Raw genomic sequence first — 72,089 nt, 5'->3', positions numbered from 1 at the left:
AGAAGCTAAACATGACGGTCAATCTCAATCGGAGTGGAGCCCCATGCAAGATATCACCTCGTGGGGTCTCAATGATTCTAAGAAAGGTGAGGAATCAGCCCAGAACTACACGACAGGACTTGGTCAATGACCTGAAAAGAGCTGGGACCACCGTTTCCAAGGTTACTGTAGGTAATACACTAAGACGTCATGATGTGAAATCATGCATGGCACGAAAGGTTCCCCTGCTTAAACCAGCACATGTCAAGGCCCGTCTTAAGTTTGCATATGACCATTTGGATGATACAGAGGAGTCATGGGAGAAAGTTTTATGGTCAGATGAGACCAAAATAGAACTTTTTGGTCATAATTCCAATAAGCGTGTTTGGAGGAAGAAGAATGAAGAGTACAATCCGAAGAACACCATCCCTACTGTGAAGCATGGGGGTGGTAGCATCATGCTTTGGGGGTGTTTTTCTGCACATGGGACAGGACGAGTGCACTGCATTAAAGAGAGGATGACTGGGGCCGTGTATTGTGAGATTTTGAGGAACAACCTCCTTCCCTCTGTCAGAGCATTGAAGATGGGTCGTGGCTGGGTCTTCCAACACGACAACGACCCGAAGCACACAGCCAGGAAAACCAAGGAGTGGCTCCGTAAGAAGCATATCAAGGTTCTAGCATGGCCCAGCCAGTCTCCAGACCTGAACCCAATCGAAAATCTTTGGAGGGAGCTCAAACTCCGTGTTTCTCAGCGACAGCCCAGAAACCTGACTGATCTAGAGAAGATCTGTGTGGAGGAGTGGGCCAAGATCCCTCCTGCAGTGTGTGCAAACCTGGTGAAAAACTACAGGAAACGTTTGACCTCTGTAATAGCAAACAAAGGCTACTGTACCAAATATTAACATTCATTTTCTCAGGTGTTCAAATACTTATTTGCAGCTGTATCACACAAATAAATTGTTAAAAAATCATGCATTGTGATTTCTGGATTTTTCTTTTTAGTTTATCTCTCTCACAGTGGACATGCACCTACGATGAAAATTTCAGACCCCTCCATGATTTCTAAGTGGGAGAAATAGCAAAATAGCAGGGTGTTCAAATACTTATTTTCTTCACTGTAGTAGACACAATAAAATAATATGACACATAAAGTCACATGTTAGGATTGGGAGAGTTTCTTCTTGTTTCTTTTTTATGACCAGGTACTTCTTTGTGGTGACCATTGTCTCATCAATGTAACATTTCTGTTGCCTAGCGACCAGTGTAGAATGCTATTCCACAACATTTCTTATATTTGTATCTTAGTTCATTTAGTCATTGTCATTAGTTTATGCTTGCAAATGCTTAATTTAGGCCACAATTATGAAGATTTTGCTTAAACGTGATTTTTTTTACACTTTAACTTTTTTTTTTAATAATTTTTGAATAATAGGCCATAGTCAATCACCAAACAGCAATGTACCGCCTCTCTCTCGCCCAAAGACAGCTGGGATAGGCTCCCGCATACCCCAACCCTTGTGAGGATAAGCGGCATAGACAATGAATGGATGGATGATCCAGTCCGAACTGTTTACTTGATTAAATTAAACAACAAGGTTCAGTTTAATCGACAAATTGTTTTCATGGGGTTAGTTAATGGTTGTGAACCGGTCACAGGTCAAAATCCAAGTTATATATCTGGAAGCCAAAAAAGAAGCCTGTCCGTAAAGCCTCGTCATGGCCCACATGGCCTGGAATAAAAGCAGCCCACAGCAGACTCCATTCTAATTCTACAGCAAGCATCACATGTAAATCATTGGTCTGAAGTCATTACGACCACAAGCGTGCCATCCTATTCAACAGTGGCGTCAAAGTAACTTAGCAGACAACAAGCGCTCACAGTTGATGGTTAGCTGCATGTCGGTTGGTGTACAGGATTGATTGCTGATTGCTATTAGATTGTGTGGCAGTGAGTGTGGAAGCAATAAAGAAAAAGAGTGAGAGAGTTGTAAAAAGGAAGGAATATAAACTCCCAAATCCCAGGTGTTTTTCCACCCAGCAGGCCAGAAGACAGGACTTTAATGGGGTCCCTCATAGCTGAGCGGGTACCGTGTTATGGATCACACAAATATTCTTGCACGCACATAAAAACACTCACATAGCAACATAGCTCATGTGGCTGAAATGAATTACAGAGGTCCCAACCTAAAACCTTGGCTCTGTGCTTCATGGCATGATACTAGTATACATCATGTTGGCCACTGGATCAATCCCTCCGCAAACATCTGACATAAATCATTTAACGTGCTTTAATGTTTCACTCTTTGCTTTGAATTTATGTGTATAAATGTTCAACTACCTTTGGATCAATAAAGTATTCTGATATGAAAAATAAAAAAGACAGCGGCATGGATCTGAGAAGCGAGATTGAACACCACTAAAAACACTTGAAACACTACAAACTCGGGCGAAGCGTGCAACATTCGAGGCGGCCTGCACCGGACTTATGATTCACATTTTTAATACAATTTGGACTGTGCATGTGTGTGTGCACATGTGCCTGTCTTCTCTGCAACATAATGTCCCACCTCCCATGACACATACGTCAAGTCAGGGATGGTCTGCTTCCAAAGTCCGCCAGTGAAAAATGATCTGGCGGCTTTCTCCACCAAGTTGCAAGACAATCTTCAATAATCTTTAACATGCATATTTCCTAAACCCGCAGCAAAAGGGTTTTTTGTTTTTTTTTTTATTGAGAATTCTTCTGGTTTGTGTACAGATGTCAGTGAATGGGACAGCACAAACAGCGGAGAGTGAAAATGAGGGCAGACAGCGAGGAAATTGTTGATTACAGGAAAGGTCAGTCATGCAGTGTTTTTCCATTTCTTTTTATTTCCTCATTTGATTCGGTGACGCTCATAGATTATTTATTTTAACCTTTATGACAATGGCACGAATCTAAATAATACATTTGGCACTACTGAATTGAAGTTTAAGGGCATTTTCTAGGGGTGCGGGTGAGAAGGATTTTTTTTTTCGACTGTAAAAAAGTTGGTGTGACAAACAGCAATTAGAACCACCCTTGTGTTAGTTTTCACTGTTTGGGGCATCTATACCACGGCACAAGATGAAAACAATACTAACCACATGCTGTTGGCTTTGGTAAAAATAGCACACAAACAGAAAAAAATAACAGGCAGTAGATGTTGTAACTTCACGGAGCTAACAGGCCCAGCAACGTAGTAAAACACAATTCCTTGATTTCCTTGAGTCACTTGTTGCTCTGCAAAACTTTTAGGGAATAATATTATGTACGATAAAGCAAATATACATTCTAAAATGACTCAACCATCATTGTCAATTATTGGTGGAATCATTTATATGCATTTATTGTTGTGTGAAATACCATCTGCTACCTTCCTGATTTCCTATATTTTGTCACATTAAATATTTCAGATCATCAAACAAGTTTAAATATGGTTCAATGACAACACAACAACAATGACAACACAACCCAAAATTAAATGTTTTATTATCAGGGGAGAACAAAAATTAAAATCTACATGTCCTTGTGTGAAAAAGTGATTGCCCCCACTGTTAAAACATAACTTAAGTGAGATTAATTAAGCTCTATCAGTCTGGAAAAGGTTCTAAAGCCATTTCTAAAGCTTTGGTCCTCCATCAAGCCACAGTGAGAGCCATTATCCACAGATGGCAAAAACATGGGAAAGTGGTGAACATGCCCAGGACTGGCCGGCCAACCAAAATGACCTCAATTGTGCAGCGACGACTCATCCAAGAGGTCACAAAAGACCCCACAACAACATCCAACGAACTGCAGGCCTCACTTGCCTCAGTTCAGGTCAGTGTTCATGACGCCACCATTTTTGTATTTTGTTTTATTTTCTATTTTTGTACGTAATTTATGTTTCTACTTATTTTTATTTTTATACCTCCACCCGACCAGAACCCTCAGAGATTAGGTTCTGTTCAAGGTTTTTTCAAGTAGGAGTTTTTCCTTGCCTCCGTCGCCAAGTGCTTGCTCATGTGGGGTTTCAGTTGGTTTGCTGTCTTCATTTGTGACCTTCACGTGTAAAGCGCCTTGAGATAACTGCTGTTGTAATTTGGCGCTATATAAATTGAATAGTTGAAGAAATACGCTGGGGAAAAACAGCCAGCATGGCAGAGTTCTGAAGAAAAAGAACATTAGGGCTTGTATCAATTTGACCAGAAAACTGTGGGAAAACAGTTAGTCGTCTGACGGGAATAAAGTTGAGCTTTTTGGAAGGTGTGTCTCCCATTACATCTGTTGTGAAAGAAAAAGAACATCAGTAAAATACAGTAAAATATGGTGGTGGTAGTGTGCTGGTCTGGGGCTGTTTTACGGACCTGGAAGACTTGCTGTGATAAATGGAAACATGAATGTTATTTTAATAACTTAGAATGGATTTAATTTAAATCAGAAATGTGCAAATTCAGTATTTATTTCACTGAAGAAAATATTATAAATGACTGCAATCATACAGACAATACAGGCAATCATAATACACATAAGTAAATATTAATATTTTTTTATATTATCAGTATTTGGTTTTACTTTTTCATTTAGACTGCTCAGCCACTGTAAAAGGCAGTGAAAAATAATATCATCTCTTTCAACACATTCTCCCAAGAGATGTGCGGTTTGGTCAAGTATACAGCCGTCCAACCGCCCTCCAGCTGTATACATCAAATGGCTCACCAAAGATTGACCGTAGCCCAATAATAACACAAAGACCGATGCTCTCTTCATGATGTTAGCTCTAAATCAATGTGGGCCTTCGTATTGTGCTGTCAACCCCGGCCTCTTCTGTCTTTACTGTGACACCACAAATATTAAAGATGAAAGTATGTCACAGTCGAGGGTGGCGGCAAAGGGAGCGAACAAACACGAGAGAGACCAGTGTGGAGGGAGGTCTTTTCCATTGCATAACAAATGAGATGAGGGAGTCTTAAAAAAGAAGGGACTGGTAGCAGAATGTGCAAAGAGAATGATCATTAATATGTAGCCGTTGGGGAAAGATCAAGTGAAAACTGAGCTTATGGGATCAAGTGAAATGGTCAGAACGGGTGAGTGGGAGGGAGAGATTAACGGTGCACAGTAGGGCCGATCCCCATAAGAAAAGTAAAGGCCATCAATGGATGTAGGGCAGTTGTTAAGGTGGAAATCAAAGACCCAAGTGCGCTGAGAGAAATGACAGATGGACGACCTTCAGTCTGAGATCACACACGCTTACTCTCACATTCGTATTACCCGTCTGTCTCTTCTAATGAACCTCTATGGCAATGTCCTTAGTCATCGCTGTACTCACAAAAGGATACTGAGGTTCTTTGTTATTTAGAGGTGATAAGTTGACAAACGAGCAACAATCAGGTAAAGAGCAGTGAGGAAAACAGACATTCACAAATCAGCACTCGGGTCAAATTTGTTTCCCCTGAAAATCATTGTTTTTTTCTTCAGAAAATATATTTCACTTGGTGCTAGTAATTTATAAAGACACCATAGTACATAGACTGCAATTTTTACATCTTTAGGTCTTTATGCTTCACTGATAATGTTTTTATTCAAGCATTGACATTTTACACTTTCCTCCCCCATTCCAAAAACATGCTAGGTTAATTGGCCACTCCAAATTGTCCATAGGTATGAATGTGGGTGGGAATAGTTGTTTGTCTATATGTGCCCTGTGATTGGCTGGCCACCAGTCCAGGGTGTACCCTTGTGAGGATAAGTGGTAGAAAATGAATGAATGAACATGAACAATAACTGTTATTGCAAATGCTGATCTGAAATCAATGTTACATTTGGATACTAATGTGAAATACATGGCAACCTTACAACTTAATCCTGCATTCACAAAGGCAATCAAAAATGACCATCAGCATATAAAAAACGGGAAAAACGGAAAAACACCAGCTTTTGTTATCTGCTTCAAGGCACATTTTGTGCCACACCCGTCACCCGTCGTTTCATGATTGATTGAATCTTGAATTTGCATTGTGGGTTAAATTAGCTGTACAAACACACCTTCTGCAAAATCCCGACACATAGAATCAGATAAATACCGTACATGAGAAAACTAGACATTGCATATGCACCCCCCTGTAAGTAGCCTGATCCAGGAAGAGATGTTTTCTCACAGTATGAGACTTGTTTCTCAAGGGTCATGCATTATTTTCCATTCACACTTCACACTTCAGATCAACAAAATCCAGCAATGCCACAAAATCACCTGTTTCCCATTACGCTAAAGAAGCCCTGTTGGTGTGAACATGGTGGTGCTGTCTGACATTCTCCAAAGTGGAGCTCTTCACACTTTGGATTAGATGTAGATGAACCTTGTCATTATTGCATCAGCCACAACCACAACTGTCCTGCTAATTGCCACTCAGGAGGTGTTACCAATTTAAAAGCATGTCCAATTTTTTTGTAAATAGGGGTTCAGGAGTTAGAAAATGTATTTGTATTCTCATCTCGTGATGGCAACGAAATTAAAAGCAGATCATGCACAATGTAAGTAGTTGTCAGATGATTCGTTTTCAAACTATAACCCTGACTAAAATAAAAGCAGGATGTTTGTCACGATAACAACAATGCTAACAATCAGTTGTTTGTGTGGGCCATGATGCTAACTTCTAGACAGAAATATGACATGCATCTAATAATCACACCCTCGCCTCCAATTATAAATTCTGTCACTTGCGTTACTCCTCACAAAGCGCATGCTCAGAATTTCAAACTCAAAGTCATACCTATGAGTCAGTGAAACACAAGTCGGTGAAACTTGAATCTTCATGGAGTACCCGTGAATTAGTGAAATGTTTGTCTCTGCTGAGAACCCAGGAACCAGTGAAACTTGAGTCTTTGTTGAGCACCCAAGAGTCTATGAAACTGGAGTCTTCACCGATTCCCTGTGAATCAGCGAACCTCAAGTCTCATTGGAGCACCACTGAGTTGGTGAAACCCGAGTCTTTGTGGCACACCCATGAATCAGTGAAACCTGAGGATTGTTGGAGTACCCATACGTCAGTGAAACTCAAGTATTTGTCAAGCACCAATGAATCAGTGAAACTCGAGTCTTTGTCAAGCATTCATTCTCAGTGAAACTCGAGTCTTTGTTGAGCACCCGTGAATAAGTGAAACTCAAGTCTTCTTGGAATGAAGCTCAGTGAAACAAATCAGTGAAACATAAGTCTTCATTGAGCACCCTTTGATCAGTGAAAATCAATTCTTTGTCAAGCACCCATTAGTCAGTGAAACTCGAGTCTTATCGAGCACCTGTGAATCAGTGAAACTGAAGTCTTCTTGGAGTACCCATCAATCAGTGAAATTCAATTTTTTGTCAAGTCTTCTTGGAATGAAACAAGTCTTTGAGTACCCGCAAGTCAGTGAAAGAAAAAATCTTAATTGAGCACCCATTAATCAGTGAAATGTAAGTCTTTGTCGAGCATCCTTGAGTCAGTGAAACTTGAGTCTTTGTCGAGCAGCCGTGACTTAGTTAAACTTTAGTCTTCACAGAGTACCTGTGAATCAGTGAAAGTTGCGGACTGAGTGAGGGAACTGTTGGTTTTGTAGAGTCTGGGATGCAGGTCGGGCAGGAAAGAGAAAGGAGAGTTGATTTGAGGTAATCCACAGGGTTGATACATTTAAACATTGTTGATACAATAAAAGTTGAAGAATTAATAAGAATTATTACCTGTTTTTTTATATATATATTTTTATCTAGTGGTAGCAGGGGTGAGTCAGTGAACGAGTTAACAGAGATGAGTACCTGTGAGTCCCAAGCCCTAATTTGTAGACATGCGATGAGAGAGAGATGGGAGAGAAAGTAGAGATGTGCGAGTCATGAAAGAGACAAAAACCTCCCAAGTTCACACACATGAAGACTGTGCAGTTCAATAAAATGTCTTGGAACTGACTCTGCAAGAAAGAGCAAAGCGATATGTATCAATTGTAGAGACATTGCCTCATAGCATTACCCTCACCTCACTGTGTGCATCAGCCTCTGTGTGTGTTGTGCCCATTTGCGACTAAGAGGTCCGAGGCCCCATGGGTCTCTTCAACTAAGAAGTGACAGTGAAGACAACCTAATCTTCGCTCTGTCTTTCTCTCTGTGCCTCACTTCCTCCTCCGGCTATCTATTGACATGTCTGTGGCTCCAGCACCATGCACATAATGAATCTCAATGATCTAGCACGCGTCAGAGACCTTTACCTGCGCTCCACAAATGTACACTGTGAATATGAATCACCCACGCTGGGTGTCACTGACCATTTGAAACTCACACTCTGGCTGGAATGTGAATACTAACTAGCTGCGTGCCCCACTGTGGTGGGCTTCAACACTGTCAGGCTGAGGGACAGCAGGAAGATCCATGCACAGTGCAGCACATGAATTATGAGTCTATGCATGAATGTCATTTATCTGTCACACCAGTGTATTCATCATTTTTGTACAATAACACATCAACCAATCAGGATCAGCTCCTGATTGGATGGGCACAAAGTTCATTTACCGATGTCATCACGTAATATTGTTGACAAATCTGTCTAAATCTTTTGTTGACTGCTTTAGCAACCGCATCTTGTCCTTATGATTTGACATGTTCAATGTCAACGTGTTCAACACCATTTAAAATGGGAGAAACATAGCTCACATAATTCAAATCCTAAGGAGGTGGATGTTTAGTTGAGTTTAAGGATTCCAGTGGGCTGTGTTCTTAAAGCCGTGGAATTCTTTTACTACCTCCCACCGCTCACATCATCATAATGTCCATAGGCATGGGAGCAATATTGCATAAAAAGTGGCTTGAGACGTGATTTTAGTAGGTTTGCTAAGAAAAATATTACAGTTCCTTTTTTTATACACCAAGGACTGAGGCTCAAAACAGTAAAACAGAGATGAATGAATCAATATCAGTGCTTGAGAATGATTATTTTTATTGTCTGTTCTGTAAACCAAATATAATTAACTGAACATTTGAAATTTGCCCAGTGACCAAAAAATATTGTAAAACCCTTTTTCTTATTTTCTTATTTCTTTCTTATTTTTATCTAAGACCGAAGAGAAGACCTAGATGTGTTGTTTTTTTTAATGTATATTTTGTATTGTGTGTGTGTGATGCAGACGATGGGATAGCGACTTCAGAGTTTAAGAATGAAACCATGTCAATATGTCAATGTCATGTCAATTTTGGAATACATACTAAACCTGACTAAACCATATACAGATATATATGCAGACCAAAAAACTAAGCAGATATAGGTCCCATATTTTTAAAAATTACATTCCATTGAATCTGTGCTCAGAAAATAAAATATGTAAATATGTAAAAAAAGATTGTTATTATTATTATTATTATTAATAATAATAATAATAATGTTTTTTTTTTTAAAGGAAAATGTCCTGCACCTTGATCTAATAGCATGTTTAATAAAGTAATCATGCATGGCAGATGAAGAGCAGAACGTTCCAAGACAAACACTTGCTACCCACAGTAACATTTGGTAGTGGTTCCATCATGCTGTGGGGCTGTGTGGCCAGTGCAGGTACTGGAAATCGTCTTCAAGTTGAAGAAGGTGGCATGGCATTCCAGTCAGTATCAGCAGATTGTTGCCAACAGTTCAATCAGTGACAAAGTTGAAGTTGGTTGGATCCTTCCAACAAGACATATATACCTATACGTACATATATATATATATACATATATATATATATACACACACACACACACACACACACATATATACACACATTTATATACACACACACACACACACATATGTATATATATTTATATATATACATATATACATATACACATATACATATATATATATTTTATTTATTTATGTATTTTTTTTCTATACCTATGTATAGAAAAAAATACATATCCATTAAAAGACCGATTCTATTATTATTTCAGTGGTTAGGGTATTTGCAGTGATTAAATGCTATGACGCCATTTTGTTTTATTGTTCTTTTTTTTACCATCTCAACACTCTCTGTCTCTTGACCCCTCCACAACCCTTCCTACGGTCCTCCAAGAGCCTATCACCTACTCTTATGAGCTTGTGTAAATTGAATGCTGTGAATCAGGGCTGTTTGTTAGCACATGTGACGAGGGGGGTGGTGGTGTTGGTGGGAAGACACTCTCCAGAATAGAAGGGGACTGTATTGCACGTCCCTGTGGTTTTATGGGCAGGTGTCTAAGCAAGACATATCACCGGTTGTCCAGATAATACCATCGTGTACATAACTACCGTGAGTGTGTGTGACGAGAGGGAGAGCGAGCGAGAGAGAAAGAGAGAGGGCAAGAGTGTGCATATAAAGTAGATGCCCACTTTCAGGCCAGGACCATCAGTGCATGGCGATGATACACAAACTGAACTCCTCAAAATCTGTCAACATTTATTAATTAATTAATTACTTATTGTTATGTTTTATTATTAGGTTAGATTGAGCTCGAGAACCCACCTCTGTGTCGCACACTTATTAAACATATGTCAAGCATAAAACTCAACACTACTTAATGATAATGACAAGATGAGATGGAAATTGGCGTCATGGTATAGAATGTATATGCATGTTTCACGTTTACGTATCACAGCTAATGTATGGTGCTTTAAAGGGGGACTGCACTTTTTTTGGAATTTTACCCATCATTCCCAGTCCTTATGTGAAACATGAACACATATTTCTTTGTCCATTTCCCATCAATATTTGTTCCAGCTTGTGGCTACAGAGTTACTGTGCTTCAATCAAACTACGATGGGGGCCGAGGGTTAAACAGGAGGACGCATGTTAATCACACTTCAAAAAAAATTATTGCTGTTAAAGGAAACGTTCATGAAAGCATTGACAGCCCTAATTATAACACAAGAAAATTAATTAATTTCAGCTAGCTTACAATGCTGTCATTGGGATACACCTATTTCGACCTTTAACACCGTAGCATCATTTGATATCCAAGCTGTGATCGTGCATTAACACGTACACTGATGATAATATGGAATAGTTGCAGTGTCTTGCCATATTGTGATGATTTAAAACACCACAGTGGATTGATGCTGTGTCTTCCAGCACAAGACGTGTGCTCCACTCTTCAGGTAAAAAATGCTGACGGCAAACCAGCATCTTGTTGAGTCTTTGTAGCCAAATGGAGAGCTAGCTATCAACTCTCATTAGGTATTGAAATGATTGGCTTTTGAAGACTGTACATTTATATACTTTTGTAATTTGAATGTAAAAATGTAATTTACATTTATGCTGTACATTTTATTAGTATTATTACATATTTATAAATTATTACCAAATTTGGATGCAAGAGAAGTTTTTTCTTCAGTTTTATGCTGCCAAAATCTGGAACAGTCTTCCAGAAGATGTGCAACAACATTCAACTTTGCACAAATCCATGCTGAAAATGCTTCTATTCAACAACTTAATTAAGAAATCCTACTTTGCATAATTTCACTTATCACTGTAGGTTATGCAACCAGTTAACTGTGATAAACGAGGGATTATGGAATACTTTTCTGTCAGGGTATGTTATGTATTTAACTCGTCTGTGACCTGCCACCCACTTCCCAATAATGGCCACTTGGTGCTGTTTCAGGGGCTGCAGAAGCACCGATTAAAAAACAAAAGCATCAAAATGTCCAGCATCGACAAGAGCTTGAGGTTTCTGGTCAGCATTTGGAATGGAGAGAATAGACTTGCAGGGAGCATGTGTGTGACAGAAAATGTGAGCTTGAGGGCGAATTAGGAGTGAAAATGAGATATAGAGAGAGCGATGCAGAGAAATGAATGCACAAACAGAGCAAGAGAGAGAGAGACAGCCAGAGAGAGAGAGAGAGAGCCCAGATGAGGGAGAGGAGATGATGGCCTGGCAGTTTCCAAGCACCAGGCTGTTTTTCAGGGCTGTCAAGCACATTGTGAAGCATTGTTTGAAATGCCCAGGCTGATGGCTGACATATTCCCCATGAATCTAGCATGCCGGGCTGATGTCCACTGCACTACACTCAGACACACATGAGCTAATGGGCCAGTATGTGTTCGTGTGTGTGTGTGTGTGTTGGTCACTGAAGGGTAATTGGCTGACCTTGGCCCATCCGGGTGTCTGAGATGAGCAAGGGTGAAGGCAGGATGAGGAGTGGGAGGGGGGGACGTGGCAGTTATAAATTTTTCTCTCACATCAGTGTATTTCTGTCAGTGGCACTCCACTCCGACAGTTAACACTTATGGCTTTAAAAAAGAGCGATGGAACACACACAATGCATAAGATAGTGATGTATGCACACTGTATACGAACATCAATGAATGACTCACCTCAGTGCAATCATTGATCAGCAACTACTTATCGGGTCAGTTAGTGTTAATCTTTTCCCCACCTTGGGAATGAGACATATCTTACAAAATATCTTCCAAAGAAAGAATGTCTGCCTTGTTTTTTTCTCTTATCAATCTTGTTTGTCTTTTTGAGGGGACCGTGGCATATTTGTGGCCCCCAGCTTCGTGGCTAGTTCACTTGCAGCTCTGGATTTTGGATCGTTTCTGTGCAGGATTTGCATTTTTTTCTAGGTGCTTCCATTTCCTCTTCGAGCCAGTTCCTTCGACCTGTAACCTTTCCTCTTCTATGGTTCTATGAACTACGTTGGTATCTGAGAAGTAGTCACTGATCACTATCCTTGGGCATTAGTGTGAATCTCACAAATAACATCTGTGCCCAGTTGTGTTGAAAGCGTACGTCACCATCTGACAATTATTGTCACAACAGTTGCTGGCGCTGACATTGCCAGGCATCTAATTATCTGATAGTAGGTTTCCGGGAACCTGAATGTGAGGACGCAAACGCATACACAGAATTGTCCTTCTTTGTGGGTTAAATGTGAATGGCCCCGCTCCACCTCTGATCTGCTGTAATTTTGCAGAATCTTCGTGAGAGACATTAGTGATTTTTAGTGATTGAGCGAATATGTTTGTGTACATTAAAAGTCATCCAGGTCATGGCCACCCAGGTGGAATCAAGGCAAATGGACTCTTCTTGTTTGTAGAAGCCTTTTGAATTGAAAGTGAAATGTCTTCAACAAATGTCCACCTATCTAACACCTTCAGGCACTCCTCGATTGGAAAAAAAAACACACACATCCATACAACATGATGCCGCTCAGGTTACACACAGTCGCCGGATCTAAATTCCATTGGTGGGGATGTGCTTATTTTTGGGTGATTTTTCATGCAGATTTCTGTTTTGTTAACTATCGCCTGGTCACGCTCACATTTGGTGACGCCATATACGTTTTCACACTTACCCTACCTACGCATCTCTCAGGTGGTCTCGGCCCACTTGTTTGGTCTGATCTAATTGCATTCCCATTTGAACAAACCACAACAAGTGTACACAAGTGTGTACTCTCCATTATATTAAACTATGACAAGCAGGGTCATCGTTTTATGTGCCACAGACATAAAAGTGAGCATCATTATCAGTAGTTGGGGAGAATGTACTGTATAAAACAGTGTTTCCCAAACTGGTTTGGCTGCAGGACCCACCATTACTATTAATAGCAAGTGACAAACCACATTTTGGGAATTTTTCATCTCAAATATCTTATATTTAATGAAAAGATTTTAGTACACAAAACAACACTGAGGCTGCACGGCGGACGAGTGGTTAGCGCACAGACCGCTGGGTGGGAATGTTTGTTTGACAAAATGTTCCCTGTGATTGGCTGGCCACCTGTCCAGGGTGAACCCCGCCTCTTGCCTGAAGTCAGCTGGGATAGGCTACAGCACCCCTGTGACTGATGAATGAATGAAAAATAACACCATGCGCCAGCACAATACAAGTTTAATGACCATTTCAGCAACAAGCTTTTTTTTTTATCCTGAAACTCAAAATAGCTTGAACAAAAGTGTCTTGTAAAGGGTTTATTTTCAGTACATGCTACAAGCTTGATAAAGTCACCCATAAACAGGGCCAGTACCGTGTGGCAATGTTAGGATTTAAACATGCAGTAAATCTCATATTGGTTGTTTCTTTGTATTGGAACATTATCATTTGTCTACAATCAGGTGATGTCTTGACATGGTTCAGTTTCCTCATCGTCTCCCCTCCCAGTGCAGCTATGGGGACAGCTTTGAAGACCAGCCAGCAGGAATAACTGTATTACTGCTCTAATCCGTGCAGCAAGGCCTGGCTCTGTCCAGCTTCGACTCGTGTGCGTCAGTGCGCTGTTGCCATTGTGTGCACTCACAAGCCGAAATAGCAAATAAGCAAAGACATATCTGCCACCGCCATCAATGTAACAGGACAGGATTTAATACAAGTCCTCCCTTCACGCAGTCGCCATCTTCCTCCCCCCATGTAATCTGAGTAAAAGGGAAAGAAGCAGTGTGGCAGAAGTGTGGGGCTTCATAAAGCCTGCTTTAGCTTGCATAATCATGATCAGACTGAGAGAGACATTTGATAATGAAATATTCCTTCCTGTTTATCCAGCCGTCTCACGTAGGCTGCAACATTGACAGGCAAACAAGCAAGACCAACACACACACACACACACACATCTCAATATCGGAGGCTTTTACGTATATTGAATATAATGAGGAATATATGTAGAAAGATGGCTTAAAGAGACCAGTATTATTACAAAAATTGGAAAAAGGGAGGCACTTTGGGCTAATGGCCCACTGCCTTGACTCTCAAAGAATTTACAATAATCTGTTGATTTTAGGCGATGAACTCTCCAGCAGGTATTCTTTGACTTTTAAAGCTCCATGCAGATCCACAGTCAAAAAACAACAAGAGAGGTCGATGTCGTAATCATTTCACAACAAAACAGCATCTTCACACGACGCACAGGGCATGGTTTTCCTCAAAGGCAAATGAAGAAATAAAAATGTTGCCAGGCTTCACAGTGGCCTCGTGGTTAGCATGTTGTTGGTCTCGCAGTCAGGAGATCGTGGGCTCATATCTCTGTGTGGAGTTTGCGTGTTCTCCCCGTGCCTGCGTGGGTTTCCTCAGGCACTCCGGCTTCATCCCACATTCCAAAAACATGCATTGGCCACTCCTAATTGTCTATATGTGCCTTGAGACCAGTCCAGGGTATACCCCACCTCAGAGACAACTGACTGCTGGGATAGGCTCCAGCATACCCACAGACCAAATAAAGACAAGCGGTAAAGAAAATGAATGGATAGGAAAATGTTGTCTGTGCAATTTTAATTGAGACGTAACATTTGACTTTTTCATTCTCCAGCACAGAGAAGAAGACTTCATGGTGGGATTAATACAACATGAAGAGAAGATTACAGAATGGGATTCTGACCAATGACTTTAAGCACAAGCCATAGGTAGTGATGCATGTGTGTCTTCCAATATTGTATGATGAATACCTGTGTGTTGTACGACTTCTCACAGCTATGATGGGCTGTTGCTATGGTGACATGAATGCCATGTTGTGGCTCTTTTGCAGCTATTAGTCACCTGTGCAAAGAGAGGCATGACAAAATATTGCTCCACCTTCGGCATTCAGACACCGTGGCAAATCATTGGAGTTGCAGTCTGATGATGCTGGACTTTTCAGTAACATTTGACACAGATAGGAAATAGTCAGGAGAGAAAAGGAACAGGAGAAACGTGGAGTAATATTTCTGAAACACACATGATATGTGTGTATGATATACAATATGTGTCTGTGGCAGGGAGCTTTTATTTTGATGTTCCGTGGATCTGGAGCCAATTGACTCTGTGAGGAAAGGCTTTACTGCCATCTTCTGGTAAGACAAAAATGACAAGACCAGAAAAGCATATTTAACATAATACTACTACTATACAGACAATTATTGTATTGTATTTTTAGCATATTTAATTTGTATGGTATATTATTTAGTTATTTGTTTATGTTTATATAACAATGTAATTATATTTGGGGCTGCCCGAATGGTTAGCGCACAGGCCATACAGCTAGGAGACCGGAGTTCAATTCCACCCTTGCCTATCTCCATGTGGAGTTTGCATGTTCTCCCCGTGCATGCGTGGGTTTTCTCCGGGTACTCCGGTTTTCCTCCCACATTCCAAAAACATGCTAGGTTAATTGGCAATTCCAAATTGTCCATAGGGATGAATGTGGGTGGGAATGGTTGTTTGTCTATATGTGCCCTGTGATTGGCTGGCGAACCCCGCCTCTCGCCCGAAGACAGCTGGGATAGGCTCCAGCACCTCCGCAACCCTCGTGAGGATAAGTGGTCGAAAATGAATGAATGAATCATACTATACAACATAAACATAATAGACATAATACAAGAAAATAAGAAGTATTAGACATAATAAGACATAATATAAACTCGTGTTAGCATTGGGAGAGTACCTGGTATAGTTATTTTTATACTTCCTGTTCCTGAACAGTACTTGGCTATTGTCTCATCAATGTAACATTACTGACACCTGTGACCTGTCTAGACTACGATACTATGTCATCGCAAAATCCTTGAATGCCTCTTCTGAATGCCTTGTGGTGACATTTTTGTTGATTTGGCCATTTCTTGCTTGAAAATGCAAAATTTAGACACACAACTACGTATGTCAAATCTGCTTAAACATGTATTCAATAATATATCATTTTTAAAACCGTCAAATATGTGAAGAAATGTAAAAATGCCATGACAGACTACTTCAAAAAATGCAATTCAATTTGACAGGTTTTTAACTGAATAAGACACCCATAATGTACATGAATAAAGGATGTGCTATTTACAATGTGAACTATAAAAAAAACTGCATATCAAGAGTAGGTCCATAGGTTTTGCAATCAAGCAAAAAAGTGACAAATGAAACAAACAAAAAAAACAATACAAAACAGCCGTGAACTATAAAATATCACATTTCTACAGAGCTTTGTTGCAGAAAGCTTGCATTTCCGACACCCTCAAGCTGCCGTGTACTCGGTTTTGTATCAAAAGACTCGTCTTCCTGGAGCTGTTGTGACGTCGTCCCCATGGTTTCCGTAAAGACCCCTGCATTACTACAAACCGCGGTCTCTTGCTTCAAAAACTATTTGAATCATTTCCATAGTTCAAGTCTTGCAAATATTATTGGCATCTGCAGCCTCCATTTTAAAAGCTTAAAAAGTAATCATTTGGGAATGTTTAAAAGGCTGGATTATATATTGCCCGCAGGCCGTAGTTTGCCAACCCCTAGGCTAGATCATAGCATCATGTATTGCATTTGTCAACATGCGGTTTCCATTTTGTTTGGAGATGAAAATGAAGCCCATGTAAGATCCATGATGTGCATCCTAAGATTGAACATGCCGCACCCTGCACAGGGAAACACAAACATCACACATCTCAGTCTATTTGTAACAGATACATGACTCTTTATTGATCCTGTCCTGTTTGGTATTCATTATTGGCACCCTTTACTGACCCGAGCGCCTTGCTCTTACTCCAGTCCCTTTTTCTAACCTGGGGTGAGCTATTATTTTCTCCCATCTTTGATGATGACCGCAAACACTGTTCATTATAGCCGGGATGCTATTAGACTTACAAATGTGTGCCTTTCTTTACTACCCATCCTCGGTGTAGCCTACCCTCTTTTCTTTCTCCTCAAGGTGCCATCATTAACAGATGCTTTCCATTTCCTGGAAAGTAGAGATCGTTCTTCTCAATAGTTTAAGATTCCGTGGCATGGCATGATGAGGTTGGCATAACGATACATTTTTGGGTCGCCAGCAGGGCACATATAGACAAACAACCACTCCCATCCACATTCATACCTATGGACAATTTGGAGTGGCCAATGAACCTAGCATGTTTTTGGAATGAGGGAGGAAACCAGAGTACCTGGAGAAAACCCAAACACGTAAACTCAACACAGAGATGTCCAAGCGGAGAGTCCAACCCAGGTCTTCCCCTCTCCTGACTGTATGGCCTGCATGCTAACCACTCTCCACCGTGCAGCCCTAATGCATAATACAATATGACAAAAAAGAAAGCAATTGGTGGCTCAAAAAAGGTCACAAGAGAAATAATAATTTTGGAAAACTCTTGAAATTTTGCGTGGTGAATGTGCAGGTCTCAACTTATCCACGGGTGTTTAGGAGTTGTTGGAGTCTGTATTTGCTGACTTTTTATTAATTACCTTTTGTCACCAAGTTTCACTTCCATTTGATTGTCATTAGCAATTGTTACTAAGGGATTTCTGCATGCAATTCACTGGAGACTAAACGGTTTATAGCACGTAACCTTAGCCTCTGTCTCATTCTGAATCACATACCCACATTTGGTGACCCTTGACCTGAGTAGTATGTTGACCGGCAACGATGACAACAGCATGGCCAAACCAGCGGAATGACAACATGTGTGACTTCATCGAGTCCTGCCACCGAGCACTACGTATATGCGTATAACCTGGAAACATGTTATGAATGGAGTAAATCTTCTAAATGTACATCCCTTTGAAAGAATCGTTTTCGCTTGTCATGTTGATGAATAATCAATAATAATGTTAAAAACTGTCTTTAGTTCAGCTATGCTAATTTTGTTATGTTCTGGTTGTCAACAAAGTTAGCTTCAAGACTGTGACATCACTTCCTGTTTTAGTTAAAATAAAAACAAGAAAGACAGGGAAGCCATTAGCCCACAAGAACCTGGTCACCTGTTTGTCTCTTGTGTTCAGGACTGACATATCAATGTCATAAGTAGATGTAATAAAAAAAATACTAGATAATGTTTACATTGTATAAAATAATGTTTACATTTCATAAAAATGTTCACTAAGTTATGTTTTAAAAAGATGCTAAAATCGCTAATGCTATAATTGGACATGCTAATACAAGCTGCATTGGGTTTGTGCATTGTCAGGTTAGAAGGTTTATCGACAATTGATTGTGTTTTTTTTTTTGTATGTTTGACACTTTTCACTCTATGCCGTAATGATGAGTCCAGTAAAGTACCAGACTCTACAGCCACGACTCATGTCTTCATTGTGGATGGAGTTCAGCTTCATGTTTAGTCTTCAGTTCTAACATAACATCGCTTGATACCTTTTAAGCTGCAGCATGTAGTGTCAATACATGTTTGTTTACACGACCTGACTTATTAGGTTATGATATTTACGTTAACATGTTTAAAATGTACGAGCTGTATGTATGAGCTGGATAGCTCCAAGCCATGAGAAATACACACTAAATACACACGCTACAGGATGCTAAACTCTGCAAGTCACAGGTCTTGTCACATATGCACTGCTTGATGCTAAAACGGCAGCTAATAAGGTTCAAGGGTTGGTGTCAGCACATGAAAGCCTAGTTCCAACTGCGAGGAAAACAGTTTCTTATGCGCAATACTGTACAATGGCCAAGACAGTACAGGAGAACTCATTCATTCATTTTCTACCACTTATCCTACAGGGTTGCGGGTGTGCTGGAGCCTATCCCAGCTCTCTTCGTGCAAAAGGCAGGGTACACCCTGGACTGGTGGCCAGCCAATCACAGGGTACATATAGGCAAACAACCATTCCCACCCACATTCATACCTATGGACAATTTGGAGTGGCCAATTAACCTAGCATGTTTTTGGAATGTGGGAGGAAACCGCATTACCCGGAGAAAACCCACACATGCACGGGGAGAACATGCAAACGCCACACAGAGATGGCCAAAGGTGGAATTGAACTTGGTCTCCTAATTGTGAGGCCTCACCTTTTTTCTGTGGACAAGCTTTTTTTTGGTGAAAGGTGCACTGTTGGTGCCCCAATACCACATCTAAATCCACTTTCAGACACAGTCCAGATGCTTACTGGACTTTCTTGAGTACCCTGAAGTCTTCTTCCCAACAGTTGAAGCCCTTTCCTTGAAGTTCTTAATGATTTGATAAATAGTTGGTTTAGGTTCCATCCAACTAGCAGCAAATTATCGTCTCTGAAACCCTTTTTGGGCTCAGCAATGATGGCGGCAGAGGTTTTCCTTGATTGAGGAAAAACCAAGATTTCAAGCACCACACCACTTTTTAAAGCTTTCAGTCTGTTATTTGCACTGAATCAGGATGACAGAGTCATCTCCAGCCTTGTCCTTGTCAACATTCTACCCTACGTTAACCAGAGAATAACTATCATCTAAATTATAACACCTGTGTCATTTTCAAAACCGTTGGCCATGACTGAACTATGAAGAACGGTTTACCAAACTGACTGGACCCGTTTTTTATCTTCCTCTCATCTCTGAAATGCATCAATAACCTCACATGGGATACATTGAATAGTGGTTAACGGTTCATTCTTGATGTCCTGCTAACATGGACAACTTCCTAGTAGCCTGGCCTATTTTTTTTTCTGTGACGTTGCAGTATTTCCTTCATGCTAAGGTTTTTGATCTTGCTTGGATCGGGTTCTCTTTCCATCTCTATTCTGATCACCAGTGACAGAGAGTAGCAGAGTGCCACATCCCTGCAGGATGATAGCACATTCTCTCGGAAGAAAACGCTTCAAAATCCAAGAGGACATGCAAGTCAGGCTACTTCAATACGCAGTGGAACTTGGTGAAGTATGCATGCTTGGTGGGAGAAACCACAAAGGTCACACTTTATATTAAGGTGCTTGTAATAAGTTTTAATAAGTAGTTATTAAAATTAACAAGAGCCTTATTATATTAATAAGATTCGGTATTAAATGCTTATTAGCATTTATATGGCTATATAAGCAGTAATTATATTTTAATAAACCTTTAATTAGGGTTTATTACAGGATTAATTACTAATCCAGATGACACAATGACATTCTTATTGACATTCATATTGTTCATAATAACATTTTAGACACATAAAACATAATGTTGAAACATTAATTATTATCATTATTATTTTATAAAGTTGTAAAATGTTCAGAAAAAAACAATACAACAAAAAATTTAAACAATCTTGGTTTAAGAAATAATTTTACAAGAATAAATTCTAAATATTATGATCAAAAAGTTGTGTTCTAACAAGAAAAAAAAATCAATATTATGGGAACAAACGTGTAACATTATGAGGAAATATATTGCCATTTTTGAATGGCCATGGTGGAATCAAACTATGGAATGGATTGAGTAAGGACCTCAAACAATGCACAACGATGAGCCAATTCAAGAAGCAATGGATGAAGGGATGAAGGATGAAGAGTCTTGAACCAGTCATGATGTCACGTTTCGGCATGTCTGTGTTGCGGTGCGACCCCAGGATGCAGAGAGCAGGACCGAATGCAGGTAAAAATATTTATTTTTCCAGTAATTGTAGCAGCAGACAAAAGGCAACTCAGGTAGCAGGATGACAAATGATAATGATCCAACAAAAAGAGAAGCACACACCTGAACTAAATAGAGGGGACAAATTAGGGACAGGTGTGGGTGGCTATGGCAACAAAGGCAGAGGAGGCAAAACAGGAAGTCCAATACAAAATAGGAGTGTCCAAAAAGTAAACCATAGCCCAAAACAAGGAACATAAACAAAGTGTCACATGGAAAACCACACAGGGCGTGACACATGATGTGCTATACATATCACTATATTGACGGTTACTATGGTACCCATTTTGTCATTGTATGGTCATATCACCTCGTACTTCGGTACGTGACAAAAAAAAAGAGAAAACTTAAACTATATTCGGAAAGCAGGAAGTGAACTTAATGTAACAGTTACTGATTGTAAAAGTACCAGAAGGAAGGGTAGGATTTCATAAGCTTTGCTTCTTCCTACTCCTTTTGGATATATGGAACTGTGAACTGATTATGGGATGCACTCAATTGTAATCTGATGCATGTTCAAATGAAATAAAACCATTACTATTACCATTACCATTTTAGTAACACTCTGTTGACACTGGCTCACCCAGATGCAGCCAACAGACGTGCCGTCCTCCTCCGCCAAATAGGAGTCTGCATTCAGATCATCCTTTGTGACCCATCATATCCCATGATACTTTGGATGCTTCGCAGTTAAAATATTTCAACATCCATCAACATCCATTTTTCTATACCACTTGTCACTTGGGTGGGGGTATGCTGGAGCCTATTCCAGTTGTCTTTGGGCGAGGGGCGGAGTACACCCTGGCCTTGTCGCCAGCCAATGTCCTCATATGTGAATCAAACAAAACAGAGGTATACAGTCATACTATTATGGGAACAAAAAAGAAACAAAGAAAGAAACAAAGAAAGTTAATATATTTTAAAAATATAGCAAAAATGTAGGAAAAAAGTAATGTTTGTGCTAATAATAGGCTTATTCACATATATATATGGCAGAGCTGGGATGCAGTTTTTTTTCTTGAAATCTACATAATGTAATAAAATTTTTGCTTTAGAAAATATCAGAAAATCAAAATCACTAATTTTTCAAGTATGTACTTATTATCAAATGCATATTTTTACATGTTTGATAGAATTGTGCACATTATGTTCCCAATTGTGATTTTCCAAGAATGTTTGAAAAAACTAAACGATTACCATCACTTTTCCCATATTGCCAGATCAGATGAGCGACTCTTCACTGGTTTCACATATTGCAAATGAGTTTATGATAAACAAATATACACACAAAGCCATTGGAAGGCATCAGTGTCATTAACCCAAAGCCTTAGGCCACAATTAAAACTATTGTGGCTCTAATCAGTCTGAAAATCCCACAATTTGATTGGAATCCTGAGGCTACATTATTTTCATAAAGAGGGCCAAGACCTCCCCTCAGTTATTAGCACTGAAAGCAACCACTCACTGTGTGTGTGTGTGATACAGAGAGACCGCACATTGACTGTGGGAAACTTAATGCATCTCCTAAAACAGGGGCATCAAAGTGGGGGGAGAATTTGGAATGATGTAAGGGCGCGAAGCAAGCAGCATCATGTCCATAACAGAAACAAAGACAGGAGAGTGGACTCCAGCTAAAAGTAGGCAAACAAATGCTACGTTTATTTTAGGTTTGTTTGGTATTAGAGGTTTGTTCAACCAAGGGTGACCAAATATCCTGTTTTTAAATGACACATCTTCTCCTGGTCGTTCTATTTATTTTTTTGAAAAGTGATGAGCATGTCCACATTTCCATTGTTTTTCATTGGGTCATTAATTTGAGCGGAAGTAGGAAAGTCTGCTGGATGAAATCCTGGAGAGACTGCCATGTGGGCGGCTTTATGAATAAGTGTTGGCAAAAAAAATTGTGAAATTATTGGTTCTATTCAAAAACTTGGAAAAACGTTTTCTGGAAAAAATCTTCATGTTTTTTTTTTTTTTTTTTTAATCTAGTATGAATACAGGGCAAGTTGGGAAATTATATATATTATAGCAGGAAATGATTCTATACAGAATCGTTATGGTTTTACATGCAGAAAATGTAAAAATAATTATAAATGAGAACTGGGTGGAACTTATAGTAAATGCGGACTTCCCGCGCATCCTGGTAAGATTGAATGCAATAGTTTTTCTCACCATCTTCATAACATGACAAGTTATTTAGCAGTCACACTCAAAAACATGTACAGACATTAAGTCAACAACTCGTAGGTTGCTTTGTTTGGTCAACCTATTTTACAGAACGATCCAGTACAGGGCAAACGGACTAGTTTATCACATGCACTATTGAACAAAAAGCATGTACAAAAAACAAAAGCGAATTTTAACGAAAACAGCAGCATACAGACTTTGCATGTTCTCCCCATGTTTGTAGGATTTCTCCGGGTATTCCATTTTCCTCCCAAATTCCAAAAACATGTGTGTTAGGTTCATTGGTGACTCGATGGGGTACAAGCCAGTGCCTTTTGCCAGTCCCAAGCCTGGATGAATACAGAGGGTTGTGTCAGGAAGAAGGAAAATTTTGCCAAACCAACAATGCAAATCAACAACACGACTTCCATACCGGATCGGTCAAGGCAGGGGTTAACAACAACTGCCATCAGTGCTGTTCACCTACAGGGTGCCGGTGGATATTGGGTTACTATCGGTCAAAGAAAGAAAGGAGGAAGATGTGCCTATAAGAAGAGAGAGAAGAGGAGTGCCAAGCAGTTAGAACTGAGAGTAGGGACTTTGAATGTTGGAACTATGACATAAAAAGGTAAGGAGTTGGTTGACATGATGCAGAGGAGGAAGATGGACATACTGTCTGTCCAGGAGACCAGGTGGAAAGGTAGCAAGGCTAGACGTTTAGGAGCAGGGTTCAAGTTGTTCTATCGTGGTGTAGATGGGAAGAGAAATGGAGTAGGAGGACTTGGTTAAGAATGTCCTGGAGGTAGGAAGCAGGAAGTGTCAGATCGGGTGATGAGTCTGAAGCTAGAAATTGAAGGTGTGTTGTTCAATGTTGTTAGTGGGCATGCTCCACAAGTAGGATGGGAGTTGGAGGAAAAACAGAAATTCTGGCTGGACCTTGATGAAGTGATGAAGGGCATCCCTAGAAGGGAAAGAGTTGTCATCAGGGCAGACTTGAATGGACATGTTGGTGCAGGAAATAGAGATGATGAAGAGGTGATGGGCAGGTTTGGTATTCAGGAGAGGAACACAGAAGGACAGATGGTGGTTGACTCTGCCAAAAGGATGGAAATGGCTGTAGTGAATAATTTCTTCCAGAAGAGAGAGGAACATAGTTTGATCTATAAGAGTGGAGGAAGGAGTACACAGGTAGACTACATCTTGTGTAGACGCTGTCATCTGAAGGAGATCAGTGACTGCAAAGCAGTGGTAGGTGAAAGTGTAGCCAGACAGCACAGGATGGTGATGTGTTGAATGACCTTCATGGTGAGGAAGATGAAGAGGGCAAAGGAAGCGCAGAGGACCAAATGGTGGAAGATGAAACAAGAAGAGTGTTGTAGCATTTTTAGGCAGGAGTTGAGACAGGCTCTGGATGGTCAGGAGGTGCTTCCAGATGACTGGACAACTACAGCAAATGTGATCAGGGAGATAGGTAGGAGAGTACTTGGTGTGTCATCTGGAAAGAAAGCAGACAAAGAGACTTGGTGGTGGAATGAGGAGGTGCAGGAGTGTATACAGTCAAAAAGATTAGCTAAGAAGAAGTGGGACATTGACAGGACTGAATAGAATACACAGGAGTACAGACAGATGAAACATGAAAGTAGAGGTGACAAAGGCCAAACAAGAGGTCTATGATGACTTCTACGCTGGGTTGAACGGTAAGGAGGGAGATAAGGCAGAGAGACAGACATGGGAAAGATTTGGTATTGGTATATGGATTGGTAATGAGGAAGTGAGAAGAGCATTGAAAAGGATGAAGAGTGGGAAGGCACTTGGTCCTGATGGTATACCTTTGGAGGTATGGAAGTGTCTAGGAGAGGTAGCAGTCGAGTTCCTGACCGGGTTGTTCAATAGAACCACTATAATTTCTTCTTTTTAGGCTTTCTTCCTGGTTCTTTGGACCACGTTGCTATCGAAGAAGTGATCAATGATCACACAATGCAAAATATTTTCAAACTGTATGAAAAATATACGTGTGTACTGTCAAGGCCTCTATGAGAAGCAATTAGACTTGCAATGCACTGAGCTATTAGACTGCATAATGTCTAATCAAAATATGGTCACCCTAGTTCAGCCCAAATGTTAAAGCACATTATGATTGATGAAACACAATGCTTTTAATCACACCTTCCAATTGTCCTGAAAATTAGCCGTGAGGGGGTGTGTGTGGCAAGGAGCTAACATTGGCCTCTGCTGCTGCTTACTGCCTCTTCTCATCACACTCTCCTTTTCTGTACTGCTAATAGAGGCATTGTCATTGCAGAGTTGTTGCAATGAAAATTGTTGGTATCTCTTTCGAAGGTGAAATCTAACTGAATTTGGTGCTGCGCGTCTGCCTAAAAACCTAAAGATGTGCATTGTTCCAAAAAGCATTTTACCTGGCTTCATTACAACGAATCACAGCCAACAAAATCATGTGATATAATTAAAACTGAGCAATGTCTTTGTGTTTTGGAGTCTATTGATTTCTATGAACAAGGTTTTCGATTTCCACACATTTACCCTCTCCCTCTAAAATCCCCAACATACTGCAAATAACAAGCACTTTACCAGTAAAAGTGCTGCCTGATCATATTGGCCCCATTACCCGTCCACTCTCACATAATAATGCAATTATGTGGTGGCTGGCATAATAATCTTACTGAATTACACACTGACCTCTGTCCGTGTGGCTTGCTTTAACAGGTCGTCACATCATGGACTAATGGGGAAAGAAAATGATCTTTGTGTGATGAACCAGCAAGTGTGATTATGTACACAAACACACTCAAGGACAACAAGTAGGCCAAGCAAATCCACTGTTAATATCAAAAAGGCTTGTCAGTGAATGTTAGTCTCCTTTAATACTGTATATTCAAAGCAAGGACATCTCTACTTCATCTCCAGTTTTTGTTCTGACATTTCAATATATTTTTCCTCTCAAGTACGATATTGTTATCCAAACCATGACATAGTTATGTTGAGAGAGAGTGATATTTAAGGAAATAGTGACAAATAATGGGAAGAAACCACATGAGAGTACAACTTGATTATCATTATGGATTTGAGTCTGTTTGTTAGCAGTATAGATGGTCAGTTGCAGCGTTTCTTTGGGAAACAGATCAGGGAGGTCATTCACCCAGATATCTCATTGACTCATGTCATCTGTTTGGTTGCTTTGATTTTCTCTTCCTCATATTACCATATGGAAATGTACACACAGCATCTGCTTCTGGATTAAGGAGCAGCAAACTGGTCCAAGCTGGCGTAAATGGGCCCATACATTTCATCCATTATCATGATTAACACTGGCACCCCCCACGGCTCTGTCCTGAGTCCAATCTTGTACAGTATTTACACACCTGTTCACCCGAGCAACACTGTTGTTAAGTTTGCCGATGATTCCACCATGATTGGACTTATCTCCTTTGAGGATGAGCATACATGGACGAGGTCCACAGACTCTTATCCTAGTCAAATCCTAGTTTCTGATCACTTATAAATGAAGAAGATGGTTCTGGACTAAAGGAGGCAGCGACACTCTATTGCAGTTCCACGCCATATCAACGGGGAGGTTTTTTCAAGTTCCTTGGGAATGTCATGTAACCCAGCCTTTCCTGGTCCAACATCACCAATTAGAGTCAAGAGAGCATGGCATACACTCTGCTTTTGAGCAGACTAACGACATGTTTGATGACTAATATGAAGAAGAGGCCATTTGTATTGTTTTACAAGGCAACAATCCAGTCTGTCCTCACACAGGGGTGGCCAAACCGTGGCTCTGTGCTGGTCTATTGAAGGCATGAAAGCATGTCCAAGTTTAGTTCATTACAGTATTTGCGTGTAAATTTATTTTTAAAAAATGCCTCAGCAAAGTCACCGAAGTCTTCACCGAAGTGTCCTGAAAACAACAAACTTAAACAAATGGTATCAGACCTTCAAATGTCCCGCCACACTGTTCAACTGAAAAACCCACATATTACATTCCTTGTCGACTCATTTAATACCGGGACAAGCTGTTTGAAAGCCCCTCTAGTCACAGATGAGGCTGGGCTGAGTTAGAGATCATCGATCTTTGTGAAGCGGACCAGTTGAAATCTGCATTAAGGGAAGGGACCATTCAGTTCTGGAAAAGTGTGCAAAATATTAAACAAGCTACACCGAAGATACTGTTAATGTTTGGGTTGACATACATCTAGAAGTCTGTATTTTCTACCCTGCAACATGTGAAATCAAGCATCGATCTGTTCTGATTGACACCCATGTGAAAGAACTGCTTCAAGTGGCAACAACGGAATACAAGCCAAATTGGAAGAACATTGTTCAAGGCAACAATTGTCAAAGGCCCCACTGATTAAAGTCAGGTAAGAGAAAAAATATTTTTGTCTGTTTGTGTGAGAAAGAGCACACACATTACGTTTTTTAAAAATGACTGTCATGTCGTCTTGGTACTTTGTAGGATTCAGTTTTTATTGTTATGTTGCTGTTTACAATAAATCTGGCTGAGCAAAGGTTTGTGTGTGAGGGGGGAATGATCATGTGTATGATGTGGCTCTTTGCAGTCGCACAGTAACAAATGTGGCTCTTGATCTCTGACTGGTTGGCCACCCCGCTCCAGAGAGTGGTAAGGACAGCAGAAAAGACCATCGGCTGCCAGTTGCCACCTCTGTAGGACATCACCACCTCAGGCTTTCTCAGCAGAGTAAGGACAATTCTGTCAGACAGCGACCACCCATTCTGGCAGGAAGTATAAAGCAAGTCAAGGCTTGTACCAAAAGAATGAGGGACAGTTTTTTTCCCCACAGAAATGGGTACACACACACACCAGAGGACAGAATATCTGTACCCTATTTATTATTTTTTTTATACTTTAAGTACAGGTATGTATGAAGAGTGAATGTTCGAACACAGGCCTAACAATTTGGTTTTATTTCAGATTGCCTTCACAGCTTTAGCTAGCTGGCCTACAATAATTGTAGCATTTTTCATATGCCCAGGAATGTTCTCCTTCATCCAGGCCATTGTATTCTCAAGTCACAACTGGACTGTTCAGGATGTCTCAGAAGACCTTTCTCCTCTCAAATGAGCAGACAGTAGAGAGAGAGACAAAAACAGCAGCAACAACAATTCCCATAACAACAACAGTGACAAACAGGACTGCATCAGTTAAACGTCAATGATGGCTAAGGGTCACAATGGAGATGATATCACTGAAATGAAACAGTCAAACTTACCAGTAGCAATAGTAACAATGAAGACATGAACCATGATAGTAAACAGAATTACAGCCATACAGTTGAAGTGATTAAAATCTCACTGCTTGACATCATTATGACTGTAATAATAGCATACCTATAGCGTAAAGACATCATGGATAAGATGGTATTGTGTAGAGAAGCACCCATGTGCTGTGAGTGCACATATGGAGATGTGTACTTCTGTTGGTGTGCATATTCATATATGTGTGCGTAAGTGTGCTCATGTGTGTGAATGCATGTGTGTGAATGTGTAATTGTCACTGAGAATGACAAAAGGAGAGGTACTGCCTTCTGCCACCCAGTAAACATCGCCCCGCACAGCCAGGTCAAGCTCTAACCACCAGTGATCCACTGGCCCCGTGGGTGCGGGCAAAGCCAGGGCAGACTCCCCAAGACCCGCCCCCGAAGCATCCCCCCAAAGAGACAAGCAAAGGGGCCAAGGAGGAGCAATCCCAATCAGCAACAGGGCGCCAGCAGGCCGGAGGAGAGCCAAACCCCCGAGACTGGCGAGAGACCACACCCCACTAGGGCAGAAGGGCATCGAGGGCCACACACCTGCGGGCACAAGAGCCCCCCCGCCAACTGGAAGGGAGCCCGCCCACGGCCGGAGACGACACCCCCCCCCCCGACCCCCTGCACCCACAGGAAGCGGAACCCGGCCCGCCCCAGGTAACCCCAGGCCCGACCACCGACACAGGACCGCCCCGGCTGGGACAGAAGTGGTCCGGACCCACTGCTCCATGGAGGACCAGGCGGCAGACCCCCCCACCCACCGTATATCTATACATATATACACACATACAGTGCATCTGGAAAGTATTCACAGCGCTTCACTTTTTCTACATTTTGTCATGTTACAGCCTCATTCCAAACTGAATTAAATTAATTTCTTACCTCAAAATTCTACACAAAATACTCCATTATGACAATGTGAAAAAAGGTTTTTTTGACATGTTTTGAATTTATTAAAAATAGAAAACTAAGAAATCACATTTACATAAGTATTCACAGCCTTTGCCATGAAGCTCAAAATTGAGCTCAGGTGCATCTTTTTTCCACTGATCATCCTTGAGATCTTTCTACAGCTTAATTGGAGTCCACCTGCAGTAAATTCAGTTGATTGGACATGATTTGGAAATATAATAACTGTCTATATAAGGTCCCACAGTTGACTGTGCATGTCAGAGCACAAACACCAAGCATGAAGTCAAAAGAACTGTCTGTAGACCTGCGAGACAGGATTGTCTTGAGGCACAAATCTGGGGAAGGATACAGAAAAATTTCTGCTGCTTTGAAGGTCCCAATGAGCACAGTGGCCTCCATTATTCGTAAATGGAAGACGTTTGGAACCACCAGGACTCTTCCTAGAGCTGGCCGGCCTTCTAAACTGAGCGATCGGGGAAGAAGGGCCTTAGTCAGGGAGGTGACCAAGACCCCGATGGTCACTCTGTCAGAGCTCCAGCGTTCCTCTGTGGAGAGAGGAGAGCCTTCCAGAAGGACAACCATCTCTGCAGCAATCCACCAATCAGGCCTGTATGGTAGAGTGGCCAGACGAAAGCCACTCCTTAGTAAAAGGAACATGGCAGCCCATCTGGAATTTGCCAAAAAGCACCTGAATGACTCTCAGACCATGAGAAACAAAATTCTCTGGTCTGATGGCTTTCGTCTGGCCACTCGCAAGCACACACCGTGGACCCCCCAAAAAGACGTTATATGGGAATCTCAGTCATGCAACATTTGCAGGTGATCTTGGAATGAATTTCCTGCAAATAGCCTGTATCTAAAAGTATTAAATAACATGTATCTGCCACCCACTCCTAGCTAATGCTGGTCATGGTAGTCTGTTCTTCTTGTAAGTGTTGTGCGAATGTGCAAATGTAGAGTACAAATTTATACAAAAGAAAAAAATAAGATGTGAACAGAACTCCAAGCTCCTGATGTCTTGACATTCCAAGAGTGACAGGGAGATGGGAGATGACAAGACAACTTGACATAATATCAAAGCAGGTCAGAGGAATCCAGCCTTGAAAACAATATCAAAGTGCTCAAAAAGGGAGGACAGCCCACTCCTGGAGTGGCAGCAAAGATGTAGGCATGCGGTATGTGTGCGTCAATGTGTGTATGTGAACAACAACCCTGTGAATGTCTGATAGTTGTGTTTGAACATCTGTGAACACACATGTCAGTCAGTGAGCTTTCCCCTTACACGTGTGGGAATGTCAAATTGGGAAGTGTTGATGGAGCAAACACATCACTGCTCTGTTCTCCCTCTCTAGAGTACAAATGTGCCCAAGGCAAAGAAACAAATACAAATGGTCAAAAAAATACTCCTGATCAAGATTTTAAGACTTGCAAGAATTAATATTTTGCACTGTCGGATCTTAAGGAGGTTCTAAGTAGAGATTCAAAATGCCAAAACAACAAATGGGAGTGACACTATTTTTTTGAGTAAGCAATATATTGCAGACGAACATTATAGGGGACCTACGTATTATGCTCATTTTTCGGCCCTTTGTATTGAGTTGTGGACCCCGATAGAGCAGCCACACACTATAACTACCACACAAAGCTTCCTAGTTCTTCCAGAAACTGCACCGATTACAGCTGTACTTTTTTGGATTCTGTTTGATTGTATTGCACTCACGTCCACCTCCAGGCACCGCCACTCCTCTGTGCTTGGTCACACTCCTGAGTGCTTTGAAAGACTTCCGGTATTGTGCCGCTAGCTGCGAACCCAACATTATAGGAGTTGATAATAAATAATTTTCGTCTTTTTAAATGCTTTAAAGCAGTAGTAGAGACTGGACAGTCCAAAGTTTCTCCAAAAAAGAGGTTACTCCAAGACGTCTCTTAATGGTAATGGTTTTATTTCATTTGAACATGCATCAGATTACAATTGAGTGCCTCACATAATCAGTTCACTCACATAATCAGTTCACAGTTCCACTGGTAATGGTAACTAATGGTAATGGTAAGTAGCTTTACCAGCAGGTAAAGCCTGGTGGTTTACCACCAGGTTTTCGAAAGCATTGGTAGCGTGCCATGCGGTTATTACAAGTTTTCTGCGAGTACCAGTGTTAAAAAACAAACTCAGGTAGAACCACTGATTGTAGTGGGAAATGGCTACTAGCAACCCCGCTCCCTGTATGCATACTCTATAATACTACACCGATGGGCGTAGTGCTTCAGCAAGTTTGTGGGCTAGTCCAGCTGCATAGTGGCCCATGTTCACTAAACAGTCCAGTGTGAAATGCTGTGGACAGATTAAAATATATTTCTTTTGCTGGTAGGGAATCAGGCACTCCAACCACTTGTGCCTGATGGTGGCGTCTTTAGGAATTGGAAACAAATGTGGCTTTCCCTTACACCCAAAGAAACACTTTTTACGAGCCATTGCAAGCAACATAAACACAGAAGCAGAGCTTGGGAGAGGGTGGGGGAAGCAGAGATTGGGAGAAGGAACAGACTGTGCTGTGCCTACAGCTACGCGGATAAGGAAGCTCTCTGTGACATCACAAAGGAACAGTTTTGCAACACCCTCTGAAACCGAGTGTTTTGAGCCATCCCAAACTTCCTTCAGGGCTCACTTCCAAATGCGCAAACCTCATTATATACATTTATAGGTCAGGAAAGTGGAAAAAGCAAAGAGAAGTAGGCTGCCCATCACCTGATCAAAGGGGATCTATTATGCTCATTTTCAGACCTTTGTATTGAGTTGTGGACTCCTGTAGGGCAGCTACCAGAACAGGGATTTAAAAATAGAACAAGGAACTCAAAGGTGATTATGTGTTATTTATATCTTAAGTGTCTTTTCCTTTTATTATGTTGACTATATTGGACATAACAAGTGTACAGGTGACTATAAAGGTGTTGTCTAGTGGGCTATACTAATGTTAAAATACATATTTTGAAGGTTTCAAACAGGTTTTCTATTTTCAAACTACTACTTTTGTTGGTTGATATCGGAATCTGTCATGAAATGCTCGGCAATATCGAACATCTCTATTTATTACCATAGCTTTGAGTCTCATTGTCAAATGTATGCAACATATGCAAATATGTGTTTTTAACAGAGAGCAAAACAACACTGTTTTCATCCACTTTCAGTTAAAAATAGCAAAAACCTCCTGAGACTGTGGTAAGTCGGGGTTAAAGGTTCCAGGAGAAGGGTGAAATAAGGCTGCGGGCAAGTGAGGAGCAAGAGCAAATTGAAGGGGAGGAAGAAAAAGGCGACGAGATACTGGAAGAGACAGATGGGATCGCGGTAAAGATGGAGACACTTAAGGATAAGAGCAAAGGAGCAAGTGTGAGAGACGGTGAAAAAGAAGGTAAATTGACTGCTGTGTATGGCATGGAAACAGTCCCTAATTGGCCAATCAGACCATCACAGATTGAGACTGCTGTTTTCTCTGACACTGCTCGAGCACCTGTACCCCCGTGACAAGCACACACTCACACTTCAAATACAACACCTGCCACCATTACCACCTCTTCATTTCATCCCTCGCTTTCTGACATACTTTTAGGGAATATCTTTGACAGCAGTGAGCAAGACAGGGATTACAAAGGGAGAAAGAGTGGAAAAAAAAGATTGCAGCAAACAATCGGCTTAAATCCAAAGTTGTTTTTGTTAGTAATGAAACTGCCATATGCAATATCAATGATTTTATAATCAAGATTGTTTTTCATGACATAAACAATGACTCACACTTAGAGAGTGGTTCTGAAAAAGGAAATGTCATTTCCGTTTTGGTGTAATAAGCTGTTAACATCATTCAGGTAATGGAATATTAGTGATTCCATTACTGTAACATTAACATTCAGGGTGACAACCTGATGGTTGCTGGTTCGGTCTTTGACCGTCGTTCATATTCATATTCATTTCAACATTCAGTCTGCATTTCAAATGTACATCATCTGTACATCAGTCGGTTTTGTACTATTGTACTATAGTACTACAAGCAGTTTTCCAACTGACTTTATATCACCAGCCACCACCCGAAAAAAAAAAAAAAAAAAACATTGTCAGGGACTGAGGCACAATCATGCCCGCTGTCTTAAAACAATTCACAGTGTAGTTTATGAAAGATTGCAAGGTGCACACTGCAACATATTGAGAGGGGAATAATATTCTATACACACTCATGAGCTCCTGTGTAAGTGTGCCTAATGCTGTGGCCAGTCAATGCTGGTTATATGTATGGAGATAATGATTAAATTTACTTGTTTCATACTTGTAAAAATACGTTTATAACGAGCATCCAGCTCATCCCTAATTCCAACGCTTCCAATTCTGCCAGGTTTTTTTTTTCCCTCAGCTGCTTCAAACCATTCCAACAGTAAAATGTTCAGCTTGTTCAGGACATGAAGGCTATCTGTGAAAACCTTTTGACAAAGTAATTCTATATTTTCTGTGACCCTTTTCCCCAAATTTCATTTTGTGCACAGCTGGGATGGCTCACAACGTTCGGTTTCAGAGGGCATTGCAAAACTGCTCCTTTGTGATGTCACAAAGGAGCTTCCTTCTGGGTGTGGCTGTAAACACAACGCACTCTATGCCGAGAATCTCTGCTTCTGTGGTAGCAATGGCTCATTAAAAGTCTTTCTTTGGGTGTAAGGGAAAGTCACATTTGTTTCCAATACCATCAGGTGCAAGTGGTTAGAGTTCCTGATTGCCTACCAGAAAAGAAATGTATTTTAATCTGTCAAGAACATTTCACACTGGACTGTTTAGTGAACATGGGCCACTATGCAGCTGGACAAGCCCACAAACTTGCTGAAGCCCTATGCCTTTTCAACGTTACATGGTGGTGTGGAAGAGTCAGAAGGGCCAGCAGTAAGTAACAGTTTATCAGTGTCCTAACTGTCTTTATTTTGTGTAAGTACAGTGTGTATACAGGTAGCAGGGTTGCTACAGTAAACCTCGGATATATCGGATTCAATTGTTCCCACTGGTTTTGTCCGATATAAGCGAAATCCGTTATATGCGTATACCGGAAAATGTCCGCCACATTCATTACACGGACACGCAATGCCATAGGGGAACTTTCTTTTATCCATGTTCACAGCCAAAGCTGTATAAGATCTTTGTATGAATTACAGACATGTACATTGCATCCGGAATGTTACATGTCACTTTTTCTACATTTTGTCATGTTACAGCCTCATTCCAAACTGAATTAAATTAATCTCTTACCTCAAAATTCTACACAAAATACTCCATTATGACAATGTGAAAAAAGTTTTTTTGACATGTTTTGAATTTATTAAAAATAGAAAACAAAAAAAATCACATTTACATAAGTATTCACAGCCTTTGCTTAATACTTTGTTGATCCACCTTTGGCAGCAATTACAGCCTCAAGTCTTTTTGAATATGATCCCACAAGTTTAGCACACCTATCTTTAGGCAGTTTTGCCCATTCTTCTTTGCAATAAGTCTCAAGCTTCCATCAGGTTGGATGGGAGACGTCTGTGCACAGCCATTTTCAGATCTCTCCAGAGATGTTCGATCGGATTCAAGTCTGGACTCTGGCTCGGCCACTCCAGGACATTCACGGAGTGGTTCTGAAGCCAATCTTTTGAGATCTTGGCTGTGTGCTAATGTCTACTGTCTATATGGTCAAGGTACATGACCAGTCTACTGAGGTCAAGAGCGCTCTGGAGCAGGTTTTCATCCAGGATATCTCTATATATTGCTGCATTCATTTTTCCTTCTATCCTGACTAGTCTGCCAGTCCCTGCTGCTGAAAAACATCCCCACAGCATGATGCTGCCACCACCATGCTTCACTGTAGGGATGGTATTGGCCTGGTGATGAGCAGTGCCTGGTTTCCTCCAAACATGGCGCCTGGCATTCACACCAAAGAGTTCAATCTTTGTCTCATCAGACCAGATAATTTTGTTTCTCATGGTCTGAGAGTCATTCAGGTGCTTTTTGGCAAATTCCAGACGGGCTGCCATGTTCCTTTTACTAAGGAGTGGCTTTTGTCTGGCCACTCTACCATACAGGCCTGATTGGTGGATTGCTGCAGAGATGGTTGTCCTTCTGGAAGGCTCTCCTCTCTCCATAGAGGAACGCTGGAGCTCTGACAGAGTGACCATCGGGGCCTTGGTCACCTCCCTGACTAAGGCCCTTCTTCCCTGATCGCTCAGTTTAGAAGGCCGGCCAGCTCTAGGAAGAGTCCTGGTGGTTCCAAACGTCTTCCATTTACGAATAATGGAGGCCACTGTGCTCATTGGGACCTTCAAAGCAGCAGAAATTTTTCTGTATCCTTCCCCAGATTTGTGCCTCAAGACAATCCTGTCTCGCAGGTCTACAGACAGTTCTTTTGACTTCATGCTTGGTGTTTGTGCTCTGACATGCACAGTCAACTGTGGGACCTTATATAGACAGTTATTATATTTCCAAATCATGTCCAATCAACTGAATTTACTGCAGGTGGACTCCAGTTAAGCTGTAGAAAGATCTCAAGGATGATCATTGGAAAAAAGATGCACCTGAGCATGGCAAAGGCTGTGAATACTTATGTAAATGTGATTTCTTAGTTTTCTATTTTTTATAAATTCAAAAAAACTCAAAAAAAAAAAAACGTTTTCACATTGTCATAATGGAGTATTTTGTGTAGAATTTTGAGGTAAGAGATTAAATTAATACAATTTGGAATGAGGCTGTAACATGACAAAATGTGGAAAAAGTGAAGCGCTGTGAATACTTTCCGGATGCACTGTACATGAGCATGTACAACGAAATATTTTTTTTTCTCAAATCTGTAGAAATGCCTTCTTGTTGCTATTAGGGAGGTTTAGAAACCAAACGATAAACGTAAACACAAACGATAATGACATCACAGGCTATTGACAAGTCGGCAAGTTCCCATACATTTCAATAGCATGTGACGTCATTATCGTTTGCGTTTACGTTTATCGTTTGGTTTCTAAACCTCGCTAATAGCAACAAGAAGGCATTTCTACAGATTTGAGATTGTTTTTTTTTAATTTCGTTGTACATGCTCATGTACATGTCTGTAAATCATACAAAGATGTTATAATCTTCAGCTTTGGCTGTGAACATGGATCAAAGATGGATCAAAGGCCACGATGCGGCCATCCGATATAGGCGAGGGAAATTGGAACGGGACTGGAGATTTTGTCCGAAATAGGCAACATCCGTTATAAAAAATACGATATATGCAATGAATTTTTATTGGAAATGCATTACAGAAAAATTGGTTCTTTTTTATCTGTCCGTTGTGAGCAAATTTCCGATATATCCGAGTCCGATATAGCCGAGGTTTACTGTAATAGCTTTTTTCCACCACAATCAGTGACTCTTCCTGAGTTTTTTTTAATACTGGTATTCTGGCAAAAACATTTACACACTACCGAATGCTAAAATGAATAATAAATTAAATAAATTAAAACGGTCCGTTTTCATGGGCAGCACAAAATCCAAAGAAACAGACCTGTAATAATAGATGCAGATGTACACAACAATACAATCATGATCATTTTCTTTGTTGATTAATCTGAAGCTTGTTGTTTCAACAAACATAAAGACATTAGGTCTGCCTTCATTGGTGACTAAGGAAATGTAAAAAACACCTAACGATTTCTCATGGCACAGTGGTTGACAATCACTGGGTTAGAAAACAGTCAGGAGATCGGGAGGACCTGGGTTTGATTATCCGCTTGGCATCACTGTGTAGAGTTTGGAGTTGTGTGCGTGGGTTTTCTCCAGGTACTCCAACTCCAAAAAATGCATGTTGGGTTAATTGCCAACTCCAAATTGTCCATAGGTATGAATGTGAGTGTGAACGGTTGTTTGTCTAGTTCAGGGGTCGGCAACCTTTACTATGAAAAGAGCCATTTTACCCAATGCCCACTGAAGAAAAATAGCCTGGAGCCGCAAAACATATAGTATGTTTAAAACAACATTGGAGGGAATTTGGGGGTATCAAAGTAGTTCAGATAAGAAAAGACGAGTTGGAGTACTCTTGCTAGTTTTGGAGATAAACTTACATAAATGTATGTGTAAACTACTGTAAACGTAAAAACAAGTTCCCATGCCGCTGTTTTTAAATTATCTCGAATTTATTTTTTAGATTTGTAGGTAAGTATTACTTGTTTTTCTTCATGTACTGAACTGGATAGCAGTCAGAACTCACTCAGGATGCATTCATGGTCTCAGACAAAGTTGGATTTTTTAAAACTCATTACAAAAGACGTGCATTTTCCCCACTCGGGTGTTAAAAATATTCAAGCATCGCAAAGGGAGCCACAATAAAGAGTCTGAAGAGCCACATGCGGCTCTGGAGCCGCAGGTTGCTGACCCCTGGTCTAGTTGATTCCAGCCTGTGATTGGCTGGCCACCAGTCCAGGGTGTACCCCACCCATGAACCAAGTGAAGATAAGCGGCATAGAAAATGGATTGGAATGTCATTTTATTTCCAAATAAATTACATCTATTATACAGTTAAAATGTACAGTATACATGTACCACTGTAAAAAAAGGCCCAAACATTTTAGCAAGCTTTCAGATTTGGCATATTGTTTGGTGGTCCTTGAAAGCACCATATTTGCGGTGAGAAACCAAAAAGACGAACAATAATGATGACAAAATAGAGCAACAACTGAAGTTCAAATAAATACACATTTCACCTATGTATAGCAAAAGGTTGAGATGCTGTTTTTTTCCAATAACTTGTCTATATAATTTTTATATAACTTTCTCAGCATGTTAAACAATATCAAAATATCAAAGTGGCGCTTGTATGCTTTTCATTTTTTGTATGTGACCCTCTGTGGAAAAGGTTTTGACACCCCTGTTTTTAGCATGAAAAGAGGATGGGTCACAGTGCTTGCAAGCAGAACAAGCAAGACATTCATTGTATTGAATTTATTTGTACTGCTGGCAATAAGAATATGCCCAAGGTTGCTTCCTCAAAAAGGAATGCAGAAAGAATCTCAGGGTTGGATAAATGATCTCTGGTATTCGGCATGTACCATGTATGAATGCAGCAAAACAAAAGTTGTTTTAAAGTACACAGCATCGTAGGAAACGACACGTCCCTTTCTCCTTTCACACACACAAAGCAAAACAATCCCACACACGGACATATACTCTAAAGGGAGATGAATTACTGAGTGGATGGGATCTGACGTAACCCATAGTGGAAGTAGGTCACCGGGGGGAGACAGGTCATCAGGGAAATAACACTTGCAGTTGCTGCACCTTTCTCCCCATCTGTATCCTTTCCTCAATAGCTTTGCTTTTTTTCCCCATGCATTCTCCTTTTTACCTTATCTTCCTCTTCCACCCCTTATGTGTGTGAGCTGCATACTATTCTTTACTCCATTATCAATCACCCTAAACAAGGGCATAATGAAAAGAAAACAAGTCTTTCATTCATTGTATTGGATTCTTTAAGAAGCTGACATCTCCAAGTTCTCTCAAATGATGCGACAAAACCTCCCAACAAAACGTTTTCTTTCTGTTGGACAGTGACACAAAAAATATGTCTTAATAATGTTTTATTGTCGCATTATGACTCAATAATGCACAAAACCCCCACAAGTTATGATGGCCGTACAATCATACTTGTAACGTGCACAGGGTTGAAAAATACAATAATCCCCAAATTTCAGGGCTTTACTCTATCACAGTTTTTCAAAAATATATAGATGAAGAAGTTTTTAACTTCAACCGAATGAGGTTTGCGCATTTGGAAGTGAGCCCTGAAAGATGTTTGGAATGGCGAGGTGGACACAGCGCCCTTGCATTCCAGTTCTCCTGAGCTCCACAGCACCAGCAGTGCTTTTGACAACGTGTGTCCGCCAATGAGTGCTCCTTGCAGGCGAGGTTGGAGGAGCACCAACAATGCCTACTCTTTGAGTTCATAAACGGTAAGTCGGGGGTCTCCAACCAGTAGATCATGAGCTGCCAGTAGTGCCTAAAAACTTTTCAATTCGCTCTAAAAATACTTTTGTCATTTATTATGAATTATTATTTACATTGTTCGCGGTAGTCGGGACGTACATTGGGTGTGTGACCAATCACAAGTGGAGGGGCCGTGTCCAAGGGCGGGCTGTGGGGCGTATAAATAAAAACAGACTGTTTTGGCGGGTAGCACCAATCCAAGGAAATACAGCTGGACTAAGTGCAGATCCTGGAAGATCTGGAAAGTTTTCTGTGTGGGTTATTTTGTGTAGCTGCTCTACAGGAGTCCACAATTCAATACAAAGGGTCAAAAATTAGCATAATAGGTCCCCTTTAAAAGATGGACAAACTGACCAACACGTCTGCCACAACTATCATTCAGGATAAAGTATGGAATATAACTAACTGATATATAATTATAATATAACCGATAACTAAGCAGTGTCTTCTTCTTTCTCTTTGGGCTTTTCCCTTCAGGGGTCGCCACAGCAAACCAATCTCCTCCATCCAACCCTGTCTTCTGCATCTGTCTCTCTCACACCAACTACCCTCATGTCGTCCTTCACTACATCCATAAACCTCCTCTTTGGTCTTCCTCTACGCCTCCTACCTGGCACCATCCTTCTACCAATATATTCACTATCTCTCCTCTGGACATGTCTCAACCATCTCAGTCTGGCCTAAAGGACTTTATCTCCAAGGCCTCTAACATGTAATGTCCCTCTGATGTACTCCTTCCTGATCCTATCCAACGTAGGTTGATTTACACTAGAACTCGACTTGTGCAGTTATAGGAACAGAACTCCAATGCCTGACATGACATCCTGGAAGACATTATTTTTATGTTATTTCATAAAGATACTGTAGTAGTCCACCATATTGCCACAAATGACAGCAGAAGTGGATCATAGAGCAGAAAAACACAAACAGAAGTCTTGACACTCACATAGCACAATCAGAGTTGTGCGACACATACATACAGTATGACTGATGGATAAATACTAGAAGAGGCCAACACAAAAAAGTTGCATGGCTCTCACTCTCTCACACAAGCTTAACATTCACCTTCTCACAAATGTAACTTTCACTTTTGGGATGTGGTGACTGCTATTTGTCCTTTGTTTACTTTCATTCTGGGCTTCTTCCCCATTGATACTAGAGTCCAGTGCTGTAACCAAATGTATTACTATTTTTTTTTTTACACAATTTGATAACCTTTTAAATTGCATGACCATTGATGCAAAGAACCAGGAAGAAGAAAACCAAGGGTATACGTCAATGCCCTCGACAAAACCATTTCCTTCAATTCCCAAGAACACGCACACTCACACTAGTGTGACTAGTGTGCATGCAGTAATTAAGCCATCTGGATATCAAACTACTGTAGCTAGCTCAGCCTCGGGATGCAGTGGCAGCAGTGCAGTGGTCGGTGTGTGCGTTCCTATTTGTGTGACTCTATAATGCATGGCACGAGGACAAGAAACTGGCTGAGGGAGTGAGATTCTGGCTTTCCTCTCTATCACTCTGCACTAATCCAATTGTCCAAAGAGAAAGTGGGAGAAGGCAGGAGCGAGAGCAAGAGAAAGAGTGGCACTGAGATTGCGCATCCTGCTATTGGCTGCTGTCCAAATCTAAATGGCAAGCTGGATGAGGATAACTATGACAGGATAACAAAACTGCAAACACACCCAACCTCCCTCTTGCACACACAGATGGGCAGCACGCACATACACCAGCACTCCTACAAACCTGGGGTTCGCATACATCATCCACACACACAAACACACACACAAACGTCTTGAAATGTTGCCACATAAATTAGAAACATGGTGTAAAGGCAGGGTTGCTGTGTCCCCTCACTACCGTTCAGCAGGGTTGAAGTTGATGGTGCCTTGAAAGCAAATTCCCCAATGTGTGAAAATCAGTCCCACAGTGCCATCTGCTGGTCAAATCCCTTTTAATAGCATTAAAAACCCTTCATGAACCTCAGCATTATGTGCACTTGCACACTCTAACAAGATGTAGTACATATGTTGTCTTCCCAAAAATAATTATGCTCATTTGGGATTGATATGCTCCTTGATTGTGGTGAGAGATGGCAGTGGTGGCGATACTGGATTCATTACATTCTTATGATGAATTCTCATCACCAATGCAACCCACAGCCAACATAATAAAAGACAACTAAATGACTGTGACAAGGTCATCTCTGTAAAAGTGGAACCTTTGGAATGAGATCGTACATACTTTTGCAACCTTGCTTGTGACAATTGTCTTGTTTGTCATGCTGTGTTCATGAACAATGTGCAACATTAATTAAACAAAAACATCCTTTGAAAAATATAACTTTCGGTTCTGGTGGCCATTTTGTTCCCTAGCAAACAGGATGCTAACAACTTGTGTAATATCGGTGAAAAAGTGTATCATTACTATGAACCTTAGTCTTTTTTTCTGATTTTATGCTGTTTTTTTTTTCTTTGCATTTAATGTTTTCAACTTACTTCCTTCCCTACGAAGGCTGCTGGAGGGATGGAATTTCCTTCCTTTTCTTCGGGATATTATGACTTTATTCTCATTTTATTTGGACTTTATTCCTAAATATTAAAGGATATAATTTTATATAATTCTGTATTTTGTGTTATTATTCGACAATTTCAACATTCTTCTTTTAAATCTTCTTCTCGTAATTATGCACAGTAAATTTTCAATTCACGCTTCTAAAATTATGACTTATTTCACAACAAATTTTTTCCCAAAATTACATAATTCTTTGTTTTGATTTTTTCTCATCATACTATGACTTTTTCATTCAAATTTGCGATACTATAATGATGTTATTTTCCATTAAGTTATGGTTAATCTCGTAAAATACCAGCTACAACTTTTTTCATTTTAGTATTTTCACATCATTCTTTTAAAATTACTACAGATTTGTCCAATTTCTGCTGTTGTTGTTGGGTTTTTTGGTGTGCCGTGGCCCCTGGGCTGCACTTTGGAAACCCCTGACATTATTTGGCTGAGACAACACAAATCAATCCTGTAAATGTAAACTAATATACTGTATATAAAGACCCTTGCGGTAAAATGCACATATGCTGTGTTTACTGCATATCAGGCTTGCCAATATCCTGTTCCCAAGAGTCTTGCACTTGACTTCCGCAGAGCAGTCAGGATGTCCAATAAGCCTGCATTACAGAGGCATTCACCTTTTTCATTTCCTGTCTAACGGTCAAATTTATGTCACAATGTGAGCAGTTTTTTTCTTCTTTATTACCGCATGATTAGCAGAAACACAGCTGAACACTACAAATATCCAGCTTGCAGGCAAAAGGGCAGACGACAAGCTGGCCTGGCCGCCAGTCAGTCACCCAAGCAGCCCCACCTGCCCCCACACCTGACTGCATGGACCATACTTTGATGCATGAAGATGGAGGAAAGCGCTTGTCTCAGTGAGCACAAGCTAAAAACAAATGGGACTGAGGCTGACAAATCATTTAACAGAGAATTTGCTGTGACAATGATAAGGTGGCTGTTATATTTCAACATCATATCAACGTCGCTGCTGTTTTTGTGTACACTTAATTATGTCTGTGGTGATAAATCAGCACAACCAAATATTTCTTTGTTCTTTATTACACACTCCATTACCCAATACCAAATAAAATTCTTGTTGCTAAAGATCATCCATCATGTCTTTGGACAGTCATTTTTAGGCGTGCCTTGCTTGTTTTTCAATATGCACTGTTTAAAATGCTAATTTCATACATATTTAAAAATCTTACTCATACTGAATACTGAATTTGTTGAAAAAAAAAACATAAATACAATTGATCCTATTATGGAAATAAAACCATGTCCCTGTTGGTACGTGTACCCAAGGGCCGCCCAGCATATCTTGTGGGTTTATAAATGAGCATAACATTGTTTGACATGTATATTTGTGTGTGTATTCCTATTTCAATCACACCAGTGTACACCAGTGTACATTGTGTGTGTTCCTTGTGTTATTTTTTGTTGCACCGTGAGTGAGGTAGGCGTTGATAAGCACCCGCCTTACCAATGCAGGCAAATGAGATGGCTCCCCTACCAATAAACGGCCTAATTATGGACATTATAGGTAAAAAATGACAGGTTTTCCCATAATTTAAAAAATAATCACATTTTGATCATAAATTCTCCCATTTGCTGGGATCATGATGCTGAATGGCGACACTGCAGATCTACTGTACTGTCAATATGTGAGCGGTGAAAATGAATGATTAGGCATCACAACCAAGCACAGTTCCTAACATGAGGCTAAAATCTAACAACGGTAACATAACCAATGCTGATTATTGGAGCTTAGTCTCTTTAATGATGAAGACGAATGTTCTCATTATTCAGTGTGTTTGTGTGTGTGTGTGTGTGTGTGTGTGTGTGTGCGCGCACACATACTCAATCAGCCTGGTATGCCACTAAGGAATGTTGTGTCTGCAAATTGTAACCTTGACCTTTGTTCACGTTGTCTCTTGAGGTTAATTGTATCATTTAGCCTCAGTTGTTGAAGTTTGCCTCTTTTAATTGCAACTCGCAATATTTATGTGCGTGTGAGTAGGCTCTTGCTTGCAGATGGCAAAAACCTACATGTAAAATATTTATTTTGGAAATGTGGCTTTCTCCTTCCCCTCCAATAATGCTGCTAGCTTGACGTCGACGCTGTCCTTTAATTTTGCATCAACATTTGCAATACAAGTGACTCTTGTAATTATTAGATTGAGCTACAGAACCCTTCCCTTCTCTCTTCAATTACCATTGTTCACTCGCGACACAATCCAAATGTAAGCCCCAAATATGCCTTACACACAAATTTAAAGTATACATTGTATAGGTACTCACCACAAATGAATGATAATGTGAGATGGTCCATGAGGTGGAATGGGAGACACAGTGAAACCGTTAGGCTGGTCGCCAGGCTAACCAAGAAGCCATGAGAAGGCATTTCTTTGCACAGCACAGCCACAAAGGATGGCAGCAACACAACTGCAACAGAAACAGATGCCGGTGTCAGGACTGGTCAGGGAGTTGACTAGTTAGCCATAAATTATGTGTCAATGTTGTGTGATATGTGATTCCAATCACATATCTGCAAACAGCTGCGGTTAACATCAGGCTACGATGAAGCCCCTTGGTTAACATCAGGCTACGATGAAGCCCCTTGGTTAACATCAGGCTACGATTAAGCCCCTTGGTTAACATCAGGCTACGACAAAGCCACCTGGTTAACATCAAGCTACGACGAAGCCCCTTGGTTAACATCAGGCTACGACGAAGCCCCTTGGTTAACATCAGGCTACGACGAAGCCCCTTGGTTAACATCAGGCTACGACAAAGCCCCTTGGTTAACATCAGGCTACATCAAAGCCCCTTGGTTAACATCAGGCTAGGATGAAGGCACTTGGTTAACATCAGGCTAGGATGAAGGCATTTGGTAAACATCAGGCTACGATGAAGGCACTTGGTTAACATCAGGCTACGATGAAGGCACTTGGTTAACATCAGGCTGTGATGAAGCCCCTTGGTTAACATCAGGCTACGATGAAGCCCCTTGGTTAACATCAGGCTACGATGAAGCCCCTTAGTTAACGTCAGGCTACGATGAAGCCCCTTAGTTAACATCAGGCTAGGATGAAGCCCCTTGGTTAACATCTGGCTAGGATGAAGCCCCTTGGTTAACATCATGCTAGGATGAAGCCCCTTGGTTAACATCAGGCTAAGATGAAGGCACTTGGTTAACATCGGGCTAGGATGAAGGCACTTGGTTAACATCAGGCTAGGATGAAGGCACTTGGTTAACATCAGGCTACGATGAAGGCACTTGGTTAACATCAGGCTAGGATGAAGGCACTTGGGACATAAATATAAATATATTATAAATATTGGGAAATATCCTAAGGTCCATATCGCCCAATCCTAATTAATATTTACTATATCAAGACTATATATAACATATTGTTTGTATTTAATTCATATATGTTTACATATGTGTTCCATTGTTTTAAATATGTATTCATCTTTTGTTGCATGCATTGGCAACACAATATGATCTCAATGTGGGACACACGTTTTCCAATAAAATAGAGGTGGGCTTTTGTAAATCTTTTTGCAGCCAGAAAGGTTATTCATTTCACTTGAACATCATTACATAAGCTATTCATTCGTTTATTTTCCTTTCTATTATCATGTTCAGCTGGAACCTATCCCACCAGGCATGTCAATCACTGTACAATTGTTCATATCAGTGCCACTACCTCATTGTATAGCTGAGCTACTTATTGCCTTTTAGCTTCTACTATCTGGCCTCTCCAGGCCTTCAAAGGCAGGCTGATGTTCATTTTACCTACCAGGAGCTATTTCTAAACTTGATTGTGACGCGAATACATGAGTCCAACTCCAACACCTTGGCTGTATCCCCAACACCATTCCTCGTGGGAACACTTCCTCATTCTTCGGGTGCATTCAGCGACACTCCGAATCCCCACAATCACAATCACATATTCACGTTGCATGCATTTGTGGTTTAAATAAATACAAACACAAAAAAGAATTAGAAGTGGATATTCTTATCAGTGTGCTCAGAAATCCCCGAACATGTGAACTGCTAAAATCACGTGGTGTCATTGAACGCAACCACTCATTGCTCATCATAACGCTTGAATTGCGATTTATAGTACCGGAAGTAGATGTACAATATACAAATAGTAAAATACAGGAACAGGCTCATTTTAACTACTATATTGCAAATTGTTAATGATAATTATTCATGTAAAAATCGGTGTTCATTTGATTTCAATAAATTGACAGTCTCATGTTTAAGCTTTATTGTCTAATAATTAAACTGCACTGGTATACAGACTATATGTTGTTATTGGAGGCGTATTTACGTTACAGCAGTCGGTAGACAATACATAAGTGTTGTTGTAGATACGTGAAAGACTAACTAAAATATAACTGCATTGTAGTTTATTACTCGACAATGCAATTTAAAATTGTGTGTGTTTTTCTTGTATCTTTTACTCCCCTGTGTCTGTTGGTATTTAAATATGCACTCCATTAAATCACATTTAAATGCAAACCTTCAGTCCAAATTCAATTATTAACATGTTTCTGACAACTAGTGGCAATTTTATTTTGAGCCACTGTTATTTGTTGATTTATTTGTTTGTTTTAAGGAAACAAATAAACTCTTAAAACAGATCAGAAAATGTAGAAATAATGTAATATTCAAATGTATGATTCATGAATGGTAGTCGAGCATGTGTTTAAAGTGACTGTGGTGCAGTTCCGATGCTTGACGGTAGGGGGTGCTAAGAGACAAAGCGGCTAAATGAAGTCATGTGAGAGAAACATTATTCAGTGTATTCAAGTTAGTGGTTTCCGCAAAACCGTAATTATTTTTAAAAAAATCTATAATTTGTAACAGTTCAGGAAAAAAAACACATTCATACATATTCATCTTTATTTGTCTCGGTCATGAGGACACCATACAAAACCATCCTCCACATAGAAGTGTACTGGAATGTGATTATTTAAAATGATTCTCACAAATATTCAATACAAAAAAAAATAAATACAAAGGAGAACAAAGAGACACACACTGAACATTAAGACCATGCAGTGACGGCATACAAAAATAGACAATTCTTTTCTTTTCCTGTACACACATACATGGACACATATAAATATACAAAAGTGTGTATTTTTAAAATACAAAAAAGTACATTTGTACAGTTACATTCCATGAAAACGGAACAGGGGACATGGCACAATATTCAAGTGAAGGCGTCTTTTCTTACAGACACTGTACATTTACTGTTTCACCGTCAAATTAAACATCACATCACCAAAACGTTGACGCCTCCCGCCGGATTCTGTAAACATTACAAAGAAAAAGTTTGAGGGTGAATTTTCCTTCCAAAATTCGACCCCAGCTGTCTTTCTCTAGAGTTTCTGTTACAAGGTCAAAAAGACACCTCAGCGACAGTGCAGTGTGTTACTTTTCAAGTCTCTCAGATTAGCAAGAGGATATTTGGTGAAACAAGCGTTACACGAAGCGATCATGATCAAGTTTCGCACTTGCTAGTTCTGCCTAACGTCCTGCAGCAGTTTGTTTATCTCATGCACAAGCTCGCTCGCGTCCACGCCGGCCTCTTGGCGGCTCTCACTGCGTTTGCCACCCTGGTGGCCCTGATAGAAGACACCGTCAAACTCATCTTCCTCAAAGTTCTCTGGAATCTCCTCCATAGCAGGGAGCCATTTCAGGTGTGGCGGCTGTCCATTCGTGGAAGTGGCGGATGAGGCGGGGGCGGGGGAAACGTGGTTGTTCCCAACAGATCCGCTACCTGGATTGAGATAATGGGTATTGGCAGCCCATGCGGCCACCCCTGGGGGGTAAGCAGGACCCTTTCCACCTGGCAACAAACCTCGACGGCTATCCTGAGGAACGGCACTGTTGCCGCTGCGTCCGCTTCCTCTCTCGGCGGTCGAAGAGGATGTGGGTGGGCTTGTTTCAGTGCATTCGCTATAAGAGTCCATATTAGGGGGGAGGAGCCGCTGGAACACACTGTTCATCTCTGTGAGAAGGGAGCCAGACCCTCCTGCAGGCGTACATGCTTCACTTCCTCCCATTGGTCCCGCCTCTTCACTCCCAGGCTCCTTGCCAAAGGTGGAGAAACACTTTTGGCGTTCCGACTCCTCCGAGGACTGGTCATCATCGATTTGGGGCTGCTGGGAAGACTCTTCCCCAGGGATGTACATGTTGTTGCGGTAGTCTGAAGACGATGTGGGCGAGGACAGGGGGGGCATCCAACACTGGTCAGAGTGTCCCAGAACCCGACATTCATCTGTGCACAGTCTCATTGCTGGAGGAACGAAAAGAACAAACATTAGGAGCAAATCCAACAATAAACACTTATTACGCTCGGAAACACGGAATAGCAAATAAACAAGGACTGACTGCAGAACCAAAGCAAACATTCGAAGCTTCACAGTGAGAGTCAGCTGCTTGCTGTCATCTTTAATAACCGTCATCAATCTGAGATGGTAGTCGACTGGGATGGGGAGAAACGGCAACAATTGCACAGGAAGTCATAATTCCTTGCATGAAAGGAGGAAAGAGGGCACTGCTGCTTTAGTCATGAACAATTCCTCTTCAATTAAAACAAATAATTAGGTGGGAAATGTTGCTAACGGCTAATGGCACTTCATACTTACGAGTAGGGCTGCAACTATCGATTCTTTTTATAGTTGATTAATCTGAAGCTTGTTCTTTTGATTAATCGTCTAATCGGTTAGGCCTTACACAGACCAAATCAATATGACCCAAACGCAAGCAGTTATGTTTGGTTTGGTCTGCAACGTATCAGCAAAGAGATAAACAATATCTTGTTTTGTCTAAAACACAAAGACAGTACGTCTGCTCTCATTGACGACAGAGGAAAGTGCACTATACAGTATACATTATATGTACACATTATATGTACACGCATCTGCAGGCTACAATGTGAATATCGGCATTAGGGCAGATGATGGAACAATCCTGTTTTATTGTAACGCTTCGGTGTCTACTTCCATTTCAAGGTCATGGCTGGGAGAATTTTTTGTTCGGGAAGCAAAGAAAATACACAATATAAAACTGTTTTCGTCTTACTTTTAGGATGGAAGAGAGTCTCCAGGTTTTGGATTCTCCATAGCACTATCGCTAGCAAAAGACTTGTTTCCTCTTCTGTGCCTCGCATTTTCCTACGCATCTAGGGTGACTACTTGGCTTGTGGAGGTGCACTGCAACCCTGCATGTACATTTCCCAAAAGCTGCAGAGCAAATAACCGGAATCCGAACACATGTCCGGCGAGATTTCAAAGACTGTTACTGTTCTTCTTTTCATCTCACACACGTCTCAGCCATACTCAAGGACCGTCAGGTTTTATCATATCTATCATGAACGGGCCATCTAAATAGAAAATCGAAACAAATTAAATCCAACAAAGACAAACCAAGATAATCCTAACCCTCAGCGTTTCTGTTTTGACTTATTAGCATAAAAGATAGACAGGAGGGGAAGCAAGTTCAGCCCCTTAAAGAACAGATTGTGAAAGACTTATCCAAAACCCCTCCCTTTATCCATCACAATTAATAAGGAGAATACATTACATGGAAAGAAAAAAAAGACATGTGTCGGAGCTCTCTGGGTTGCAGAGGTTGAGAGCGGGACACAGTGAGAGTGTGTATGTGAGCAAGGGAGAGAGAATAACATAATTCTAAAAGCAATTACTGTGAATTCTCCTCAGTTCAGACATGAAAGTGCAACACTGTCACTCAACGGAAGGGAAAAAAAGAGAAAGGAACGAAAATGTTGGGAAAAAAACAGCACCCTGAGACGCATACCGATGAGTGACAGGCGACTCATCTCCACTCCGGGGAGGATTTTACAGACACGACTCATAGGGGGCAGATAACACACACACACACACACACACTGTAACCCTCAGTGTGATAACAAGCGTGGAAATAGAGGCCGTGTGGAAGAATGGGCGGAGGACAATGGGATTGTGTTTGCAGCATGCTGAATGGCTGTGTCGGCAGGTGTGTAGACTATTAGCTGGCTCAGGCCTGACCTGTCCATAGCACTGAAATTTGTCAGACAGGATGTGCCCACCATGGCTGAGAGGAAGACAGCTCATTCACTTGCTGTTATTATTGCCTCTGCCAAGGAAGATACACTGTATGTTCTTATTATGTAGCATTATATATGAACCCTGATATGACTATTAGTGATATGATTGTATGGTTTTATTGATTTCAAATGGGTATCATGGGTATCGTTCTAATATTCCAGTAATACAGTGGAAAATTATTACCCTCTTATAAAATCAGGACGTTTTTTTTTTATGGAAGAGTCATAAAAAAATCCACAACAAATATTAAATAAAGGTTATAAATTAATTTCTATTGATTCCCTACCATGAGAAATATGAGATCTTGCCCCAAGTGGGGGGTTGAAGTACCTTGGGAAGGATGGAACTGATTGACATGTGAATAGGTACTGCGTCTGCATCGCCGAAAGACGAAGCTCTCCATTTACCTCTCAACCTATGTTCCTCCACTCACATATGGTCATGAGTTTGAGTAATAACCAAAAGGACAAGATCGTACAAACTAAAGATAAGGTGAGAAGCGTTGTCATCCGTGACAAACTCTAAAACCCCTGCTGCTCTGCATTGACGGCCAGATGCGGTGGCTTGGTCATCTAGTCAGGATGCCTCCCAGACGACTTCCTGGGGAGGTGTTCAGGGCAAGTCGGACCAGTAGGAGACCTCAGGGAAGACCCGGGACAGGTTCGAGAAACTACGTTTTTCAACCGACATGGGAACACCTCGGGATCCACAAGGAGGAGCTGAATGAAGTTTCCTGAAGAGAGACAAGTCAGGCTTCCCTGCTTGGGTTGCCGACCCTTTGACACAACCTCAGATAAGCTGAAGAAGATGGATAGAGTCCCTTACAACCAGCGCACGAGGCACAGAATTAACAACAATACTGGCCGTGTTGACAGGTACAGTAAGTAAAGGCAACGACACCACGTTGCTGTGTCAACCAAACTCTATGTCATCTTTTTGAACACTTTTGAACACTCAGTAAACATACAAAATGAGTGCATAAAATGAAAGCAGCATGCTATCATTGTTGAGTAGAGATGGGACTCGCAACAATTAATGCTGCTCTTCAGGTAAGGAACTTTTAATTCAAGTCATCATCACCCTTGCAACATTTTCCACTGGAAAAAATGTGGTAAATTCAGGCATGTGTTCTGAGGTGTGAGTTGAGTGTGAGGCTGTTAGGGGTGTGCGATTCAGCGGAATCAATTTGGCAAATTAAAACTAAAAACAAGATGGAGGCTGTGGGGAACATAATAAGTCAACATACCTGGATGGAGGCGGTGGTGCATTTCGAGATGTATCAGGTCAGAAAAGCCCTCCCCCAGCAGCAGCCTGTCCACGGGGGATTCTCTGCCCATTTCACAATCACTGTCCCCCGCCTCGCTGTCCCCACGCCCACTGTCCTTTAGGCTGAACTTGTCCATGTCTTGTAATGCATACCTACACAAAGCCATGACAAGAGCAGCCAGTTAAAAGCATGGCACAAAATAGCGTATATCTATAGTCAAGGGAGAATAAATACATTATTCCAATGTATTTGAACAACGGCTGGATTCTGGAGTTTGTCTCCAGACAAACGTGTCCCATTTTAACTCCATGCAAGTAGGTCTTATGAATAGATCTATGACAACAGCCACCGGGCATCAATAAATTGATTTTTGTGATAAGTAGGGCAAAGAAGTGATGAATTCATACTCAAAATGTAATCTCAGGCGAGGCTCAGGAAATTGTCAGGACATTTGGACAAATGAAAATTGACCATGAATGGGATCGGTGTGTATTATGATTGAAATATGAAGACAACAAAACCAACTGACCAACTTTACAACAACTCCAACATTCCACACATACAGCATGTAATTCAGTGACAACAAAGTGGTTTAATTTTTTTTTTTTTTTTTTGGGGGGGGGTGTCGGGGCTGAGGGATAGGGGGTAAATTACCTGTAGCTGCGAGAGTATTTGTTGCCACGGAAACTGGGTCTGGGTTGGTACTGGCCCTGATGGAGCATGGACAGAAGCTGTGAGACTTGCTGTATCCAAAAATAACAAAACAAACAAAATAAAGCAAATAAACAAAAAATAAAAGGAAAAAAAAGAAGAGGGTGGTGGTGGAAAAGGGGAATAACAGATGGGAAAAGAGAGAAAGAGAGAGAGAAGACAGAAGACAAAATAATGGATGAATAAACACAAAATGGATGATGGAGAGGCTGCTTAATATGGATGAGACAAAATGGATGTTGTTAAAAACAAAAACGAGAAGCTGATGTGGGACAGCAAGTATGTCGACATACTGGATGACTGGGAGGGAACCATGGTTATCACACATCAGGGGTGTCCAAACCTTTCCCAATGAGGGCCCCATGCTGACAAATTGAAGGAAGCGGTGGCTGCTTTGATACATTTCATCCATTAAAGATACTAAGAACAATCAATTGGAAGTTAATATATTGCAACTGCAAAAATAATTTATGATTCAATGATGAATCCACCCATCCATTCATTGTCTAAGCCGCGGGCGCGTATGCTGGAGCCTATCCCAGTTGACTGTGGGTTCGAGGCAGTGTACACCCTGGACTGGTTGGCAATGATGAATCCAGTGATCGACAGTTTTGCCTCTACTTTATCCTTAACTTTTTGTGCTTGGTTCCGATGGATTTGGTCTGTCTAGGGCCGAACAAATGACTCCATTAATCAAAAAAACTAGCTTTTGATTAATCGACGAGGAAAACTGTTGGTCCAGGCCTACAATGTATACTCAACACAACATCGACATCTTTGCTTTGGGTTATAGCCAACAAAGAACGTTATGTAATCTACAGTCATATACAGTATCTAATAATAAACAGAGTTGGTGATGGTGGTAATGGTGTTAAAAAGAACGGCGGAGTCGAGTCTTTTGAACAGCTCTTTTAAGCCAACAATGAGAACTGATTCGCAGATGTAAAGAAAAGGTGGTCTGATGAGTCGACTCGTTTACGAGCGTCACAAGCCACACGAGAGAAGTCGATGCAACAACGGTTTGTGGACGTTACAGTGTGGCTTTCAGGGTTTGGTTTTTGTCACTGATGAAAAGGACAAGAACATACATGTGAAGTGTACATTTTACACCACAGCAGAGTGTCACCACATTGAGTATTCTCATCAAACATCTCTCAACACCTCTACAAAACCGAATCCCAATTTTTAACATTTTTCAAAAATATAACACCATTATTACTTTCCATGCTAACTAATTACATTTAGGTAGTATATTACATTGACTAATTAACTAACAACTAATTACGTTTAGTTACTAATTCATTCATTTTCTACCGCTTATACTCACGAGGGTCGCAGGGGGTGCTGGAGCCTATCCCAGCTATCTTCGGGCGAGAGGCGGGGTACACCCTGGACTGGTGGCCAGCCAATCACAGGGCACATATAGACAAACAACCATTCCCACCCACATTCATACCTATGGACAATTTGGAGTCGCTAATTAACCTAGCATGTTTTTGGAATGTGGGAGGAAACCGGAGTACCTGGAGAAAACCCACGCATGCACGGGCAGAACTTTCAAACTCCACCCAGAGATGGCCGAGGGTGGGATTGAACTCAAGTCTTCAAGCTGTGAGGTCTGTGCGCTAACCACTCGACCGCCGTGCAGCCTAGTTACTAATTACATACTTCAATTATTTTTCATGACTAGTATTGGGAAAAAGCCGTGGTCCCCGGGCCGCACTTTGGACACCCCCATCATACACGGTTGAAAAAGTACACACATAGTAAAGACAGATCTCTAATTCTCAACTTGGTGATAGTTAACAACTACAAGGACATGAGATACACTGACAGTAGTTGTGTGTGAGTGTGTGTGTGTGTGTGTGTGTGTGCTCACCTCCACCTGTGGAGTTGTGTGTGCCAGCTCCAGGGCAAAACTCTCTGGGATGTGATTGGATGAGATGGTCACCAGGCTGTTGAGGGATTGGCGACTGTGGTGATTCTGCCTGCTCCCCATCTGGGCTCGCTCCATGGGGGGTGAAGCTGAAGGCGAGCGGTGATGGGCTCTGATGGGCAGAGTACCGTTGACGGTCGGAACCAGGGTGATGTCTCCTTTGTGAATCTGCCGTGAGGGCTTCCTGGGGTGGTGTTGGTGGGTGGACTCAGCCACTCGGCAGTTGTAGGACTGCCTTGTCTCCTTCTTCTCTCTGTTGCAGCGAGCAGCAAACATCACCATGATGACCAGCAGCACGGCACAGATGGCCCCCAGAGAGATGATGATGATCAGCGATGCATCAATGGGAGACTCCCCCTGATCCATCACCTGGACGTGGTTCTCCATGTTCTCATAGAGGTTGACTCTCAGAACTGCTTTGGCACTGAGGCTCTCACTTCCCTGATCTCTGATCACAACCAGAAGCTCAGCGTGCTCTCGGGGGAAGTTCTCCAGACTGCCGTTGGCACGGATTTCACAGGTTCTTGGATCAATCATGAAGAAGCCCTCTTCATTACCACCGGCGATGGAGCAAATCAGCTCTGAATTGACTCCTGTGTCGCGGTCAGTTGCCCTGACTGTCGTCACCAAATGCCCAGATTCGGTGAACTTTGACGCAGGTACATCAGCACTGAAGTTCCACAGCTGGGGGACCACAATGACCGGAGGGTTGTCGTTCTCATCCAGGATGTTCAGAACAATAGTGGCGTTACTGACCAGTGGTGGCTTTCCAGCATCTTTGGCTTGCACAACAAAGGAAATGCGGCTGACATCTTCTCTGTCAAATGTACGCAGGGCATAAATGGCGCCATTGGAGGGATCGATAGTGACGTAGGTGGAGATGGAGCTCCCGTGAATGGAATTCTCCAGGATGGAGTAGATCACCTGTCCATTAACATCGAGGTCAGGGTCTGTGGCCATGATGGAGGTTAGATATGCTCCCGGTGCATTGTTTTCTGATTTAAAGATTTCATATTGGCCCTTCTCAAAGCGTGGTGGGTTGTCGTTTTCATCTGTGACATGCACGGTGAAGTGCTTGACCGTGGAGAGGCTGGGAGTTCCTCGGTCCTCTGCCACCACCGTCAGGCTGAACTCAGACCTCTTCTCCCGGTCCAGAGACACATTAGTCAGAATCATGTAGTTGTTTTCATATGTCTTCTGCAGCTTAAAATAACCCTGGCCGTGAAGCTTGCAATCCACGTCTCCGTTCAAACCCGAGTCCAAGTCCTCCACCCTCACCAAAGCTACAAAAGTGTCCAGGGGGGCCGCCTCTGATATGTAAGCTGCGTCCCCGTTGCCCTGCGAGGACATGATGTTGATGCTGATGTCCGGTTTGTTGTCGTTCACATCCATCACCTTGACCAAGATCTTGCAGTGAGTCGGCATGGAGTTTGGACCCATGTCCTGTGCCTGCACATCAATGTCATAGGAGTTGGTGGTCTCATAGTCCACTCGAGAAATGAGAGTCAGGTGACCGCTGTCAGGGTTAATTTTGAATGTCTCCATGATTTTGGGGGACACGTGACTGCTGAATGAGTAGACTATTTTAGCATTGGTGCCGTCATCCGCATCAGTGGCGTTTAAGTCGATGAGCAGCGTTCCAACAGGTGTATTTTCCGGAAGATTGATAACATATGAGGACTTGTCAAAAACCGGGCTGTTGTCGTTTGAGTCTGCGACGTGGATTTTTAGCAGGGTTGTTCCGGTACGGGATGGCACGCCCCTGTCAAAGGCTGTGTATTGAAGTTCATAAGTGGAGCGCACCTCCCGGTCCAGCTCTCTTAAAACCACCAACTCGGCATATTTTGCCCCGTCACTTCTGGACTGGATGTCAATCTTAAAGAATGAGTTGGGCTCCGATGCGTAGCTGTAGAGGGAGTTCTCGCCCACGTCCGGGTCCGTGGCGCTGTCTAAGGGAATTCGCGCACCCACGGACGCGCTCTCGGAGATCTCAATAGGGATGACCGCGCGAGCGAACTGCGGCGCGTTGTCGTTGATGTCCAACACTTCCACCTCAACGTGGAACAGCTGGAGGTGCTCGGTGGGCAGCGTCAGCACGTCGAATTGGATTGAACAGTTGAGATTCTTTTCGCAAAGTTTCTCCCTGTCAATTCTGGACCGGATGCTGATTTCTCCGTCTTGTTCGCGCACGGAGAGGAAGGATGAACTCGCTCGTTGCATGGCGCGGAAGCGCAGCGACACGGAGCTTGGAAGTTTAGCCAGGACATCCGCGACATCATCTTTTAAACGTGCTATTACCGTGCCAACCTTCTGCTCCTCGTACACCTGATATTTCAGCGTCTTACCGGATACGTGGAGTGTGGGCAGAAGCAGAAGGGTGAAAATCTGAGAGAGCATCTTCATTTTAGTCCGTTTGGTGGCGCAAAAATAATTAGAAAGTAGATATCAATCCCAGTTTGATTTAGGCTCCTCGTTGCATTGTTCCTCTTGAGACACGCACACAAAACATTCAGGGGTTGCAGTCTTGGCTGAGATGCACCGAATTCAAAAATAAGACTACCAATTGTCCGATCTGTTGCGCACATCCAGTGTGCGTAAAAGCAGTGTAGTGCTGGAGTGTGTTGCACTTCTCTCTCTCTCTCTCTCTCTCTCCCTCTGTCCTCCTTGCGACGGCTCTCTTTCACCCTCTCTCTCTCTCTCTCTCTCTCAGTCTGAGACTCTTCTGCATTCAACGTAACCCTTCAACTGCTTCTACATCAGCCCAGCCCCGTTTTTCCACGTCCATTCGTCAATCAAATGCGGGCTGAACAACACAATCCGCCGAAGGAGGCGCAAGGGGGGAAAAGGGGGGAGGGGGGACCCCGCCCCACGGGGGTACACTTTCCCCACTTTTCATTGGGGGTGGGTTGTACTCAAATTTTGCTATGATCCAGTAAATACAGGCTCAGTGTTCTCTCTGTGTGTGTGTGTGTGTGTGCCTGTCAACAGGAGAAAGATTTCAGACACAAAAAAATAATATAATATCAGTCCAGATGCTCGATATTTGGATTTATTGCCAAGGATGTGCTATCATCCAGCATGTCATTACCAAATTAGACTTGTCAGGTCACATCATGTAATGAATGGACACATTGTGGAGCTTTAAGTTTAACTGCATGCATTTCACTACAACTGATCTAAATTTTAAGACAACTGGACAATTTGCAGTGGCCAATGAAGCTGACATGTTTTTGGAATAGGGGAGGAAAGCAGAGTACCCGAGGAAAACCCGCACACGGGGAGAACATGCAAACTCCACACAGATGTCCGAGTGGGGATTTGAACCCAGGTCTTCCTGCTCTCCCGACAATGACCAACAGTGTGGCCTGAATAAATAATATTTTCAAAAAAGGACTCAGAGATGAGTAGCTGCACCATTCGTGTTCATCTTCTCAAAAATTGGTTTGGGGATGCCAAGAGTTTCCATGAGGCTAGTGGGACTGCTGCTCCAGGTGGTGAAGATGGCTTCACGGAGGGCATCCACTGCCTGGAACTCATGTCCGTTTTTGTAAACATCCCGTGCCAGCCATCCCCAAATGTTATCAGGTTGAGTTAGATCGGGGGAACAAGCTGGATGGTCCAAAAGAGGGAGGTTATTCCTCTGGAAGAAGTCCTTTATCAGGCGGCACTGTGAACTGCAGCATTGTCCTGTTGAAAAAGACCTTCAGTCATGAGGGATGCCCCCCTGCAACATCATCATCGCCCTGCACACCCTGAAGCTCCATGGTTCATTGAAGGATTACCCACGACTGTACCGTGTGGAAAACATCTCAAATGGGATCTCCTTGTCATGCCAGCAGTGGAAGCCATTAGATTGTCAAGGTTAGATTTTTATCCCACCAGAGACTAAACCGTTCTTCAAGCTTTCATTGTTCCTTGTTTGCCAGTCTTTCTTGGCGCCATTCTTGGTAGTCAATTCTGAACAAGAATTTTTGTGGCGTTAAACGATATGAGGCGTTTTAATAGGTTTTTTGTTCTTAAAAGCATTCTTTCACAGATACTGTCTGAGGGTTATTGCACTGCAATCAGCACCAGTGGCAACCTTCATCCGGACCGAGGATAATCCTGTGTCTCGATGGACAACCAACCGGATACAGTGATTTTTTGGGGGTCCACCACTATCTTCTACTGTGATCCGACAATCCCACCACGATCAAAGAGAAAACATTTTTTTTTTTCCTCTCTGATCTTAAACTTTTGATCAGCTGATTTATTTATCTTGTATTAAGTGAAAAAACATTTGTCTTCTTTCCTATTCTTTCCTATTGTCTGCATTTGAAGTTCATGCACCCTATCCTTTCTGATACTTTAAAAGTGATCAAGTCTTGGTGAGTTTGGGCATACAATCCTCCATCTTGTCAGTCAAATTATTTCATTCAGTGAGCAGAGCATAAACATATACATATACATATACATATACATATACATATACATATACATATACATATACATATACATATACATATACATATACATATACATATACATATACATATACATATACATATACATATAAGTAATGTATTTAACTTGCTGCTCTCTAGCTGGTGCTGCTGCTGTCAAAAAATTATGTCTTTCCTCTATGTGGAAGTGGCTGAGTGGTTAGCATGTTAGCTACACAGTCAGTATAACAGGAAGACCTGGACTCGAATCTCTGCTTGAGCATCTCTGTGTGGAGTTAGCATGTTCTCCTTGTGCATGTGTGGGTTTTCTCCGGGTACTCCGGTTTCCTCCCACATTCCAAAAACATGCTAGGTTAATTGGCCACTCCAAATTGTCCATAGGTATGAATGTGGGTGGGAATGGTTGTTTGTCCATATGTGCCCTGTGATTGGCTGGCCACCAGTCCAGGGCGTCATACCCCCATCCTAGTGAGGCTAACCGGCATAGAGAATGGATGGATGTTAGGTTAATTGACAATTCCAAAAGGTATGAATGTGAGCATGAATTATTGTTTGTTTGTTGTGCCCTGCAATTGGTGATTGGGGTGTGACCCGTCTGTCGCCCAAACTTGACCCCTGTGAGGATAAGCAGCATAGAGAATGGATGGATGTATTATTGGGAACATGCTGACAAACAGAAACTGGCAGTTGGCGTGATCCAACTCAGTGTGCACTAACTGACTGCAGTCAGACGATAAGACAACAAGAAAGCTTAGGTTCATCTTAGGTTTCTGCCCTGTATTTGAGCAGGAAATGGAAATTGAGAGATTTTTACTCGGGATAATTTTAAAAACGAGGCAGGGATCCCCCTGCCTCCCCTGACTGTCGGACACCTGTCGGAGTGTGATGGTTGTAGCGTTATTTCTTTCATGACACCGCGAGTCAGACTTTGAACATGGAGTAATGACTACTTGCCATTTCTGACATGATGATAAGCATGTCGTGAGCTCTCTTTTGATTCCTGCTTGCCCAAATAAATAACAACTTCCTTTAAGCTAATTGGAATGTCTCCGTCCATTTCTTGAGCAACTCAGGGGTGCCATACTTTTCTTGTATTTTCTTGCAAAATTATCTGTTTTTTGACAGTTTTGCTGTGTTATTATTTTAATTCAACAATGAACTGGCCTAAATAAATCAAAGAGGAAAATAATTAATTTCCACATCCCCGCCAGAGGACTTTTTCACTACTACAAAACCACTAGAAGGTTTAAAAGTCTCCCTTTGGGTCACCCCTGCACTACCAGACTTCAGTGAGACATACATATATCCATCTCAATCATTATTAAGCCCATCACTTTGATACAATATTTTATCCAACAGAGCCATGGACAGCTGACAGCCAGCTCATGTATCAGAGACAAAGGTGACGTCTTGTTGCAAGCGTGTGCTTTGCTTGCAGTTATCACATCTGAAATGGTAGCAACAGCCATGCACTGGGCTGCAGACGTTTGCAGTGCAGCATACTTTTTTTTGTAAACATCATCATCATCAGACCGTGGCTGGTCATGGGTGAGAGTAAAAGCCTGTTAAGCTGTGTGGCCAATCGCATTAAAAGGGAGACAGACTCTAATGAATGCATTTAAAGACGTGGTCACGCCGAGAAACACTCATACAGTCTCGTGCACAAATCTAAACTTCCCACACACACACAAAACCCCTCTCACCAGTTGGGTCATTTTGACATTCCCAAAGTCTTTTATTCATGTTTATGTGTATGCAGGCTGTTAGTGTATGAGAGAGCTTTAAAGAATGTGGATTCTGAATACCATCTGGCCACTGTTTGTTTGGCACAGGAACCCCACCATTACAGCCGAGCGAACAAGACTCCAGTTGAGTCCCGAACCCGCACACAAATGTGAGGAAATGAATTGCCATGGAGGATTGTAAAATACCAAGGATATGCTCCATTTTGGCAGAATATACTGCATGTGCACCAAAGACACACAGAGTACATTCATTTGTACTTAAGTGTACTGTGACAGGTTACTAAAGCCCTCATACATATTTAAAGAAAATGATGAAGATCAGCAAGGCAACCATCTGGAGCAGGAATCCAAGAACACAAGCTAGTCTTAAAATCGTTTAAGAGGAGCATAATTAATCTTAAGACACAAATTGCTGCAGACTTTGCTCAACAAATTAATAATTTAGAAGCAGCTGCTACCTGCAGCAATCTCAAGACGTCTGCTTCTTTGCAGAAATGCGTTCTGCACAATGCAGTATCTCAAAATGTGCGACTGCACAAACTCGGCAGAAAAAACTTTTATTCCGGCAATGAATGCAAATTCACCACCAGAGCCTCGTCTGTCTGTTTGCATTCACTTCCCTTTTTGCACACCATTCAGCATTGTGCTCTCGGTATTTAAACAGGTTTGATGCAGGCGCCTTACATTTCCATGCCTCCAAACGCTCACAATGCAGTAATGCAATTACTCCTCGCGACCCAGAGAAGCTAATCACATTTGGAGAACAAAGTCAGTGCTGGAGTTTGTGTAAGAAGAGGAGCGCCAAAGAAGAGATGCAGTTCGAGGGAGGGGTGCTTTAAAAGTGTGCAGAATAAAACAATCAATGTATAGAGGGGTGCATAATCTAAGTAAAAAGCAGATGGAGGCTTAATACATTTAGGCATGCTGCATAACCAAAGGAGCCCAACAAACAGGATTGATTTGATTCTTTTGAGCAGCAATACTTGGGTTCAACATATTCATCTTCTGTAGCAGGTGCAGGGTTATTATATCAAATGCCTTTTTGGAATTTTTGTTCCATGTATAGAGTGGTACTTTGTTTTTCGTTATGTTATTCATTCGGTCCTTGAGGTCCCATGAAAAGTGAAATGCAATTTTTCCCATAGGAAATAATGCAAATCTAGTTAATCTGTACCATACAGCCAAAAATAGGAAGAAAAAAACAGATATTATAAAGAGTAGTTATAGTTTTACATCCAGAAAACAATGTGAAATAGTGATACACTAGAAATAAAATGGCTAAATGAACATTCAATATGACTTTTGCCGTTATTGAAGACTGAATTAAAGTGACGGGGCAAATTAAAAGAATGGTAATGGTAATGGTTTTATTTCATTTGAACATGCATCAGATTGCAATTGAATGCATCACATAATCAGTTCAAGAACAAAAAACAGTAAGAGTAACAGTAAGAGTTTAAACGTGAGCTATTTTAACTTTAGTAAAGTTCCTTCCTTGAGGTGCAGCGTTAATAGTTGCAGCGTGAAGCGCAGTTCTCAAATAGTTCCCCACAATGGCAGCACACTGCTTTCATTTTATGCACTCATCTTTGTTCATTTGCAGAGGTGAAGTGATCAAAAACAGATGCAGCGCACCCTGACGTCGACACCAGGGAGTACTGTCGTATACACTACAGTCTACTATATGCTATATCAAGCTGAGGCTTTTGGCAACAAGAGGAAATACGGTGTCAGAAAAAAAGCTTTGGTGAGGGGGTGAGAGGAACAACTTTCCCACATCTTCCATCATTTGTGATCTCTGGTATGTCAACACATTGACTGCTTTCACAACAATCACTTCCTTAACTTATTACTACATCAAGATGTATATGTATATGCCGTACAACATCTCTTTGCACAACAAATGGAAGTTTTTACATTATATTTTACTTGCTTTGCTGTTATATTTTTGATATTTTTGCTCTACTGTATTTGCTATTTATACCTTATTTTGTTTTACTGTACTTCTTTACATATCAGCATTCCCCTTATTTTCTTGAACCCTGCATGCCCCCGTGTTTTCCAAATCTGTAAGCTGCTGGATCTGTGAATTTCTCTTGGAGATGAATAAAGTATCCATCCATCCATCTATCTATTGTTGATACGGCAAAGTGACTAGTTTGTGTAACATTCTGATTTAGTATTGTGTCAAGTAAGTATCACCAGATTTGGCATTGGGTATGTAATCTAAGATGGCTGAATAAACAAGCAGTGGTGAGAGTACCGTCCACATTTGTATTAATACAACAAGACTCAATGTAAAATTAAGCGCAATATTTTACGATAGAATGAGAACTGTAAATTTTGTCAAAAATGTCATGAAAAACCAAATCATACAAACAGAAATGGAAAACTCAAGGTTTGACTGTCCACCCTATACAAGGACAAGGGCTTACACACATGAGAATGTAAACAATACAAACAAACAGCAGCAGAGTGCAACTCTCTTTCCAAATGCCTTGTAGTCATAAAGTCATAACGTCTGTCACTAACATTCAGGGTGATGTGTGCAAAGCGCCCACAACACACACACACACACACACACACACACACACACGCTCGCTGCCATCAATAGGCAGAGCAGGTGTCGCTCCCATGGATGAGCCCACAGGACCCCCAAGTCGGGAGGAATGCTCGTGTCCGTGTTGTGCATGTTGTGGGTGCTTTGCTTATAAAGGCACGCGAGCATCTGTCGCCTCGTCTGCCCGCTCATTGTCACTTATTCAATTAGCAGCGATTTGGTGGATTCCACCCAAAGGGGTGGGGCTCGAGGGGAGACAGTGGGGGTTTCACTTGAGGGAGAGGGAGCAGTGGGCACCTCCTTGTCATCCTCCCACACACACACATGCACACACACACACACACACACACACACAAACCATTGGTTGTTATTCATCCGAGTTTAGTCCCTCTCCCCCGCATCTTGGCTTTCATTGGAAGCCATAGAGCTTTATGACTTTATGACTGGTTGGCCACCAATGTGTGAGTGTGTTCTTGCACACCCTTGTTCTTGCTCACAGTGCATGTGGTGATCCCACTCTGAGCGCAGCATATTGCAAGCGATGTCAACAGTTGGGCGACAAATTTACAGCCCAGTCACAACTAGGAGGAAAAGAAAGAATGCATTGGGTCAGCTTTGAAGCGGGACATGTTACTGTATGGGCGCTGCTGGTCCCTCAACACCCGCCCCATGAAAAGAACAGCCTGTTATTACTTTTTTACAGACTTTACTAGCTTGGCCGGTTGGAGAGCTTTATAAAATATTTATACTTTTCCTCTGCAAGACCAGAGCGAAATGTCACTGGTAAGGAAATGTCATTAGGTTGAATAATATTATATTCTTCTTGTGAGGCTGCACATTTTCATATTGCAAGTGCTATTTTCTTAAATTAAAAAAGATTACCTTGAGTGGACATATTTAAGACTTTTACTTGTAGTCACTAATCGTGTGATTGCTGTGATTTGTTCCAAGCTGAAGAGAGTGCTGTGCTCCAGCAGTAGCTGCACAGATAAGAGCATTGCTTATTGTTTGGGTTTGCGAGTGCAAATGTAAAACCCTGTTTTCATCATTGGCCGTCGGAATGTTAAGGAGTTAAACTCAAGTAAAGTTAAAGTTAAAGTCAAGCAAGCAGACTTGTAGGAAACAAGTAAAAAACAGCGCTCTTTTATCAACTTATTGCAGCGTTTAGTCTGGCAATATCAACTGAAAATGTATATTAATTAGTTGGCACTTCAGAGACCTCGGCTCAATATCCTTTGGAATCACCTTGAATGGGCCGCTGGTCTGTCAGTTGAAAGCAGGAAATGACACCACAGGAGATACAGCTACCATTTCTTGTGTGTCGGCCTTCTCTGGTGCAACTTTGTCTTGTCAGTGGCTGTGAGCATGTGTTTGTGTGATTGACATGTTGTTGATTTTTAAGGGACAGCCTTTCCCCTGACACCATGCCTGATGACTGGCAGCTAATTTGTGATCCAGAGATTAGTGTTGTAGAGAAAGAACCCATTCAGTGATGTCCTTCATCAAACTGAACTGGGCCCATCCAGTATGATTTCCTGTAACGATGCTTATGTCACGCCGATAATTAAGGCAGGCCCAGCTTTAAGGCTTAAATGCATCATCTGACAGATATTTGACAGTGACACGTGAAAAGCATCTGAACTTTTGGATGACTGCGATTTGAGAGGACATGCAAATGACTCCTGACAGCAAATTTTCCACAAGCGTAGTTTGAAGGCAAACTTGTAAAGGGGATAACAATCGAAGCATTTTGTGGGTTACTTTATCATGTTTGAAGTTGGAAATGTTAACAGTGTATTACAGGAGTCTAACGCATAAGTCACACACCACGTCGCCTAACTCAAACCAGAGATTATTGGAGCACACACCACACACACACACACACACACACACAACACAAACACAGCGTAACAAGCTCCAGAGACCTGCTGGCAGACACCAGACTCTGATGGGTGTGGGTTCATTGAGAAGGAAACGGGGCAAAGTAGGAGTACTGTTTTGTCTTAGTAACACAAAGCCCTCGTTGTTTCCACCTAGCTCAAATCCAACAACCTGGATTGATTAGAGGCAAGAACACGAGCTGTAATAACGCAGACTTAGACTTCTCTGTTTCAAGCACACTCTCCCATTATGTGTGCACAGATCTGTGTTTGCACACTGGCCCCACTCTGGCAGGGGTCGGACCCTCACTCTAGTGTTATGTTTAAATGTCCTACGGTGACCCGCAACCTGGGGTTGCACCAGATTTACGGTTCTTGGGGTTCTGAGGGATGGCAGCTGTGGAATGGCGGATGTAGGGGGGAGCACAGTCAGGGGGGAGAGGATAGGGCTGAAGGCGCGAGGGAACCCGATAGAAGGAGAGTGAGGTGACAGGAGCGTGTAAAAGTGAAAGGTTGAAATGTGTTGAGTGGGAAAGTGGGAACAGGGAAAGGTTGGAGATTTCAGAAATACAGTCAAAACTCATTCCAAAGTGTAAAAAATTTAAAAGTATACATTTTGGATAGGAAAAACGAATAATTTTTCCCAGAACACTAAGTATGAATAGGATGTACTCTATAAAAAGGTTTTGTTTTAGTTGGCATAGAACAACAGTCAACCACTGATGATGTCATAGACAGGCGACAGAGCTGGGGACTCCCGGGTGGAATATGGAATTGTGGCTGTGTTTGAATCCGGGGTCTGCATCCTAACAGGCCAGTAGCCTACCCGGTCTACGAAGGCCAGACGTTCGGAGGCTCCTTCTCCAGCCGCGAACCAGCCAGGTGAATCCAGGTGGTCCAGCCTTCCTTACACTTCCTGGTTGCATCACGTGGTCTCACATTTACCCTGACATCGTGACAGAATGACATTTGTCTTCAAACGTGACTCTGAAGTAACAAAAGTAAAAACAGCTAATATAGCCGATATATTAAACAGTAGTAATATTCATAGCTCCTTTATTTACTTTTTGGCTGCTTCCTTCATTTCTGATCAGCAGCAAACCACGTTTTAAGTTTTACATTCAGAGAGGTAACACACAGAATTTGCCAATAAAACATGTACGTGATGTACACAAATAATGACCATCTTGCTATTTATGTTCATAATATGACGTGCTAGGTATTTACATAATGCTAGTAATATCAAGTCAAATCTCTCCGCGTTCTAGAAACTTTGAAGAATGACTTTACATTCAAACGCTGCACACATCAAATTCTGTTTACCCAAATAAATCAATACTTACTTTTTATGTACCATATTTCCTGGACTATAAGTCGCACAAGGCCAAAAATGCATAATTAGGTGGGAAAAAAAACCATACATAAGTCGCACTGGACTATAAGTCGCATTTTTTGCGGGTAATTTATTTTACAAACTACTTGACCAAAACAGACATTACGTCCTCGAAGTTCACACGAAGTTGTAACAATAAAAGACGAGAGAACAAGCTGAATAGGTGTAAGATATGCTAACACAATGGTTATTCAGCTACATGAAAAACAAACATGAACAGAAAAGGTGTCCAGTGTTTATGTAACATTCATTCATTCATTCATTTTCTACCGCTTTTCCTCACGAGGGTCGCGGGGGGTGCTGGAGCCTATCCCAGCTGTCTTCGGGCGAGAGGCAGGGTACATAAACATTTTTATTTATACGATGCTCTGGAGTATAAGTCGCAAGAACAGCCAAGCTATGAAAAAAGTGCAACTTATAGTCCGGAAAATACGGTACTTACTTTTTTTAAGGGCTAAACGGAAGTGTACAAAGAATGTTGGGATATGATGGGCCATGGAGGTTGGTTGGAATCCAAACTTCTTCTCGATGGAGGAGAAGGAAATATTTGGAGGAGCCTTGGTTGACTTCCTAATTCGGATTGCTAATGTGGTTCCTAATGCAGCCTAAAAATGTACACTTTTAGGATGAAGACCGCAGATTCAAACACAGCCTGTATATTAATAACACAACAAGACAGAGTTTGTATGTTTTGATTCTGCGGAATGATACATAAGGTTTTCTTGAAAACTGAATCCTACATAGAAAAAACGCGGTATCAATCGATAATAAATAAAAAGGGTATACATTCATAAGACGTGGAATTACAAATGGGAGACACAGGGGAGACTGTATTAGGACAGCAGTGGCTCAGGAGGGAGAGAAGGTCGACACCGGATTTGGTTCGATCCTCGCTCCCTCCGCCCAGCAACTGTTGTTGTGTTCCTTCACCCATCTTACCTCCGGTGCTGCCCACAGCTGCCGGTCGGATAGGCCAAAGGCGCGAAATGGCAGCCATGTTTCTGTCAGACAACCACAGGACGGCTGGTGCTAGAGATGTAGATTACCACCAGCAGGGTGTGACTGAATAATGGGTTCACTGCCTTGTGGCGCTTTGGAAGCCTTGAAAAGCGCTATTATAACATCTAATCCATTATTATTATTATTGAACGTGTCAGGAAGAGAGGAATGGCAGATTGTGTGGGAGGTGAAGGAGTAAAGCATAAAAAGAAGACTTTGATGTTCAGGATAAAAAAAAAACACTTTTCACAAAAACTCTCATTCACACACTTCTCACTTTTGTTTATTAAAAAAACATGGCTTTGGATTGATTGATGGCAACCTTGAGAGTGTGTGGATGCTTGAATATGTTTGTGCAGAATTGAATTGTGTTTCCTGTGTCTGGGGGAGCGTGTTTGTGCTAGTCTTCTTGCGTTACCCTTTAGTATTACCGTAACTAAGCTCCACCTGATTTAGTCGCGAGGAATATTGTCCTTGGAAAATATTATGGAGAAGTTGGCAGAAGAACTGAATATGGAGAACCATTTGTTTGCTGAAGCTTTTTGGGATGCAGTCTTGCAGCAAACACGGACAAACTGACCACATCCTTTTCGAGTGGTGGTACTCTGCTGAGGAATGCTTAGCATGGTGCGTCACGTTTAAGCAGGGGATTTGGGACAGAATCCAAGCAGTGAACGGCAAATGTTCTGTCAGCTCAGCATGCGGAGAGATACTGAAGTAGAGGAAGCAGGCAAGAAGCCAGACAGCAACTGCAATGCATGGCTGTAACACAGGAGACTATACAGTTGGACTTGGGTTGAAAATTATAGCCAAAAATAAGTCATGGTTATCGTATGGCCAAATAGTGCCCAAACAAAGTGTCCATGCGTTGGTGACTCAGCCTCTTTGGATGGATAATAAGAAACACTATTGAATTCAAGAAAGAAGTGGTAGCAAATGAAGTTAGCATCTGCTATAATGGATTGTAATTGAAAAGTTCCTAGTTAAAAGAAAAATTCACTTATTAAAAAATTATGCCCATCAGCCACAATCCTTAAGTGAGACATGAATATATATATATATATATATATATATATATATATATATATATATATATATATATATGAATTTAGGTTTTTTTAGGAGTGTGCAACGCAGCCTGTATTTGTATTTTTATTCAAATACAACAATTAAAAATATATGAAAATTATTTAAAAAAATAATTAATTACATAAAATAAAAAATACAAATAATAATAATATTAATTACTAGGAATAATTTGACTGATTATTTTTTTCATAAATCTACTAATGAACCTGTAAGGAAAAAATAATAATAATAACAACCATAACCTGATGGATGGCTGAACCAAAAACTACTAAAGGTACCAAATACCAGCCAGAAGTGCATCCAATTCTACACAAGTTCCCAAGTCTTACTTACTTAACCGTTTAAAGGCAAAGTCAACGTTACACTGTCAACAGCCTTAACGTTAGTGAGCTAATGCTAACAGGAGAAGCCCAACCCCGGAAGTAAATAGCAATTAAATGCAGCCTAACAGAATCATCTCCCGGTCAAACTCCACTATTACTGATAGTTAAAAACAGCATCTGAAACTCAGTTGAGGTGAACGGTAGTATGTTTTTTTGCTAAGCAAAAATGAATGCTAACTAACTAAGTTGAGCCTCCTCCATTGCTGGGAGGGGCAGGCAGACTGCTCTGTGTGCCTCTGTCCCCGCCCCCGACTGCTGAACACCAGTCTATCATTGGCTGATCCGGGCAGAAAACAATTTGCCTATAACTGCTGAATGAAAAAGATAAATCACAATTTAATGTTGCCTTTATTGAAAATGTAATTGTTGCCAAAGACTTAATAGGGCATGGCTGCTAAACATATATAAAGTTGCATGTTGATGAAGAAGGTAAGAAACATCCCTGCTTGTCTGCATGTCTTATCAAGCTAAGACGATACCAACAAGGATGTTTTGTGATAAAAATGCATTAAGAACACAGTTAAACTCACACAGTACGTAAACCAAGGACACATTTTGGCATAAACATTAACTGCAAAACATGCTAACGCGGGGAGTACGACGACCAACATTCTACTTGTGATAATTTTACCTATATTTTTAGTACAACAGAAAAAATGGGAGGTAAAAGTGGGGTTAATTGATATGTGGTGGATCAAAAATAGGCATTTTATGGGTCTCTCAATTTCAGATCCCCGCATGCCAACCCCCCTAACACTACTGGATTGTGATTGGTTTAAGTAGTTCTCACAAGTGTGACGGCACTGCTTTCCTTTCTCATTGCTGTCTGTAACGTCAGAGACACTAAATGTGTCACTCACTCATACTTTTTTCCCAATCCTATGCAAGATCACACATTCTTATTAACCGTGAAAGCAATCATTTCCCATCTGTGTTTGACACCGTATTGGTATGATGAAATAAAAGCAGCAAGATCAAATGAATGTCAAAAAATATATAATTTATATATGCAAAGAAAGGGGGTGTAGGAAGTCAATTATGTGTAAATTAACTTTTAAAAATAGCAGCAAATACGCAATTTCAGTTCTCAAAATGAAACGATTCCATCCTTTTGTCAGGGCAGAGTAGGAATTGGATTTCTTTCAACACGTGAACAATCATAAATGGAACGTGCAACGCTGTTGCAAATCATCTGACAAAACCTGACAAGTCTTTGTCTTTTATTGCCGCCTCCTTGCAGCTAACAAGCAATTATGTCACCTCTCAGCCTTTTCTGCACCCAAGAAAATGTTTTAATTCTGGCAAACTCCAAAAGACAGAACACAGAAGAAGAAAACAAGTGGCTCCCAGTGGCTTCATCGAGGAGAGAAGGGAGGATATCTGTGAACGGATAAAAACAAACAAACAGTACACAGTACATTTACACATTATAGTCTGATTACAGGAAAAACCACACTTGGTTGATTATCCTGCCCTCCGCGGCGCCTACCCTCCTTTTTAACGGAATCTAAACAGGCATCAATCATAATTAGCCAAATGAATTCCAGCATGTAGCGCGTCGTCATCGTCAACACCAGCATTCACGCTTGATTGCTTTAATATACGCGAACAGCTACCCCGCATTCGACAGCTTTCTCCCACACATTCCTCTTCAGCGAGCACACAACGCAGCCTCTGAGGGGGAGCAGCTTCCATTTGGAATTAAAATAAGACAGGACATGCTGTTCCGCTACGCTAGTCAATAACCATTATTTCAACTTCTCACCTGCGTGCAAAGCCAGCTCCTGTGGTTAATGGTTAATTTATTCTGAGGAGATGCCACATAATCACTTCAATAATTGAGACACTGAAAAACATCAGCTGCAATGTAGAGTTTTTTTGTTGTTGTTCTGCAGGTAGCACACTTATTACATTCCATCACAGTTGTTTGGAATGTCATGTCACAGTTGAAAAACAATTTCAAATTTACAACAAGACAAATAAACAACAGCACATAAGTTGTGGGACGCGCCCCTTATTTAGTTAGTTTTTTTTCCATCATGGCAGCTGCGCGTTGCTGTGTACATCCTCAACAGAATACGGTGGAACCTCGGTTAGCATAGTTTTTGGTTTTTGCCTCGTTTCTATACACTGTGTGAGTCCAACTATGTTCTTTATGTATTTTTTTTTTAGCACAAAACGTCCTTGGCAAAATAGTAAGCAGGACCCCAAACTACGTCGCCCATCTACGATGTCATCAACAGTTGACTCTCAAATGTGAATTATATAATTATAACAAGTACAGTCGACAATTCTAAATGCATGTAAATGATGAATGAAAGGGATAAATGAACCTTCATTGAAGACATTGTTCCAAAAGACACACTGTGGCAGCAAGATCAACCACCACCACCTTCTGTTTTCAAATCTTCAGTGAAGGTAAAGGTAACGCTAAATGTTCATTTATCTCCTGCCATTGGCTGGCTACCACTCCAGGGTGTACCCCGCCTCTCGGCCAAAGAGGGCTGGGTTAAGCTCCAGCATACGCCCAACCTAGTGAGGATAAGCGGCATAGAAAAAAGCTGGATGGTTCATTCATCTCTGTATGTAGCCTCAATGGGGTACAGGCCAGTGCCTTGCTGTACCAGTCCCAAGCCTGGATAAATATAGAGGGTTGTGTCAGGAAGGGCATCTGACATAAAAAAATGCAAATACGGCTTCCACGACTTGCATACCGGATCGTCCGAGACCCGGGTTAACAACGACCGCCATCGGTGTTGGGTTACTGTTGGTCAAAGAAAGAGAGGAGGAAGATGTGCCCGTAAGAAGAGAGAGAAGAGGAGTGCCAAGCAGCTAGAACTGGGAGTAGGCACTTTGAATCTTAGAACTATGACAGCAAAAGGTAAGGAGTTGGTTGACATGATGCAGAGGAGGAAGGTAGACATTCTGTCTGTCCAGGAGACCAGGTGGAAAGGTAGCAAAGCTAGACGTTTAGGAGCAGGGTTCAAGTTGTTCTATCGTGGTGTAGATAGGAGAAATGGAGTAGGAGGACTTGGTTAAGAATGTCCTGGAGGTAGGAGGAGTGTCAGATAGGGTGATGAGTCTGAAGCTAGAAATTGAAGGTGTGTTGTTCAATGTTGTTAGTGGGCATGCTCCACAAGTAGGATGGGAGTTGGAGGAAAAACAGAAATTCTGTCTGGACCTTGATGAAGTGATGCAGAGCATCCCTAGAAGGGAAAGAGTTGTCATCAGGGCAGACTTGAATGGACATGTTGGTGCAGGAAATAGAGATGATGAAGAGGTGATGGGCAGGTTTGGTATTCAGGAGAGGAACG

General features: G+C 41.5%; 1 protein-coding gene and 1 long non-coding RNA gene across 3 annotated transcripts; both read right to left on the bottom strand.

The window, feature by feature from the left end:
• Nucleotides 1-17,085: 17,085 nt before the first annotated feature.
• LOC144899773 (uncharacterized) lies at nucleotides 17,086-44,568 on the bottom strand. The gene is made up of 3 exons (XR_013628059.1): nucleotides 44,536-44,568; nucleotides 17,843-17,961; nucleotides 17,086-17,317 (listed from the first exon to the last, which is right to left on the bottom strand). It is a non-coding gene; the product is annotated as an uncharacterized LOC144899773 (long non-coding RNA).
• A 2,578-nt stretch (nucleotides 44,569-47,146) lies between these two features.
• On the bottom strand, nucleotides 47,147-56,981 carry pcdh18a (protocadherin 18a). Of its 2 annotated transcripts, none has more exons than XM_058089984.2 (4): nucleotides 54,228-56,981; nucleotides 52,292-52,380; nucleotides 51,617-51,789; nucleotides 47,147-48,557 (listed from the first exon to the last, which is right to left on the bottom strand). In XM_058089984.2, the coding sequence occupies exons 1-4, from the start codon at nucleotides 56,685-56,687 to the stop codon at nucleotides 47,776-47,778; spliced, it is 3,504 nt and encodes a 1,167-aa protein (XP_057945967.2). In that variant the 5' UTR covers nucleotides 56,688-56,981; the 3' UTR covers nucleotides 47,147-47,775. The 2 variants fall into 2 exon arrangements, with proteins under 2 accessions (XP_057945967.2, XP_057945976.2); XM_058089993.2 differs by having other exon boundaries at nucleotides 52,292-52,347.
• Nucleotides 56,982-72,089: the final 15,108 nt, after the last annotated feature.

Source organism: Doryrhamphus excisus, linkage group LG9, assembly GCF_037039965.1.
Source record: "Doryrhamphus excisus strain RoL-2023G ecotype Guam linkage group LG9, RoL_Dexc_Guam_v1.1, whole genome shotgun sequence".
NCBI classification, from domain to species: Eukaryota; Metazoa; Chordata; class Actinopteri; order Syngnathiformes; family Syngnathidae; genus Doryrhamphus; species Doryrhamphus excisus.
Note: the sequence above shows the minus strand (reverse complement) of the source record. Positions and strands in the feature narration are given on the sequence as shown.

Excerpts from the sequence above, each read along its gene's own strand:
- pcdh18a (XM_058089984.2), bottom strand. The coding sequence starts at position 56,687 with ATGAAGATGCTCTCTCAGATTTTCACCCTTCTGCTTCTGCCCACACTC. Across the intron at positions 52,381-54,227 it reads ACACAACTCCACAGGTGGAG|CAAGTCTCACAGCTTCTGTC; the intron begins GTGAGCACACAC and ends TTTTGGATACAG. Across the intron at positions 48,558-51,616 it reads GCACCACCGCCTCCATCCAG|CAATGAGACTGTGCACAGAT; the intron begins GTATGTTGACTT and ends TCGTTCCTCCAG.